Here is a 72,089-nt window from a genome sequence, read left to right as displayed (position 1 = left end):
TGTCCCCTCTCTCTCTATACCCCCTCTGCCCCCTCTCTCTGTCTTCCCTCTCTCTGTACCACTTCTCTCTGTCCTCCCTCTCTCTCTGTCACCCTCTCTCTGTCCGCCCTCTTCCTCTATCCCCCTCTCTCTGTACCCTCTCTCTGTCCCCCTCTTCCTCTGTCCCCCTCTCTCTCTGCCCCCTCTCTCTGCCCCCCTCTCTCTGTACCACCTCTCTCTGTCCTCCCTCTCTCTCTGCCCCCTCTCTCTGTCCCCCCTCTTCCTCTGTCCCCCTCTCTCTCTGTCCCCTCTCTCTGTCCCCCTCTCTCTGTCCCCCCTCTCTCTGTCCCCCCTCTCTCTGTCCCCCCCTCTCTGTCTCCCTCTCTCTCTGTCCCCCTCTCTCTGTCCCCCTCTTCCTCTGTCCCCCTCTCTCTCTGTCCCTCCTTCTCTCTGACCCTCCGCTCTCAGTCTGCCCCCTCCGTACCACTCACTCTGCTCCCCTCTGTCCACCCTCACTCTGTCACCCCATCTCTTTTTCTCTCTCTCTCTGACACCCCACTCTCTGTCCACCTCTCACTGTCCACCCTCTCTCTGTCCTCCTCTTTCTATCCCCCCTCTTCCTCTGTCCCCTCTCTCTCTGTCCCCTCTCTCTGTCCCCCTCTCTCTCTGTCCCCCTCTCTCTCTGTCCCCCTCTCTCTCTGTCCCCCACTCTCTCTTCCCCCTCTCTCTGACCCCACTCTCTCTTCCCCGTCTCTGTTCCCCCCTCTCTGTACCCCCCTCTCTCAGTCCCCCCCTCTCTCTCCGCCCTCTACCCCATCTCTCTGTCTCCCCTCTCTATCCCCCTCTGCCCCCTCTCTCCGTCTCCCTCTCTGTACCCCACTCTCTGTCCCACTTCTCCCTGTCCCCTTTCTCTCTGTCCCCCTTCCTTCTCACCCCCCTCTGTCCCCCCTCTGCCCCCTCTCTCTGTCCCCCTCTATGTACGCCGTCTCTGTACTCCCCTCTCTGTCTCCCTTCTCCCTGTACCCCCTCCCTTTGTCCCCCCTCTCTCTCTATCCAACCTCTTTCCCCCTCTCTCTGTCCCCCCCTTCCTCTGTCCCCCTCTCTCTGTCCCCCTCTACTCCCCACTCTGATCCCCTCTCTCTGTCCCTCTCTCTCTGTCCCTCTCTTCCTCTGTCCCCCGCTCTCCCTGTCCCCTCTTCTTTCTCTCCCCCCCTTCTGTCCCCCCTTCTGTCCCCCTCTCTGTCCCCCACTCTCTCTCTGCCCCTCACTCTCTCTTCCCCATCTCTGTTCCCCACTCTCTGTACCCGTCTCAGTTCCCCCTCTCTCTGTCTGCCCTCTACCCCAACTCTCTGTCCCCCCTCTCTATCCCCCCTCTGCCCCCTCTCTCTATCGCCCTCTCTGTACCCCACTCTCTGTCCCACTTCTCCCTGTCCCCTTTCTATACGTCCCCCTTCCCTCTCTCCCCCCTCTGCCCCCCTCTCTCTGTCCCCCTCTATGTACACCCTCTCTGTACTCCCCTCTCTGTCTCCCTTCTCCATGTACCCCCTCCCTCTTTCCCCCCTCTCTCTCTATCCAACCTCTGTCCCGCTCTCCCTGTCCCCTCCTCTTTCTGTCCCACCCTTCTGTCACCCCTCTCTCTTAACCACCTCTCTCTCTGTCCCCCTCTCTCTGTCCCCCCATTCCCCCCTCTCTACTGCACCCCCGTCTCTGTCCCCCCTTCTCCCAGTCCCCACCCTCTCTGTACCCCTTCTCCCTGTCCCCCTCCTCTCTGTCCCCACTGTCTCTGTCCCCCTCTCTCTCTGAACCACCTCTCTCTCTATCCTCCTCTCTCTGTACCCCTCTCTCTGCCCCCTCTGCCCCACTCTCTCTGTCCCCCTCTCTCTGTACCACTCTCTCTGCCCCCTCTGCCCCTCCTCTCTCTGTCTCCCCGCTCTCAGTCCGCCCCCTCTGCCCCCTTCTCTCTTTCCCCCCTCACGTACCCTCCTCTCTCTTTCCCCCTCTCTCTGTCCCCCTCTATCTGACACCCTTTCTCTGTCCCCCCATTCCCCCCTCTCTACTGCACACCCGTCTCTCTGTCCCCCCTTCTACCAGTCCCCACCCTCTCTGTCCCCCTTCTCCCTGACTCCCTCTCTCTGTCCCCCCCTCTCTCTGTCTCCCTCTCTCTGTACCCCTCTCTCTGCCCCCTCTCTCTGTCCCCGCCTCTCTCTGTCTCCCTCTCTCTGTACCCCTCTCTCTGCCCCCTCTCTCTGTCCCCCTCTCTCTGTCCCCTCTGCCGCTCCTTTCTCTCTGTCCCCCCGCTCTCAGTCCGCCCCCTCTGTCCCCCTCTCTCTTTCCCCCCTCTCTCTTTCCCCCTCTCTCTGTCTCCTCTCTCTCTATCCCCCCTCTGCCCTTTCTCTGTCCCCCCTCTCTCTGTATCACCTCTTTCTCTGTCCTCCCTCTCTATCTGACCCCCTCTCTCTGTCTCCCCATTTCCCCCCTCTCTACTGCACCCCCGTCTCTCTTCTTTATTTCTCTGTCCCCTTCTCTCTGTACCCCTCTCTCTGTCCACTCTCCCAATTCCCCCTCTCTCTGTCCCCATCTCCGTCCCTCCACTCTCAGTCCACCTTCTCTCTCTGTCCCCCTCCACTCTGCCCCCTCTGTCTGTCCCCTCTCTCTCTATCCCCTGTCTGCCCCCTCTCTCTGTCCCCCCTCTCTCTGTACCACCTCTCTCTGTCCTCCCTCTCTCTCTGTCCCCCTCTCTCTCTGTCCCCCCTCTTCCTCTGTCCCCCTCTCTCTCTGTCCCCTCTCTCTTTCCCCCTCTCTTTGTCCCTCTCTCTGTCCTCCTCTCTCTCTGTTTCCCTCTCTCTCTGTCTCCCTCTCTCTCTGTCCCCCTCTCTCTCTGTCCCCTCTTCCTCTGCCCCCCTCTCTCTCTGTCCCTCCTTCTCTCTGCCCCTCCGCTCTCAGTCGGCCCCCTCCGTACCACTCACTCTGCTCCCCTCTGTCCCCCCTCACTCTGTCACCCCATCTCTTTTTCTCTCCCTCTCTGACACCCCCCTCTCTGTCCACCTCTCACTGTCCACCCTCTCTCTGTCCCCCTCTCTCTGTCCCCCCTCTTCCTCTGTCCCCCTCTCTCTCTGGCCCCTCTCTCTGTCCCCCTCTCTCTGTCCCCCTCTCTCTGTCCCCCTCTTCTTCTGTCCCCCTCTCTCTCTGTCCCCTCTCTCTGTCCCCCTCTTCCTCTGTCCCCCTCTCTCTGTCCCCCTCTTTCTCTGTCCCCCTCTCTCTCTGTCCCCTCTCTCTGTCCCCCTCTTCCTATGTCCCCCTCTCTCTGTCCCCCTCTCTCTGTCCCTCTCTCTCTATCCCCCCTCGCCCCTCTGTCCCCCTCTCTCTCTGTCCCCTCTCTCTGTCCCCCTCTTCCTCTGTCCCCCTCTCTCTGTCCCCCTCTTTCTCTGTCCCCCTCTCTCTGTACCCCTCTCTCTCTCTGTCCCTCTCTCTCTATCCCCCCTCGCCCCTCTGTCCCCCTCTCTCTCTGTCCCTTCTTCTCTCTGCCTCTCCACTCTCAGTCGGCCCCCTCTGTACCACTCTCTCTGCTCCCCTCTGTCCCCCTCACTCTGTCACCCCATCTCTCTTTCTCCCCCTCTCTGACACCCCTCTCACTGTCCCCCTCTCACTGTCCCCGTCTCTCTGTCCCTGTCTCTCTGCCCCCACCCTGCCCCCTCTCTCTGTTCCCCACTCTGTGTACCCCCCTCTCTCAGTCCCCGCGCTCTCTGTCCACTCTCTGCCCCCTCTCTCTGTCCTCCTCTCTGTACCCCACTCTCTGTCCCACTTCTCCCTGTCCCCTTTCTATCTGTCCCCCTTCCCTGTCTCCCCACATCTGTCCCCCCCTCTCTATTCCCCTCTGCCCGCCTCTATGTACCCTCCTCTCTGTACTCCCCTCTCTGTCTCCCTTCTCCCTGTCCCCTCTCTGCCAGTAACCCCTCCCTCTGTCCCCCCTCTCTCTATCCAACCTCTGTCCCCCTCTCCCTGTCCCCCCCTCTTTCTGTCCCCCCTCTTTCTGTCCCCCCTTTCTGTCCCCCTCCTCTCTGTCCCCACTCTCTCTGTCCCCCTTCTCTCTGTCCCTTTCTCTCTGTTCCCCTCTCTCTGTACCACACTCTCTGCCCCCTCTGCGCCTCCTCTCTCTCTGTCCCCCCGCTATCAGTCCGCCCCCTCTGTCCCCCTCCCTCTTTCCCCCTCTCTCTTTCCCCTCTCTTTGTCCCTCCTCTATCTGACCCCTCTCTCTGTCCCCCCTTGTCCCTGTCTCCACCCTCTCTGTCCTCCTTCTCCCTGTCCCCACTCTCTCTGTTCCCACTCTCTCTGAACCCCTCTCTCTCTGTCCCCCTCTCTCTGTCCCCCATCTCCGTGCCTCCCCTCTGTGTCCATCCTCTCTCTCTGTCCCCCTCCACTCTACCCCCTCTCTCTGTCCCCCCCTCTGCCCCTCTCTCTCCCTCCCCCCTCTCTCTCTCTCCCTCTCTCTGTCCACTCTCTCTCTCTCCCCCTCTCTCTGTCCCCTCTCACTCTATCCCCCCCTCTGCCCCCTCTCTCTGTCCCCTCTCTCTCTTTCCCCTCTCTCTGTCCCCCTTCTCCATCTGTCGCCTCTCTCTGTCCCCCTCTGTCTGTTACCCTCTCTCTGTCCCTCCCGGTCTCTGTCCCCCTCTCTCTGTCCCCCTCTCTCTTTGTCCCCCTCTCTCTCTGTCCCCGTCTCCATCTGGCCCCGTCTCTCTTTACCCCTCTCTCTGACCCCCCTCTCTGTTCCCCCCCCCCGTCCCGCCTTCTCTGTCCCAGCCCTCTCTCTGTATCCCCTCTCTCTGTCCCCTCACTCTCTCTGTCCCCTCACTCTCTTTGTCCCCCTCTCTCTGACCCCCCTCTCCCTATCCCCCTCTCTGTCCCGCCTTATTGGTCTCAGCCCTCTCTCTGTACCCCCTCTCTCTGCCCCCCCCCTCTCTCTGTCCCCCTCTCTCACTGTCCCCACTCTCTCTGTCCCCCTTTGTCTATCCACCCTCTCTGTCTCCCCCCCCCCATCCCGCTTTCTCCGTCCCAGCCCTCTCTATGTACCCCCTCTCTCTGTCCCCTCACTCATTCTGTCCCCCCTCTCTCTATCCCTCTCTCTCTGTCGCCCTCTCTGTCGCCCCTCTCTCTGTTCCCCCACTCTCTGTCCCCCACTCTCTGACCCTCTCTCATTATGTCCTCACCTATTTCTCTCTCTCTCCCTCACCTTATCTCTCCCTTGCCCGTCTCTCTCTCTCTCTCTCTCCCTGCTCCTTCACTCTGTCTCCACCTTCTCTCACTCTCGATCCACCTACCTCGGTCTCTCTTTCTCCACACCTCACTCTGTTTCTCTCTGACTAAATCTTTCTCCCTCCTGCCCCTCCCTACCTCTTTGACGCAGTCTGTCTCCCTGACGCGTCCCTCTCCCTCTGATCCAGAGACTGGGGAGGGGGGTAGTGGTTGGTGCTGTGGCTGCATGTGGTTGGAGGGGTGGTCGTGAGATGATAGAGAAATGTGGGAGGTGAAAGGAGGGGTAAAAATGGAGTAGAGACGGAATTCCGGGAGGGAGGGAGACGGCAGGAGAGAGAGAGAGAGTGCAGGGAATGGGAGAGAGGAAAGAATGGAGGCAGGTGGAGAGAGTGGGGGAGAGGAAATGGGGAGGTCAGGTTGGAGTGGGGGGGGGGACAGAGGGAGTTAAACCCAGCTGCTGAGCTCAGGGTGCGGTGCCCTCCACTTCCCTGAGGACCAGGACTTGGGGCTGAGTCGGTCTCTCTCCAGCTCAGCTTCTCCAACACAAAGACACACAACAACATCGGTCACTCTGCTGCTCGGCACGCTTTAATTAACATTTTTATTGGTTACAAATGGAAGTGATGGATACAGTCAGTGGGATGGTGCCTTTTCTCCATGGCCCTTGAGTTGTGAGAAACATTGAAATGTTTCCCTGTAACCCCCCTGAGGGGTAAGGATGGACAAACCAGCGCTACCCTCAGTCTGTTACCATAGCGACAGGCTGCTCCATCCCTGAAACACTGAACTGAAATGAGAAAATCCTGGATGGATTGATTAATGAAGGAATTTGATGGATGGATGGATTTGGGTGAAGGGATATTTCAGCACATTCTTCAGCTGCTGCCTGAACTTAGTCTGGGTCACGGCATAAATCGCGGTGTTTGTGCAGCAACTGAGGAGCTGCAGCATGAAGCCCAATTCCCGCACAAAGGAATGGAGAGACACAGACTTATACCCAATCGACCACATCCGTCTCCATATAGAATACAGCATTAACGTTGACCATAACAGGATGAAATTGGCCGAGATCACAAACAGTAAAATGATGGATTTTTTTCGGTTTCTCATTTCAGTGTCAGACTGAGCGTCCCCATTGGTGTGAGCGCGGAGTCTCCTGCGGGCTCTGCTGGTCACTACAATGTGTCTGACGGTGAGAACATTGAGCAGCAGAATCAGGAGAAATGGGACACACGGGGTTAGAATGTGGTGCAGGAACTCGATTGTGATCCAGACAATGGAGAATAGAATAGCACTTGTTAACTCACAAAACCAGGGGGCGTTCCTCAGCCGATACTGAGCCATGAGCATAAAATACCAGGAAATGTTCTTTAAACAGCTCAGCACAGTCACTGCTCCCAGAACCACAGCCGCCGTTTTCTCACTGCAATATTTACTTTTCAGCTTCTGGCAACAAATGGCCACAAACCGATCAAAGGTAAAAGTGACGGTGAACCAGACAGAGCAGTCAGCGGCTGCATAAAGCAGGACGGCGTGGATATTACACACGGGGACGGAGTCCTTCAGGAAATAAAACTGTTCCCGATAAACAATGGGAATGTGTCTCAGGATCAGGTCGAGGATAATGACCAGGAGATCCGCCGCTGCCATGGCCCCCAGGTAACGTCTGACACATGGAGACAATCCACAATCTTTATAAAGCAGGACGTAGATGGTCACTACGTTAACTGTGAGGAAGGAAAACAAACCCATTATCCATCAGCCTGGAGGCAAAGGGACCCGTTTGATCGGGGACCCAGTGAGATTTTCAAATGTGTACCTGTATTCAGGGATTTATTAAAATAATTGGAGCTGGAAAAACAACTGGGAAGGTCTGAATTACAGAGGAAAATGCGACAAAAACCACAAGAAACCCTCCCTCCCCAACCACACAGAGTCACATCCATAAGGACAGATGGTTTCTAGAACATTCCCACACACTCGATCACTCGAGAGCAGACACAGGTCACTCCTTCCAGTTCCTAATACGGAAGGTGGAAACGTTGCTGTCCTGAAGGATTCTCTCCCAGTTTCCTGACGACAAACATAGTTTGGGAATTCCTGTATTTTGGCCTAAATTGTGGTTGATCCTGTGTCGTGGAGAAATGTAAACGCAGGGAAAACGTATTCACCCCTTTAACTGCCTGAGGGGCCTTCAGAACAGTGTCTCCTTCTCCCTGGAACAGGATCTCTTCCCTCGGGATCTTATCATTTGTTCAATTCACTAATGCCCGGCCGTTCACAAACAATGTCAGGGACAGAACGTTCTGGGGAACTCCTCGACCTGTTCAACACCTTTTCCTCCTATTCACTCCACCCTCCTCTCTGACCTGTCACCTCTCCCCCACCCCCATCTACCGATCACATTCCCAGCTCCCTTCCCCCCAGCCTCAGCCCCAGCCCTTGCTCCCTCCCATTTATCTCTCAGCCCACCGGCCCACAATCCTCATTCCTGAAAATGGGATTATGCCCAAAACGTTCATTCCCCTGCTCCTCGGATGCTGCCTGACCTGCTGTGCTTTTCCAGCACCACCCTCCCAGTCAGGAAACAGTCTGACACTGGCATACTCACGGGGTCAGGCCTGATGGGTCATGTTTCATGAAGCCCCATCATCATCCCTGGGTATATCCTGTCCCACCGGCAGGACAGACCCACCAGCGATGGGGACTCCCCAACATTGATTCCAGAACCCGGGAAGGCACATGGTAACAGGTCACCCTGGTCAAGGAAATCGCCTGAGGATGGATATCTCCTGCCCCTCACCTGTCCCCTCGGTGATAAATCAGTTCTCCTCGATGTTGAAACAAATCAGAGGAAGCACTGAGGGTGACAAGGACACAGACCGTCCTCTGGGTGTGGGACTTCAACGTCCATCACCAAGAGTGTCCCCACAGGCCCCCCACTGACTGAGCAGGGAGAGACCTCACATACACAGCAGCCAGACTGGGGCAAGTGATGGGGGAACCAACAAGAGGTAAACATTCTTACCAAATCCCTTCTCCCAGATGGATCTGTCTCTAACAGTATCTGTAGGAACAGCCAGCACACAGTTCTGGTGGAGGGAAAGTCTCAGCCTCATATTGAAGACCCTGCCCATTGTGTTATGTGACACTCCCTCCTGTGAAGTAGGACATGCTTCTAAAGGAGAAAGTGAGGACTGCAGATGCTGGAGATCCGAGCTGAAAATGTGTTGCTGGAAAAGCGCAGCAGGTCAGGCAGCATCCAAGGAGCAGGAGAATCGACGTTTCGGGCATGAGCCCTTCTTCAGCTCATGCTTTTAAAGGACCGAGCACATGGAAACTGGCCATCCATGAGGCACTGTGGCTAGCAACAGCTGCAGCATCAATGGCCTTCCCTCCAAAGTAAAGTCAGAAGTGGGCTGTTACTGATGGTTCCAAAACGTTCTGCACCATTCCCAACTACACCTATACTGAAGCAGGCTATTCAGCCCATCAAGAGTTTTGTACACGACAACATCCAACTGGTCCCGGACCTGATCCATTTCTGTCGACGGGCTGGTCTGCCGAGCGCCTTCCTGTGTCTCGACCAGTTCGTCGCCTGATTCCAACTTTTATACGCCGCCGCAGTGTCTGGTTAAAGTTAACGGGTCCCTGATGGGGCCCCTTCGTTTCGGGAGAGGAGTACGTCAAGGCTGCCCCTTGTCTGGCCAGATGTATTCCCTGTTCGTAGAGCATTTCCTGCGCCTCTTGCGGAGGAGTTTGTCAGGACTGGTTCTGCGCGGCGCGGGTACTGGGTTGGTCCACTCGGCCTACGCCGATGACGTGCTCCTCACTTTCACCGACCCGGCTGACCTGGGGAGGATGCGCGAGTGCCAGGCCGTGTACTCGGTAGCGTCTTCCGCCAGGATCAACTGGGCCAAATGTTCCGGACTACTGGTCGGTCCGTGGCGGGTGGACTCTCAGCTAGAGGAGTTACGGGGGTTCAGCTGGAGTACCACCCATCTCCTCTACCTGGGGGTCTACCTCAGCCCGGCTGAGGAATCCTGGCCGGCCAACTGGCAGGAGCTGAAGGCCAAAGTCTCAGCTCGCCTGGGCCGATGGACAGAACTGCTCTGAGTGCTATCTTATAGGAGTCGAGTGCTGGTCATTAACCAGCTTGTGTCCGCCATGGAACATGGTCGAATCGCGTCACGCCTACCCTCCGGCAGGACTAGCAGCTGTCATCAGGGAGCCGTTGCTCAGGAATCCGCATCTCCGTACTCGCGGGTTCGAGTGGCTGTTGGAGGGGAGGGCCGTGACAGCGAGGGTGACCAGGGTCAGGGATGTGCTGGGTGCCGGGGGCCTGGGCTGGACGCTGCTGCAGGACATAGCGAGCAGGGCAGTGGTAGATGTCCGGTATGTGGCCACCTCCATCCGACGCCTTAAACGGCGGTGCTCGGACCCGACGTAGTGCACCAGTTGGAGGACGCTCAGGTGTGCGGTGGGATCCCGTCCGCCTCAGTCCAGCCTGGACGGAATTTCACATTGGCCCCAAGATACCATACTTCCAGCGGAAGCCTGTGTCGCACAACCTGGACCGCCTCCGGAATTGTAATTTTGTCCCTTTTAAGGACGTAAAAAGGCGGGCTCTGTATCGACTGCTGCTGCTCACCTCCTCTTCTTCATCCACTGTCCGGACATGCCTTGGCGTGCCTATTTACCACCAGGCGTGGGGATCCCCAGTGGAGGGTTCTCTACGCGGGAGTCCCCACCCCTTTCTCTCGGGGATCTGGGGTGGACGGTGCTGCACGCAGCAGTCCCTGCGACCGCAGATTCCGGTGGTTCATGGACTCCTAGCCCAACTGCTTGTTCTGTGGCGCTGTGGAGTCCGTGGACCACGTGTATATTGGGTGTGGGCGTTTGCACTCCCTTTATGATTTTCTCAAAAATCTCCTCCTCTGCTTTTGGTTGCACTTCAGTCCCACGCTCCTGATCTTCGGGCACCCGGTACGGAGGAGGGGGAGCAGTTCTGAAGACCACTTCGTTGGTCTGCTCCTGGGCATGGACAAACTGGCCCTAAACCGGTCCAGACCGTGGAGGGGGTCGTTAGGGCCGACTGCCTGACCCTCTTCTGCGGTTATGTTCGAGCCCGGATGTCTCTGGAGAAGGAGCACGCGGTGTCCACAAACACCCTGGAGTTGTTCAGGGAGATGTGAGCACCGCAAGGAGTGGAATGCCTGATTTTCCCCCTCCAACTCTATTTTGATTTAATCCCTGCCCTCCCCTTCATTGTTTGATCACACAGCATTGCCCTTTGATGTGAAGGGCACTGCTTGTCACTGGCCACTCGGGTGTTTCTTTCCTTCCTGGTGGCGAAAACTGAATAAAGATTCATGCACCTTGTGTCTTTCACTGTGTCTCACACCTGCATACACACAACATGGAAGCTGGGGAAAAGTAAGGACTAAAAAAAATAAACTGAAGTGTGAGGCATCGTGTTCACTAAAAAAAACAAGAGTTTTAAACAGGAACAGAATGAGGCCATTCGGCCATTTGAGGCTGTTACTCAGCAATTGGAGCAGATCTTTTAATCTCTCAGACCGCTTACACAGGAAATGGAGGGAAGATACAGCCTTTCAAAGCTGCTACACAGGAATAAGGGGAGGGCGGGTTACTGAGCGAGAAGCATGAATAAATTAGGGAGAAATCAGTCTCTATCAGTTTAACACAAATTAACGACTGCAATGACACAGTGACCAGTGCTGGGACCTCAACTATTTGCAAACTATATCAATGGTTTCCAGCAATGGAACAAACATGTTCGAATTAAATTTAAAATGTCAGTAAGATCGAGAGGAACTGAAGTTATCAAGGGGTGGCAGAGAATCTGTAAATGGATAAGTAATGGACAACAACTTGGTAAATCGAATATAATGTGGGGAACTGTGAACCTGTGATTTTTTTTCAGGGAGAATAGCAGACTGTGTATTACAGAAATAGAGAGGGATTACAGGACTTAGTGATACCATGTGTACTGGAGGTTCACTCTGACCTGTCCAGACATGGGAAGTGTGGCCCCATCTCTCTGATGATATGCTCCCTGATGTTCCCAGTGGCCCCTATACTCTCAGTACACCGGATATTTTGATGTGGTTGGTTGGTGGTGGGACTGGGTGAGGGGGAGGATGTTTTGACCCCTGTACCAACGGGACAGCCTTTATCTGAAATGCGATCATTCCTTTCTCCTTGGAGACCCGAGAACAATGTGAATGGCTGCCTGTTTCTGAATGAAGAGGCTGTGGCTGCTGCCAGGACAGTGGGTATTCACCAACATGATGTACTGTGTCTGGACACACTGTAACATTAATGGGGTGAGAGACGGAGGGTCCAATCTCAGGAATGGGAACTAAAGGCATTGCCAGATCAGCTGAAAGGGTCAGATATAGCACATCCTCAATCCACCTCACAGAACCAGCCCAGATACCATCAACCCAGGGGAGATATCTGTTCACCGTGGAACACTGTGCAGACCAGGCCAGTGTCCTGCTCAGTACAACCCAGCAATCTGTCCAGATTCATCCATTGAACTGGTCAATACAGCACAGCAATCTGTCCAGAGTGGAACACTGCACAGATCATGTCAGAGCATTTAACTTTAAACCATGTGTCGAGTATGGGAAGCTGGGATAGAGACAAAAAAACTGCAGATGCTGGAATCCAAAGTAGGCAGGCAGGAGGCTGGAAGAACACAGCAAACCAGGCAGCATCAGGAGGTGGAGAAGTCGTCGTTTCGGGTGTAACCCTTCTGCAGGAGTCCTGAAGAAGGGTTACACCAGAAATCTCAAATTGCACACCTCCTGATGCTGCCTTTCTTGCTGTGTTCCTCCAGCCTCCTGCCTGTTCAGTGTGCGATGAAGTGGAGACCACACCCATGCATTGATTGGTAAACCCGGATTAGATATCTGTCCAGCACCAGGAGTTGTGCAGTGATCACAAATTTGTAACCCAGGAGCAGTAACCCTCCCAGCATGTAGGACTGTGTACCCCACCCCAGTGCATTGATCTGTAACCCAGGAGCAGTTACCCTCCCAGCATGTAGGACTGTGTACACCACCCCAGTGCATTGATCTGTAACCCAGGAGCAGTTACCCTCCCAGCATGTAGGACTGTGTCCCCCACCCCAGTGCATTTCTCAGTAACACTGTGTTAGATCACTGCCCAGTGTGGGGAAACTTGCAGCCCATGCTCACAGTGACAGGATGTGCATATGACTCCCATCCATTTCACAGCTCCATATCTCCATTGTGCCATGACTGTGGGTGTGAAACTCATGCTAGAGAGAGAGAGAGATGGCGGGAAAATCAGTTTAAATAATAACAAATGGGAGTGGTATGGGAATTAGACAGAGAGGGGGAGACTGAGAGACAGTGTCATGGAAGGATGTGTTCCCAGGTTTCAGAATGCTGAAATGAAAACATTTTGACAGAATCCTATGACATGAGCCAGTGTTTCCAGGACTGATGGGTGAACAGGATATCAGTAGGAGTTCAGATGATGAAGTGTATTGGTTGGGTATTTGTTCTGCAGCTTTGTATCTGGGAGTAGGGTCAGCAGAGTCTTTGACTCATTGAGTTGAATCTAACAATAAGTTGTCTCAGTGACATTTTCATTGAGTGTGACAGTGGGATTGTCTGCACAAGCCTGAACTACTTTCCTGGTGCTATCTTATCGAACTCACCTCATTAACTACCCACCCCACCCCATGGTGCCCCTCTCATTCAATAGCAGCCCGATTCTCCCACTCATCATGGCTGGAGGTACTCACCATTGCCCGGATGTCCCTGGATATTCCGTGATCCCTGGCATTGGTGCCATCTTTAAAAGGCCAATGGGCACACGGTTGAGCTTTCTCAGTTCGGCGCTGCCCTGCACAGTTTACCCCGAGCATGGCAGATAAGGGACAATTACACCACGGTTTGTTGACAGCAGCAAGGAGATCCCGGTGGATGGGCTAGTACAGAGGGGGCCATTCTCTTCCCAGAGGGAGCCACACCACCAGACCCAGCGAGCATGGTCTGAGCTCACCACCCAGCTCAGTTCAATATCTGGGGTCTGAAGAAATGTCCAGCAATACAGGACAAGCATCAATAACCTTCCCCGCTCTGTCAGGATAAGGGTCACCGTATTTTGTCTCCTCCCTCACACTCACTGTATATCTGTTATAGCACCGACCCACCGAACAAGGCTCACTCTCACTACTGCATGCAGCACCTTCCCCCCACTCCCATCTCTCTCTCTCTCTCTCTGTCATCCCTTCCGATACACTAATAACACTGCCTGGATACAACACTGTGGACTGACTCCCTCCGGACACCTCACCATGAACCTTTCCCCCACCTACACCAGCACGAACAGCAAAGCCACCCACTCTCACCCCCCCCCCCGCCCTCCCCTTCTCCCATTCCAGGAGAAACAGCCTGGAATAGGACAGAAAGGGCCTATCTGGGTGATGGAGTGCCCGATATCCGTTCCCTCCCCCCGCCATGTGGGGAGGACCCTGGTACGAGCCGGAGAGGACTGGGACACCTCGTGTGGAGATTCTGAAACATCCACGTCCCACCGACCGAGTAATGAGCAATTTTCAGTGAAGGAGAATTCTCACTTTAAGCCCACTGGCAGTTCCATTGCCCCCTGGCACAACTTAGAAGCCGTGCCCCTGATGCCATCTTCCTTTTGAGCCGAGATGGTACAAATGGAATCCTCATGGTCTTGGTGTGCAGAAGGCTGGGCTCACATCACATCGTCTCCATCACATCCCAGGAAGGGAGTACAAAGCTCCCTCCTACACCTCCTCCTGTAAACAGCTCAGATACTGAAACTAATCTGTGATAGTAACTGCTCTCCCCACTTGTCCTGACATCTTCAATAATCAGTGCTCATATACATCCAACGCCCTCTGCTCCTGCACCCCCATTATAAAGGTGCACCCTGTTTTAAACTGTCTTTTATTGTCTTTCCTACCAAAATGCATCATCTCACACAGCTCTGCACTGATCCCCATCTGCCATACACCTGAACAATACACCGACATCTCACTTACCTGTTACAGTTCCACACTCTCCTCCATAGACTTCAGAGTTCTTCCAGGTTCGGTGCCATCAACAAACACTGAGATTGTTATATCATCAAAGTCCCCATGAAACAACTGAAATCGTGCCCCACACTCACGAGTGTGAACAAGTGAAATACTGATATATTCCCACGAATGGAGTTGAATAATGACATGCTGTCAATGGAGCAACACAAATCCTGACACATACGAGACGGAGTGGATGAAATATTGAAAAACCACAGGGCAAGAGAAATCCGGATAGGTTCCACTTATCTGTATTCATCAGGGTATAATGTGATGAAGTTGAAATGTGCATACTGTAACTTTAAGAGAGGGTGAATGCTGTTCTGAACTGAGAGCTTACAAGCACCTGTGATATGAGAGGATGGCAGACCCAGAAACAGTATATTGCTATAGAGCTGGAGTCGGGTAATATGCAGTTAAGAGAGAGGGTATCTTTCAGTTCACTTTCAGTGTTAAAAAATACATTGTTCTTTGTATCTAAAAGTAAATTTGGGAGTTCTCTGTCACTCATATTTTCACGAGCCGAATTGAGCATTTATTTATGTTTAGTTTAAGTTACCAGATGAGCTTCATGCCGTGTCCTAAGAATTGCTGTATGTGTATCTGTGTGTCTCTGTGTGGGGCAGGTCTGGAAGTCTCTGTGGTGCTTAAAGTGATGAAATGCCACCCTCTGCTGGCCTCCACACGCCACTGTAAAGGCATTGGCAGAGGGTGAAAATCAACAGGGATACAAGTCAGAGAGGGGGAGGGAGAGGGCAGCTGCTCACAGCACCATCCAAACCGTTGTCTTATCCATTTACTGATCTAAATGTCCTTTAAACGTTTTAACGGTCCCTGCTTTAACCACTTCCTCTGGAAGTTCATTCCACACACAAGCCAGCTTCTGTCTAAAATAATTACCTTTCCTGACTTTTGTAAATCTTTTTCCCTGAAACTTTATTGCTGGAACAGCACAGCAGGTCAGGCAGCATCTAGGGAACAGGAGATTCGACGTTTCGGGCACATGCCCTTCTTCAGGAATGAGCAGAGAGTGTTCAGCAGGAGAAGATAAAAGGTAGGGAGGAGGGACTTGGAGGAGGGGCGTTGGAAATGTGATAGGTGGAAAGAGGTCAAGGTGAGGGTGATAGGTCGGAGTAGGGTGGAGGCGGAGAGGTCAAGAAGAAGACTGCAGGTCAGGAAGGCGGTGCCGGGCTGGAGGGATTCGGCTGAGACAAGGTGGGGGGAGGGGGGATGAAGAAACTGGTGAAGTCCAAGTTCATCCCCTGTGGTTGGAGGGTTCCCAGTCGGAAGATAAGACGCTCCTCCTCCGACCGTCGCGTTGTTGTGGTTTGGCGGTGGATGAGTCCAATGACCTGCATATCCTCGGTGGAGTGGGAGGGGGAGTTGAAATGCTGTGCTACAGGGTGATTGGGTTGGTTCGTCCGGGTGGCCCAGAGGTGCTCTCTGAATCGCTCCGCAAGTCGGCGGCCTGTCTCCCCAATATAGAGGAGGCCACACCGGCTGCAGCGGATGCAGTAGATAATGTGGGTGGAGGTGCAGGTGAATCTGTGGCGGATATGGAAGTTTCCTTTGGGGCCTTGGAGAGAAGTGAGGGGGGAGGTGTGGGCGCAAGTGTTGCACCTCCTGCGGTTGCAAGGGAAGGTGCCGGGAGTGGAGGTTGGGTTGGTGGGGGGTGTGGATCTGACAAGGGAGTCGCGGAGGGAGTGGTCTCTACGGAAAGCTGATAGAGGAGGGGAGGGAAATATATCCTTGGTGGTGGGGTCCGTTTGGAGGTGGCGGAAGTGACGGCGGATGATGCGCTGTACATGGAGATTGGTGGGGTGGTAGGTGAGGACCAGTGGGGTTCTGTCCTGGTGGCGGTTGGAGGGGCGGGGCTCAAGGGCGGAGGAGCGGGAAGTGGAGGAGATGCGGTGGAGGGCATCGTCGATCACGTCGGGGGGGAAATTGCGGTCCTTGAAGAAGGAGGCCGTCTGTGTTGTGCGTATTTTGAACTGGTCCTCCTGGGAGCAGATGCGGCGGAGACGAAGGAATTGGGAGAATGGGATGGCGTTTTTACAGGGGGCGGGGTGGGAGGAGGTGTAGTCCAGGTAGCTGTGGGAGTCGGTCGGTTTGTAGTAGATGTCCGTGTTGATTCGGTCGTCTGAGATAGAAACAGAAAGGTCTAGGAAGGGGAGGGAGGAGTCCGAAACTGTCCAGGTGAATTTGAGGTCGGGGTGGAAGGTGTTAGTGGGAGGATTGGAAAGAAAAGTTGTTCAGGGTGAGGACCAGTTCAGTCAGTCGAAGGAGGGTGTCGGTGGAAGGGTACTGGGTGGTACGGCGGGAAAGGAAGAAGCGGAGTGCTTTGAGTCCTTCGTGATGGGGAATGGAGGTGTACAGGGACTGGATGTCCATGGTGAAGATGAGGCGTTGGGGACCGGGGAAGTGGAAATCCTGGAGGAGGTGGAGGGCGTGGGTGGTGTCACGGACGTAGGTGGGGAGTTCTTGGACTAATGGGGACAGGACCGTGTCGAGGTAGGAGGAGATGAGTTCGGTGGGGCAGGAGCAGGCTGAGACGATGGGTCGTCCGGGGCAGTCAGGTTTGTGGATTTTGGGCAGGAGGTAGAAGCGGGCGGTGCGGGGTTGTGGTACTATGAGGTTGGAGGCGGTGGATGGGAGGTCCCCTGAGGTAATCCTCCCACTTTCTCCAAACAAAAGGAGTAGCCATGGGCACCCGCATGGGCCCCAGCTATGCCTGCCTCTTCGTAGGGTATGTGGAACAATCCATCTTCCGCAACTACACTGGCCCCACCCCCCATCTTTTCCTCCGCTACATTGATGACTGTATCGGCGCTACCTCGTGCTCCCACGAGGAGGTTGAACAGTTCATCCACTACACTAACACCTTCCACCCCGACCTCAAATTCACCTGGACAGTCTCGGACTCCTCCCTCCCCTTCCTAGACCTTTCTGTTTCTATCTCAGACGACCGAATCAACACGGACATCTACTACAAACCGACCGACTCCCACAGCTACCTGGACTACACCTCCTCCCACCCCGCCCCCTGTAAAAACGCCATCCCATTCTCCCAATTCCTTCGTCTCCGCCGCATCTGCTCCCAGGAGGACCAGTTCAAAATACGCACAACACAGACGGCCTCCTTCTTCAAGGACCGCAATTTCCCCCCCGACGTGATCGACGATGCCCTCCACCGCATCTCCTCCACTTCCCGCTCCTCCGCCCTTGAGCCCCGCCCCTCCAACCGCCACCAGGACAGAACCCCACTGGTCCTCACCTACCACCCCACCAATCTCCATGTACAGCGCATCATCCGCCGTCACTTCCGCCACCTCCAAACGGACCCCACCACCAAGGATATATTTCCCTCCCCTCCTCTATCAGCTTTCCGTAGAGACCACTCCCTCCGCGACTCCCTTGTCAGATCCATACCCCCCACCAACCCAACCTCCACTCCCGGCACCTTCCCTTGCAACCGCAGGAGGTGCAACACTTGCGCCCACACCTCCCCCCTCACTTCTCTCCAAGGCCCCAAAGGAAACTTCCATATCCGCCACAGATTCACCTGCACCTCCACCCACATTATCTACTGCATCCGCTGCAGCCGGTGTGGCCTCCTCTATATTGGGGAGACAGGCCGCCGACTTGCGGAGCGATTCAGAGAGCACCTCTGGGCCACCCGGATGAACCAACCCAATCACCCTGTAGCACAGCATTTCAACTCCCCCTCCCACTCCACCGAGGATATGCAGGTCATTGGACTCATCCACCGCCAAACCACAACAACGCGACGGTCGGAGGAGGAGCGTCTTATCTTCCGACTGGGAACCCTCCAACCACAGGGGATGAACTTGGACTTCACCAGTTTCTTCATCCCCCCTCCTCCCACCTTGTCTCAGCCGAATCCCTCCAGCCCGGCACCGCCTTCCTGACCTGCAGTCTTCTTCTTGACCTCTCCGCCTCCACCCTACTCCGACCTATCACCCTCACCTTGACCTCTTTCCACCTATCACATTTCCAACGCCCCTCCTCCAAGTCCCTCCTCCCTACCTTTTATCTTCTCCTGCTGAACACTCTCTGCTCATTCCTGAAGAAGGGCATGTGCCCGAAACGTCGAATCTCCTGTTCCCTAGATGCTGCCTGACCTGCTGTGCTGTTCCAGCAATAAAGTTTCAGCTTTGATCTCCAGCGTCTGCAGACCTCACTTTCTCCCCTAAATCTTTTTCCCTCACACCTTAAAATATCCCTCAGTTTTGAATCCCCAACTCTAGGGAAAAGACATCACCCCTTCTGCTTATCTGTACCCCTCATTATTTTATAAACCTCTGTAAAGTTACCCCTTAATGTCATAATCTCCAGAGAAAAAAGTCCCATCCTATCCAGCCTCTCCTTATAGCTCACTCCCTCCATTCCCAGCAACATCCAGGTTAATCTCTTCTGAACCCTCTCCAGCTTAATAATATCAAGATCAATAATATCAAAGTGAATAGTCAAGGTATTTTCTAAGGGTAGGGGAGACCAAAACTAGAGGGCAAATGTTTAAGGTGAGAGGAGAAACATTTAAAAGTGACCGAAGGGGCAGCTTTTTCACCCAGAGGGTGGTGTGCCTATGGAATGAGCAGGCAGGGTGACCAGACTGGACACAGTATTCCAGAAGAGGCCTCACCAATGTCCTGTACAACCACAACATGACATCCCAATTCCAATACTCAAAGGTCTGTCCAATGAAGACAAGTGTGCGAAACACCTTCTTAACCACACTATTTATATCAGATGCAAATTTTGAAGAATTATGCTGATGGCCTAGATCTCTGTTCTACAACACTGCCAAAGGCGCTACTTTTAATTTTATAGGCCCTGCTCTTGTTTGATTTACCAAATCCAATATCTCGCATTAATCCAAACTAACTCCATCTGCCACTCCTCAGCCCAGTGAGTGTTATTACCACTTCCTCACCTTCCCCGTTTAATTTTAAATTTCCTTCCCCCTCTCTAGGAGGTCTGTACACTCTGGCCTTGATTTTCACAAAGACCCTGAGCTAGGTTTGCCTTGTGTGGTTAGGGGGAGGAGGGACAGATTGAAGACACAGTCAGTGGGGAGGAGAGGCTGGACAGTAATCAGGAGCCAGGTATCATTTCATGGTTTTAGGAAGATGGCAGTCGCACCTGAGAGTTCGGTAATACTGCTCGGTGCTTTGGGGCCAGAAATTATGCTCTTTCTCCGTCTCTGGTGTTCAATAATAAATATCTATTTGAAACCCTTCATTGGGCAGAGAGTGTCTGCAGGATTTTTTCCCTAATATTGCACACTACAGATAATAGCAATTAAAGATGGTCATAGTAAATTTCAATGGCACAGCACGTGCACTCAACATCCTACAGTTGAGGCAAATATTTTGTACCTGTTTCACAATACAAAGTGTTTTGTGTGGTTCAGTAATGGTAACCTGATTATAATCAATCCACACCAAGCTGAAAGCTGTCACTTGAAATATGACCCAAAATCTGGGTATGTTAGTGTAGTGGGTAGTGTCCCATAGCTCTGAATTTGAGTCCAATTCCTGATCTTGTGTGGTAATGTTCCTAGCTCTGGACTTGAAGGTCTGGATTCAAGTCCTGCCTGTTGCAGAGGTATGTCACAGCATGTCAGAACAGGCTGAAGAACAAACACACAAGAGAATAATGTTACAGCTTTATGGGTATTGCAGAGTGGTGCTGGTGTCCCCAACTCCGGGCACAAAAGTCTAGGTGTAAATCCCACCGAAGTGTCTCATAATACATCTGAACAAACTGATTCAAACGGATTTAGAAAACACAGCCATTCGTGTTGATTGGAGTCGCATTTCGTAGCAGGACAAGTTTATAAAGTCAGAATAGTCATGGATAGGGTGAGCAGTCAGGGGTTTTCTCCAGGCTAGGGGCGTTCAAATCTAGTGGGCGTTGGTTGAAAGAAAGAGGGTAAAGGTTTTGATGAGGCCTAAAGAGCACCATTTCATGCAGAAGGTGGTGTGCATATGGAATGAGCTGCCAGAGGAAGTGGTGGAGGCTGTTACAACTACTACATGTAAAAGGCATCTGGATGCTGCCAGACCTGCCGAGCTTTTCCAGCAATTTCTGTACTTGTTAAAAATGCATTCATTTTAACTCATATTTTGAATACATTGAACATTTTATTTTTTAATGACGCAGGGACATATAAATATATCTTCAAATTGACCGAGACACAGTAGAAATGATGCACCTACATGGAACAGTGTATGTGAAGGTGACAGTCTGGACAATGTACAAGGGGACCTCACATAATCCAGTTTGGGAGAAGATGACATTATTGTGTGATTCAACTCAGAGAGGGAGGAAATGTAATCTGCCTGAGAAGGAACGGCCGATTGCCCTCTCCCTCCTTCATTGTTCCTCATCACAGCAATGTGTGTGAGCTGACGCAAAAGCTGTGCAGTCATCGCTAACATTCTTATTTTTACAGAATCCCTGCAGTGTGGAATCGGGCCATTCGGCCCAACAAGTCCATACCAACCACCCAAAGAGGAAACTTCCCAGGCCCGTTCCCTTACATTTAACCCTGACTAATGCACCTAACCTAGAAATCCCTGAATACTATGGACAATGTAGCATGACTAATACACCTAACCTACATAGCTTTGAACCGTGGGAGGAAACTGAAGCAGCCATTAGAAGCTCACGCAGATGTGGGGAGAATGTGCAAACTCCACACAGATAGTCACCCATGTCTGGAATCGAACCCAAGTCCCTGGTGCTGTGAGGTGGCAGTGCTAACCACTGAGCCACCGTGCTACCCCTTGGGTGACCCCTGACCCGAATTCATTGGAATCTCCTCACTGCCTAAAGCAAAGGGAATTCAGCCAAATCCAAGTTTTCCAGGATGAAATCCCATTGCTAGCAGCTTGTGTGAGTAGAATATCTTCAGAAGCAGAATAACATTTTGGACAATCTCTCACTTTTTCTCACTAATATCTGGACAAAGTTCTTTCAAGATGAAATTGAAGAATTTTGTTTTTCAGGTGTGTGTGTGTGTGCGCCCCAGTGTTTTTAGAAAGGGAAATATTGATTCTTTATTTGCAATACCCATACAGTTTGCCATTCATCATTCCATATTCCATCATATTTTAAGTAACATTGCTCTGGATCATAAACATGCAATGTTAGCAGATTAAGGAAACTAGCCTGACTTGTTCCGAAAACTGACCCTGACCCAGTCTGAGACCGATATTGTCGGCCATATCAGAAACCTGGTTACATTTAACATTTGTTGTGAACAGTGGAGGAGTGAGACTAGAAAAAGAAACAGTGACACAAAAAGCCGGAGAACTATAGACCGATGAGCCTGATGTCAGTGGTGGGTAAGTTCTCAGAGGTGATTCTGTGGGATAGGATTTACATACATTTGGGAAGGTAAGGGCTGATTAGGGGTAGTCAGCATGGCTTTCTGCATGGGAAATCCTGGCTTTTTAATTTGTGTGAGTTTTAGGAAGAAGTGACAAAGAAGATTCATGAAGTCAGTTTGGTACACGTTGTTTATATGGACCTCAGCAAGGTGTTCATAACATTTCTATTGGTAGACAGATTAGTAAGGTTTCGTCACATGGGATACAGAGGTAGCTAGTCACAATTGGCTTGAAGGAAGAGGGGTAATTTTCAGACTGGAGGCTTGTGAGCAGCAGTGTGCTGCTGAGCTCACTGCATTCATCATTTATATTAAGGATTTGGATGTGAATATTGGGGTAATAGTTTGTAAATTTACAGATTACATCAGAAAGGTGGTGTAGTAGATTATCTTAGAGTACAACGAGACCACAATTAGATGGGACAAAGTAGTAAAGAGTAACAGATGAAGTTTAATTTAGATAAATACGAGATTTTACAGTTTGGGAAGGCAAATCAGGGCAGAAATTATACACTTAATGGCAAGGTCCTGGGGAGTGTTGTAGAACAAAGGGACCTAGGGCTACAGGTGCATTGTTTCTTGAAAGTGGAGTCGCAGGTAGACAGAGTCGAGCTGAACACATTTGGCACATTTGCCTTAATCAGTCAGCGCATTGAGTATAGGAGTTGTGGTGGCATGTTGCATCTATACAAGATGTTGGTGAGGCCACTTTATGAATACTGCGTACAACTTGGTTGTATGCAGAAAAGATTTACATGGATGTCCCAGGACTCGAGGTTTGAGCTTTCAGGAGAGGCTGGTTATATTGTGGTGTTTCCCCGTGGAGTGTGAGAGGCTGAGGGGTGACATTATAGAGGTTTATAAAATCATCAGGGGCATGGATATTCTGAACAGCCATGTTCTGCTCTCCAGGATAGGGGAGTCCAGAACAAGAGGGCATAGGTTGAAGGCGAGAGGGCGATAGATTTAGAAGGGTCCTGAAAGTAAATGTTTCACACAGAGAAGGGTGTGTGTACAGAAAGTGCTGTCAGAGGACGTGGTGAAGGCGGTTACAATCGCACAGTTAAAAAGTATCTGAAAGAGGAGAGCTATTAGCTAAATGCTTGCAAATGGGACTAGATCAGATTTGATATCTGATCAGAGTGAACAGGTTGGACTAACGGGTCTGTTTTCATTCTGCATGACTCTCTGAGTCTATAAGAGGGATGACGAATAATTCTGAAGGCACCTTTCAAGTCAGAATTCTCTTCACTGGAATTTTATCGTGTCTCTATGTTCACATGGATTGAAAGATGCGTCAGTTAAATATTTGACAGAGAAGTGAGTCACGGATAATGGAAGACAGACAGGAAAGTGGGGCTGAGACCCCAGCTTGATCTTAGTTCCAGGTGCAGAAGGATCAAAGTGTCTAATGACCCACTCCTGATACTCAGAACCATGATCCTGCGTTCCATTCTGGCCCACAAAATTGCTAGACAGGAGCAGTTGGAGGCTTTTTACTCCTATAACATGGTGCATAGAAACAGAGGAGACCATTCAGCCCCTCAAGGCTGTCACACACGCTTTGAGTTGATTTGGTATATGTAATTGGAAAACCCAGGCTGGGTATGAAAGAGGCCCCTCATCTCTCTTTACAGAGCTCCCCATCTCTGCAACTTGTGCTTAATGTATTGGTCATGTTGTAGACCCAGATTTACTGTGAATACAGCCCTCATACCTCACCCAAAGATGACTCACAAAATCCTCTAGTCTCCCTGGCTGCAATATTCAATAACAGAACGTTCATGAAAATAGCACCCATTAACTTTCAAAACAGAATGTGAGAACATCAGAAACAGGGCCATGTTGTTCACTCCCCAAGCCTGCCTTGCCCTTCACAAAAATCATGACTGATCTGCTCTTGGTCTCAAATCCTCTTTCATACCCAATTCTTCAAAACCCTAAACTCTCTGACAGGTCAATATCCATCTACCTCCTCTTCAAATACTTTCAGTCATCTAGCTCTCCGAACACTCTTGAGAAGAGAAATCTTGACATTCAATCCCACCTTTTTGAAAGAAAACATTTGCTGCTCCTATATCATGGCCTATTGATGTGAACAAAAGAGGTTGACACAGGGGTTCAGATAAAAATGACTGGCCCTGATATCAAGGCAGTTGTTGCCTTCTGTTGACATGAAGGAGCTTAACAAAACTGAACTTAATGGGAATCAAAGTAACCTCTCCAGTGTTTGGAGTCAAATATGGCACAAAGGAAGATGTTAATCATCTCAGTCCTGGGTCACCTCTGTGCGAGATCCTCAGGGTAGCTTCCTCTTCACAAACATCTTCAGTTTCTTCATCAATGTCTCCCCACCATAAGATCAGAATGTGGGGATGGTCACTGAAGACTCCACAATGTTCAGAACATTTGTCCCCCGTCAGCTCCTGAACTAGTCTGTGTCCATGTGCAGCAAGACCCAGACACCACTCAGGCTTGTGCTGTTAAAGTGTCAGTAACATTCACCTGCCAACACTGCCGGCACTGCACATTGCCACAGTAAAACAAGCGTTCATTCAGCACCTCACGCTGGTTTCACAGGAATATGAGGAAGCCATTCAGCCCATTGACATTATTGGAGAAGAACAGGGACAGCCCACTCAATGCCTCCAGCATATAAACAGGAAGAGAAGGAGTCTAGTGTGATGGACCACACCAGAGCCCCTTGAAAATATTTGAAGGCTGTAAACTAGACTGTAATGTATTTTTTTATTTTAAAGGAAATGTAAAGTATCTGTTCCAGATGCAATGTGACTGGTCAAACTGCTCGGTGTGAAGCAAAACATCATTTATTTAAACACAAAAAATAAAATGAAACCAAAGAAAGAGGAATTTAGAATAACTTAATTCTATTGGGCAGGTTAACAGAATAATGGATCTAGGAACTATTACTAATGAACTGTTCCAATATAAGAAACTCCCATAAACACAGCCCCTGGCAGAAAGGAATATTCAGACACAGATTGTCACAAACATTTCTCCAATCCAGGAATTATAAACAGCATCAAAATAAAATTCAGACAGAGTAGCAGCCAGGATACATTCAGGGAAGCTTCCAACTCTGTGGATACCCCAATAGCGAGAAACCAAAACCCAGAGATCCTAATCTGTGAGAGCTGGCCACACCCATTCAGGCAGCATTAAAATAAACACAAGGCCTCCCTCGCTGTTTACTCAAGTGGTCTGAAGTAGCCAGCTTGGTAACAATCGTTCAATCTCTCTCTTAAAAGAAACCAGGACAAAATAAGCTCTTAAAGCTGCAGCTTCATCACACTAGTCAGCACATCAAGCTGTCAAACAGGAACCAGGGGTAACCCAATCAGGCCCTTGGCCCTGTCCAATCAGATGAGGAACAAGCCATTCAGTCCCTTGGGTCAGTTACACAGCAACAGGATCAGGCCATTCAGCCCCTTGAATCACTTTCTCAGGAACAAGAGGAGGCCATTCAGTCCCTTGGATCACTTACACAGCAACAGGATCAGGCCATTCAGCCCCTTGAATCACTTTCTCAGGAACAAGAGGAGGCCATTCAGTCCCTTGAGCCGCTTAGGCAGGAACAGTACGAGGCCATTTCCCCTCAATGTACTTACACAGGGGCAGAATGAGATAATTGATGCTGATTCCTCGTGATTGGCTTATGACCGAAACATCGATTCTCCTGCTCCTCAGATGCTACCTGACCTGCTGTGCTTTTCCAGAAATTCACTCTCTACTCTGATCTCCAGCATCGGCAGTCCTCACTGTCTCCTAATTGATGCTCTAACATGATGAACAGGTGGGGCAGAGGCTGCGCAGACAGATTGCTCCATGTCGTTCGTCGTGGTTCCATTGCTCATGATACACACGTGGGGACTTTAACGTGGTTTTCTAGTGGTGAAGAAGGAAGCCATATATCTTGTGTGAAGCCTCAAGAAGGCACCTTTCATCTCCGAGAATATAGCCTGCTGTTCTCTATGTGGGGCAGCAGCTGGTGGGAATGGCTACCTGTTTCAGATCGAAGATATTGTGGCTGCTGTTGGGGATTGTGAACAACATGACACTCAGTACGGGTTCACACGCCGACTACACAATAACGTGGAGAGAGTTAGTAAAGGCATATAAACTATTAGGAAAGCCACGTTAGACTGATGAATGGACTCTCTATGCTCAAATAATGCTGATCTTGTTCATGTTGATCTTGTCGAGTGCACGTCCCGTGCAGTGTAACCTGTATGCCTTACTCTGCCCAGTCTATTTCCACCCTGTGATCTGTCTGGCCATGCTTATTATGATCAGCCTCCACTGCTCATAAATAAAGTTTTTCCCTGCACTGAGGTACACGTGACAATAAATCACACCAATCAATTCTGAGTAAAGTATGGAATTTCTCACCCTATCAATGTCTCTTTTGGAAATAAGTGATCACTGCCTCTCCTCGTGTTTCAGCGTCACCATTTCTTCGTCTCCCACAGCTCTCCAGTTTAAACACTCAGCTTCTTCACTCTCTCCTCAGGTTACCATCACCCGTGTCTGTGGTAAAGAGATCATTCCTTACAATGGAGATCAAATCTGTAGAGAGTGCCCCAAATGCTCTCTCAGCAAGGCTCTTCAACAGCAAGAAGATGTCTTTACTTACGAACTCGAATCATCTTACAATGAAGGACAGCATACCATTGACTGTACCCATTACTTACACAGGGTTTGATTCGGAGCAGTCAGCATAGACTTTTGAGTGGGATATCATACCTCCCAAATTTGTTAGAGTTCTTTGACAAATTGACCAAGAAGGTTGACGAGGGCAGCGTGGTAGACAGTCTCCATGGATTTCAGTAAAGCCTTTCAGCAAAGCATAGCAGGTTGCTCTGGAAGGTCACATTACATGGAATGCTGGTGGAACTGACCAATTGGAAACACAGTTGGCTTGATAGTAGGAATCAGAGAGTTTTGTGGAAGGATGCTTGTCAGACAGGAGGCTGGGTCCATAGCTGTTTGTTATCTATGATTTGGTTGAGAATGTACAAGGCATGATTAGTCAGTTTGCAGATGACACTAAAATAAGTGGTAGCGTGATCAATGAGGAATTTTATCAGAAATTGCAGCAGGACCTTAATCAGGTGGAAAGTGGGCCGAGAAATGGCAAATGGAATGGAATGTAGATGTGTGATTTCTTGCATTTTGGAAAGTCAAATCAAGGTAGGAGTTTAATGATGAATGGGAGGGCCTTAAGGGGTGTAGTGGTCAGAGAGACTTTGGCGTTCAGGTGCACGATTCTCTGAGAGTTGAGTCACAGGTAGTCAGGGCAGTGAAAAAGGCATTTGGCACACTGGTCTTCATCAATCAGGACATTGAGTATAGAAGTTGGGAATTTATGTTGCAGTTACACAGGACTTTGGTAAGGCCGCACTTGGAGAGATCCGTGTTTGATGTTAGACTGAAACCAAGATAAACTAAATGTTCAAATGTTACATTGGGAACAGGAACACAGAAAGCTTCTGGTTCATTTACGTGATTTGCAGGCAGAATAGAAAAACAAGAATGTTTCTGTACATGTTAATATGCAGAATAATAGATAGACCGAAATGTGTTACAGCCTGGAATCTAATCGCGGGATTCAGATTGGTTTATATGCAGAATACCAGATAGCCCGGAGTGAGTTACAGCCTGGAATCTAATCGAAGGGTTCGGTGTGGATTATATACAGAACAACAGATACTGGATTAGTGGTGCTGAAAGAGCACAGCAATTCAGGCAGCATCCGAGGACAGGCAAAATCGACGTTTCGGGCAAAAGCCCTTCATCAGGAATAAAGGCAGAGAGCCTGAAGCATGGAGAGATAAGCTAGAGGAGGGTGGGGGTGGGGAGAGAGTAGCATAGAGTACAATAGGTCAGTGGGGAAGGAGATGAAGGTGATAGGTCAGGGAAGAGAGGGTGGAGTGGATAGGTGGAAAAGGAGCTGGGCAGGTCGGACAAGTCCGGACAAGTCGAGTTGCTGGAGGTTAGAAACTAGGATGAGGTGGGGGAAGGGGAAATGAGGAAACTGTTGAAATCCACATTGATGCCCTGGGGTTGAAGTGTTCCGAGGCGGAAGATGAGGCGTTCTTCCTCCAGGCGTCTGGCGGTGAGGGAGCGGCGGTGGAGGAGGCCCAGCACCTTCATATCCTCGGCAGAGTGGGAGGGGGAGTTGAAATGTTGGGCCACTGGGCGATTTGGTTGATTGGTGCGGGTGTCTCGGAGATGTTCCCTAAAGCGCTCTGCTAGGAGGCGCCCAGTCTCCCCAATGTAGAGGAGATCGCATCGGGAGCAACGGATACAATAAATGATATTAGTGGATGTGCAGGTAAAACTTTGATGGATGTGGAAGGCTCCTTTAGGGCCTTGGATGGAGGTGAGGGAGGAGGTGTGGGCACAGGTTTACAGTTCCTGCGGTGGCAGGGGAAAGTGCCAGGATGGGAGGGTGGGTCGTAGGGGGGTGTGGACCTGACCAGGTAGTCACGGAGGGAACGGTCTTTGCGGAAGGCGGAGAGGGGTGGGGAGGGAAATATATCCCTGGTGGTGGGGTCTGTTTGGAGGTGGCGGAAATGTCGGCGGATGATTTGGTTTATGCGAAGGTTGGTAGGGTGGAAGGTGAGCACCAGGGGCGTTCTGTCCTTGTTGCGGTTGGAGGGGTTGGGTCTGAGCGCGGAGGTGCGGGATGTGGATGAGATGCGTTGGAGGGCATCTTTAACCACGTGGGAAGGGAAATTGCGGTCTCTAAAGAAGGAGGCCATCTGGTGTGTTCTATGGTGGAACTGGTCCTCCTGGGAGCAGATACGGCGGAGCCGGAGGAATTGGGAATACGGGATGGCATTTTTGCAAGAGGTAGGGTGGGAAGAGGTGTAATCCAGGTAGCTGTGGGAGTCGGTGGGTTTGTAGAAAATGTCAGTGTCAAGTCGGTCGTCACTGATGGAGATGGAGAGGTCCAGGAAGGGGAGGGAGGTGTCAGAGATGGTCCAGGTAAATTTAAGGTCAGGGTGGAATGTGTTGGTGAAGTTGATGAATTGCTCAACCTCCTCGCGGGAGCACGAGGTGGCGCCAATGCAGTCATCAATGTAGCGGAGGAAGAGGTGGGGAGTGGTGCCGGTGTAATTACAGAAGATCAACTGCTCTACGTAGCCAACAAAGAGACAGGCATAGCTGGGGCCCATACGTGTGCCCATGGCTACCCCTTTGGTCTGGAGGAAGTGGGAGGATTCAAAGGAGAAATTGTTAAGGGTGAGGACCAGTTCGGCCAAACGAATGAGAGTGTCGGTGGATGGGTACAGATAGCCCAGAGTGAGTTACAGCCTGGAATCTAATCGCTGGTTTCAGGGTTGTTTATATACAGAATAACAGATAGCCCGGAGTGAGTATGTCCTAGAATCTAATGGAAGGGTTCAGGCTGGTTTATACCCCGGTGTGAGTTACAGCCTGGAATCTAATCGAGGGTTTCAGGGTGATTTACATACCGAATAACAGAGGCCGCGGAGTGAGTTACACCCTGGAATCTAATCGAGGGGTTCAGGGTGGTTTATGTACAGGATAACAGATAGCCCGGAGTGAGTTACAGCCTGAAATCTAATCGAGGGGTTCAGGGGGGTTTATGTACAGAGTAACAGATACCCCAGAGAGTGAGTTACAGACTGGAATCTAATCAACGGGCTCTGGGTGGTTTATATACAGAATAACAGATACCACAGACTGAGTGACAGCTTGGAATCTAATCGAGGGGTTCCGGGTGGTTTGTATACAGAATAACAGCTGCCCTACAGTGAGTTACAGCCAGGAAACTAATCAAGGTGTTCAGGATGAGGTATATACAGAATAACAGATAGCCTGGAAAAAGTTACAGCCTGGAATCTAATTGAGGCGTTCAGGAAGGTTAATATGCAGAATAACAGATAGCCCGGAGTGTGTTACAGCCTGGAATCTAATCGCGGGGTTCAGACGTTTTCATATACAGAATACCAAATAGCCTGGAGTGAGTAAAGTCCTGGAATCAAATGGAAGGTTTCAGGCTGGCTTATATACAGAATAACAGATAGCTCGGAGTGAGTTACACACTGGAATCTAATCGAGAGTTTGAGAAAGGTTTATATATAGAATAACAGATAGCCCTGAGTGAGTTACAGCCTGGAATCTAATCGAAGGGTTCGGTGTGGGTTATATACAGAATAACAGATAGCCCTGAGTGAGTTAAGGCCTGGAATCTAATCGAGGCGTTTAGGGTAGTTGAAAAACAGAATAACAGATGCCATACAATGAAATACAGCCTGGAATTTAATCAAGGGGTTCAGGGTGGTTTATATGCAGAATAACAGGTAGCCTGATGTGAGTTACATCCTGGAATCAAATCGAGGTGTTCGGGGTCGTTAATATCCAGAATAACAGATAACCCAGAGTGAGTTACAGCCTGGAGTCTAATCGAGGGGTTCAGTGTGGTTTATATACAGAACAACAGATCGCTGGAGTGAGTTACAGCCTCGAATCGAGTCAATGCGTTCACAATTTGAACCCACAGATGGTCAGCGTGGGATTTGACAAAACTTTCAGTTTGGGATGAGGCCTAGCCAGGCAGGATTCTGATCCAACCCTGCAAATCTACAATTCAGTGGCTGAGCTCTTTCAGGTTTTGTACATTATGTTTCTCTCATCTATTAGGAGCTTGGAATGTAAGGCAGACCTTATTGGAATGTCACATTCTCTCTCCGCGTTAACTGTAAACAGGTTCTGGGATTTGCATTTTAATCACCTTCAAAGAGCTATCTCAATTTCCTATCTGTGCTAGCATCAATGAATGGAAATGGCTTTTGACACATTGACCCCTCTCCCTTGCTGAAAGTATTCCTGAAACAAATCAGTCAGGCAGACATCTTAGATTTGTCCACATCCATCATTTTATATCAGCAAAACGACGACATTGAGTTTATAAATAAGGAAAAGCAAGAGAGACTGACAACATCAATACAGCTTGAAAATATTTAACATTGAACTTGCACACAGAATCACAGACACACAGAATCTCACACACAGAGATACAGACATCTTCCAGGAGTTGTCTACATTTCCTATCTTGCAAGGGAAGTCATGAATTGATGATGCATTCATGCAGGACAGTAAACAGTTTTTGAGACTTTCCACCTTGTGACAAAAACTCAGCCCCAATCTGAAACTTGGAGATATGTAACAGAACAGAAATGTACCAGCAGCTTTCTGTGTTCCTGCTCCCAATGTAACATTTGACCCTTTAGTTTATATTGTGTTCAGTCTAACATCCAACAAGGATCACTTCAAAGATCCATTAATAGATACCCAAGAGTGAGTTACAGAATATCAGATACCCAGGAGTGAGTTACAGCCTGGAATCTGTTCACAGGGTGGTTTATATACAGAATAACACATAGCCCAGAGTGAGTTGCAGCCTGGAATCTTATCGCGGGGCTCAGGGTGTTTTATATAAAGAATAACAGATACGCTGGAGTGAGATGCAGACTGGAATCTAATCGAGGGGTTCAGGGTGGTTTATATACAGAATAACAGATACCCCGGAGTGAATTACAGTCTGGAATCTTTTACGCGAGGATCAGGATGGTTTATATACAGAATAACAGATACCCTGGAGAGAGATACAGACTGGAATGTAATCGAGGGTTTAGTGTGGTTTATATACAGAATAACAGATAGTCCGGAGTGAGTTACAGGCTGGAATCTGTTTGTAGGGTTCAGGGTGGTTTATATACAGAAAAACAGATACCCTGGAGTGAGATGGAGACTGAAATCTAATCGAGAGTTTCAGTGTCGTTTATATACAGAATAACAGATGGCTCGGAGTGAGCTACTGCCTGGAATATAATCGCGGGGGTTCAGGCTGGTTTATATACAGAATAACAGATAGCCCAGAGTGAGTTATGGTCTGGAATCCAATTGAGGGGTTCAGGGTGGTTTATATACAGAATAACAGATGGCCCGGAGTGAGGTACAGCCTGGAATCTAATCAAGGGTTTCAGGGTGTTTTATATACAGAATAACAGATACCCTGGAGTGAGGCGCAGACTGGAATCTAATCGAGGGGTTCAGTGTTGTTTATATGCAGAATATCAGATAGTCCGGAGTGAGTTACAGCCTTGAATCTAATCGAGGGCTTCAGGTTGGTTTATATATAGAATAAGAGATAACGTGCAGTGAGTTACAGCCTGGTATCTAATCGAGGGGTGCAGTGTGGTTTATATACAGAACAACAGATAGTCCGGACTGAGTTATAGCCTGGAATTTGTTCGCAGGGTTCAGGGTGGTTTATATACATAATAACAGATACCCTGGAGTGCGCTACAGCCTGGAATCTAATTGCGGGGGTTCGGGGTGGTTTATATACTGAATAACAGATACCCCGGAGTGAGGTACAGCCTGGAATTTAATCGAAGGGTTCAGTGTGCTTTATGTACAGAATAAAAAGCTAGCCCGGAGTGAGTTACAGACTGGAATCTAACCGAGGGGTTCAGGATGGTTTATATATAGAATAATAGATACCCCGGAGTGAGTTACAGCCTTGAATCTCATCAAAGGGTTCACAATTTGAAGACACAGAAGGTCAGTGTGGGAGTTGAGAAACCCTGAATTTGGGATGAGGCCTAGCCAGGCAGGATTCTGATCCAACGCTGCAAATCGACAATTCAGTGGCTGAGCTCTTTCTGGTTTTGTACATTATGTTTCTCTCATATATTAGGAGCTTGGAAAGTAAGGCAGACCTTATTGGAATGTCACATTGTCTCTCCGCATTCACTGTAAACAGGTTCTGGGATTTGCATTTTAATCACCTTCAAAGAACTGTCTCAATTTCCTGTCTCTAGCATCAATGAATGGAAGTGGTTTTTGACACATTGCCCCCTCTCCCTTGCTGAAAGCATACCTGACACAAATCAGTCAGGCATATATCTTAGCTTTGTCCACAGCCACCAATTTATATCACCACAGAGATGACATTGAGTTTCTTAAGAAGGAAAAGCAAGAGAGACTGGCAAGATCAAACAATTTGAAAATATTTAACATTGAACACGCACACAGAATCACTCACGAACAGACATACACAGACACACAGAATCACACACACACAGAGATACAGACATCTTCCAGAAGCTGTCTCCATTTCCTATCTTGAAAGGGAATTCATGTTTTGATGATGCATTCATGCAGGACAGTAAACAGCTTTTGAGACTTTCCACATTGTGATAGAAATTCAGCCCCAGTCTGAAACTTGGAGATATGTAACAGGACAGAAATGAACCAGCAGCTTTCTGTGTTCCTGCTCCCAATGTAACATTTGACCATTTAGTTTATCTTGTCTTCTGTCTAACATTCAACAAGGATCACTTCATAGATCCATTCACAGATACCCCGTGTGAGTTACAGAATAACAGATGCTCCGGAATGACTTACAGCCTGGAATCTAATCGACGGCTTCAGGGTGGTATATATACAGAATAACAGATACCCAGGAGTGAGTTACAGATTGGAATGAAATTGAACGGTTCAGGGTGGTTTATGTACAGAATAACAGATACCCCAGAGAGAGTTACAGACTGAAATCCAATCAACGGGTTCTGGGTGGTTCATTTACAGAATATCAGATACCCAGGAGTGAGGGACAGACTGGAATCTAATCGAAGGGTTTAGGGTTTATACACAGCATATCAGATACCCAGGAATGAGGACAAGACTGGAATGTAATCGTGGGGTTCGGGGTGTTTTATATACAGCATACCAGATACCCAGGAGTGAGTTACAGACTAGAATCTAATCGAGGGGTTTAGGGTTTATACAAAGCATATCACATACCCAGGAACGAGGGAAAGACCGAAATCTAATTAAGGGGATCGGGGTGGTTTATGTACAGCATACCAGAAACTCAGGAGTGAGTTTCAGATTGGAATCTAACCGAGGGATTTGGGGAGGTTTATATTCAGAATAACTCATAATCGGGAGTAAGTCTACAAAATCGCGGAGTCGTACAGTCATAGAAATGTACAGCATGGAAACAGACCCTTTGGTCCAACTCGAGCATGCCGACCAGATATCCTAAGCTACTCTAGTCTCTTTTGCCAGCACTTGGCCCATCTCCCTCCAAACCTTCCCATTCATATACCCATCGAGCTGCATTTTAAATGTTGCAATTGTACCAGCCTCCACCACTTCCTCTGACAATTCATTCCATTCATGTACCACCCTCTGAGTGAACAAGTTACCCCTTAGGTTCCTTTCATATCTTTCCCCTCTCACACTAAACCTATGCCTTCAGGTTCAGGACTCTCCCATCCTCCAAGGAAATGACTTTGCCTATTTATCCTACCCATGCCCCTCATGATTATATAAACCTCGATAAGGTCGCCCCTCAGTCTCTCATGCTCCAGGGAAAACAGCCCCAGCCTATTCAGCCTCTCCCTGTACCTCAAGTCCTCTAACCCTGGAAACCTCCTTGTAAATCTTTTCTGAACCCTTTCAAGTTTCACAACATCCTTCTGATAGGAAGGAGACCAGAATTGCACGCAATATTCCAACAGTGGCCAAAGCAATGACCAGTCCAGCCGCATCATGACCTCTCAATGCCTATACTCAAAACTCTGACCAATAAAGGAAAGCATACCAAACGCTGCCTTCATTATCTTATGCACCTGCCCCTCTACTTCCAAGGAGCTACGAACCTGCACTTCAAAGTCTCTTTGTTCAGCAACCCTCCCTCGGACCTGACCAGTAAGTGTGTAAGTCCTGCTCAAATTTGCTTTCCCAAAATGCAGCACCTCGTGTTTATCGAAGTGGAATAGAATTGAAGGTTTTGGGGTGTTTTTGAAACATGCCAGTCACACATACATAGAAGTGAGTTACACGTTGGAATCTATTCCAGAGGGTTCCAGGTGATTCATATAATTCCGACAGTGGGGAAACAAGCCCTTCAGCCCAACAAGACCACACTGACCCTCAAAAGAATAACCCAGCCAGACCCATTCCCCCACATTTACCCCTGAATAATGCACCTCACCTACACATCCCTGAACACGGCAATTTTAACAGGGTTTGGATTGGATGGCTAATATATAGAACAACAGATACCCAGGAGTGTGATACAGACTGTAACCTAATCAAAGGATTGGTGTTGCTAATGTACAGAGTTCCTTAAAAATACAAGTCAGTTACAGATTGGAATTTTACCATGGGGTTTCAGGATGATTATGTGTAGAATAACAGACACCCAGGAGTGAGCTGCAGACTGCAGTCAAATTGTTGGGACTGGATGATTTACAGACAAACCAACGCGGTACGAGAGGGGAGAAAGCAGAGGAGAAAGTACCCACCATGGACCAACTCAACAATGAGCTGAGCCAGACAGGAATCAGCTGCTGTATATGGAGGTTTCCATGTGTTCTGAAAGATGGGAGAGAAACAGGCAGATACTCACACTTGCTGTGATGTTGCAGGCAAATATCTGAAGGACAGGGAATCCCGAAGTAGAGTCGCAGAGTTATACTCAGTTTAAACTCTCTCCATCACACACACCCACACATAGAAACTGAATCTAATGTGGAGAAATGTCCATGTGCAGCACAGATTTCCAAACTAACTCAGTGACAGACGAAACTCCCCGTTCTCTTCCCAGTCCCCACTTCCAGACCCAGGGAGGTTTTGTCCCTGACCCAGGGCAGGTTTCTGACTGGATATTGTTACATTACAACATGAAGGTACTAAATGTAACAGTTTGCTACATCCCGTCATGTCATCTACTTTGCTGTCAGTGTTTTGTGAATTACATTGAAATCATTGGCCGGTGCAAGAGAATATTCTGGAACATGATTTGCAGTAAGAATAGATAAAGCTGAATGTTTCTGTGTAAAATGATGAGAAATTCTGAAAGGGTAAGAATCAGAGTCTACGGCTGACCATGTAAAAAACATCAGTAAGTTAACATGATGGTAGTGCCAGCAGATAGGAGGACCAGTGCCAAATGATCATTATTGAGATTAGATTGTGTTGGGGACATGAGCTTAACGTGACAGGAAGTGGAATCAAATCAATGGGTTCTGGGAGGTTTATATACAAAATAACAGATAGCCCAGAATGAGTTAAGGCGTGGAATCTAATTGAGGGGTTCAGGGTGGTTTATATACAGAATAATAGGTAGCCCAGAGTGAGTTATGTTCTGGAATCCAATTGAGGGGTTCATGGTGGTTTATATACAGAAGAGGGAGTCGAAGGGTGGGTCAGTAAATTTGCAGATGATACGAAGATTGGTGGAGTTATGGATAGTGAGGACGGCTGTTGTCGGCTGCAAAGGGACCTAGATATGATGCAGAGCTGGGCTGAGGAGTGGCAGATGGAGTTCAACCCTGTCAAATGTGAGTTTGTCCATTTTGGACAGACAAATAAGAATGCGGAATACAGGGTTAACGGTAGGGTTCTTAGTGAGGTGGAGGAGCAGAGGGATCTTGGGGTCTATGTTCACAGATCTTTGAAAGTTGCCACTCAGGTGGATGGAGCTTGTAAGAAGGCCTATGGTGTATTAGCGTTCATTAGCAGAGGGATTGAATTCAAGAATCGTGAAGTGATGTTGCAACTGTACAGGACTTTGGTTAGGCCACATTTGGAGTACTGTGTGCAGTTCTGGTCGCCTCACTTTAGGAAAGATGTGGAAGCTTTGGAGAGGGTTCAGAGAAGATTTACCAGGATGTTGCCTGGAATGGAGAATAGGTCGTACGAGGATAGGTTGAGAGTGCTAGGCCTTTTCTCATTGGAACGGCGAAGGATGAGCGGTGACTTGATAGAGGTTTATAAGATGATCAGAGGAATAGATAGAGTAGACAGTCAGAAACTTTTTCCCCGGGTACAACAGAGTGTTACAAGGGGATATAAATTTAAGGTTAAGGGTGGCAGATATAGGGGGGATGTCAGGGGTAGGTTCTTTACCCAGAGAGTGGTGGGGGCATGGAATGCGCTGCCTGTGGGAGTGGTAGAGTCAGAATCATTGGTGACCTTTAAGCGGCAATTGGATGGGTGGGTGCTTAAGCTAGGACAAATGTTTGGCACAACATCGTGGGCCGAAGGGCCTGTTCTGTGCTGTACTGTTCTATGTTCTACATTCTATAATAACAGATACCCTGGAGTGAGGTACAGCCTGGAATCTAATCAAGGGGTTCAGGATGTTTTATATACAAAATAACAGATACCCTGGAGTGAGATGCTGACTGGAATCTAATCGAGGGCTTCAGTGTGGTTTATATACAGAATAACAGATAGCCCGGAGTGAGGTACAGCCTGGAATCTAATCGAGGCGTTCAGTGTGCTTTATGTCTAGAATAACATATAGACTGGAGTAAGTTACAACCTGTAATCTAATCGAGGGATTCAGGGTGATTTATATACAGAATAACAGATACCCCAGAGTGAGTTACAGCCTGGAATCTAATGGAGGCGTTCAGTGTGGTTTATATCTAGAATAACATATAGTCCGGAGTGAGTTACAGCCTCGAATTTGTTCGCAGGGTTCAGGGTGGTTTTTGTACAGGATAAAAGGATATCCCGGAGTGAGTTACAGACTGGAATCTAATCGAGGGGTTCAGGGTGGTTTATATACAGAATAACAGATAGCCCAGAATGAGTTAAGTTATGCAATCCAATTGATGGGTTCAGTGTGGTTTATTTCCAGAATAACAGATACCCCGGAGTGAGGTCAGCCTGAAATCTAATCAAGGTGTTCAGGCTGGTTTATATACAGAATACAGAATATACACCACCAAACCATCATCTCCCAGACCATCCATAACCTCATCACCTCAGGGGACCTCCCATCCACCGCCTCCAACCTCATAGTCCCACAACCCCGCACCGCCCGTTTCTACCTCCTGCCCAAAATCCACAATCCTGACTGCCCCGGACGATCCATCGTCTCAGCCTGCTCCTGCCCAACCGAACTCATCTTGGCATACCTCGTCCTGTCCCCATTAGTCCAAGAACTCCCCACCTACGTTCATGACACCACCCACGCCCTCCACCTCCTCCAGGATTTCCGCTTCCCCGGTCCCCAACGCCTCATCTTCACCATGGACATCCAGTCCCTGTACACCTCCATCCCCCATCACGAAGGACTCAAAGCACTCCGCTTCTTCCTTTCCCACCGTACCACCCAGTACCCTTCCACCGACACCCTCCTTCGACTGACCGAACTGGTCCTCACCCTGAACAACTTTTCTTTCCAATCCTCCCACTTTCTCCAAACAAAAGGAGTAGCCATGGGCACCCGCATGGGCCCCAGCTATGCCTGTCTCTTCGTAGGGTATGTGGAATAATCCATCTTCTGCAACTACACTGGCCCCACCCCCCATCTTTTCCTTCGCTACATTGATGACTGTATCGGCGCTACCTCGTGCTCCCACGAGGAGGTTGAACAGTTCATCCACTACACTAACACCTTCCACCCCGACCTCAAATTCACCTGGACAGTCTCGGACTCCTCCCTCCCCTTCCTAGACCTTTCTGTTTCTATCTCAGGCGACCGAATCAACACGGACATCTACTACAAACCAACCGACTCCCACAGCTACCTGGACTACACCTCCTCCCATCCTGCCCCCTGTAAAAACGCCATCCCATTCTCCCAATTCCTTCGTCTCCGCCGCATCTGCTCCCAGGAGGACCAGTTCAAAATACGTACAACACAGATGGCCTCCTTCTTCAAGGACCGCAATTTCCCCCCCGACGTGGTCGACGGTGCCCTCCACCGCATCTCCTCCACTTCCCGCTCCTCCGCCCTTGAGCCCCGCCCCTCCAACCGCCACCAGGACAGAACCCCACTGGTCCTCACCTACCACCCCACCAATCTCCATGTACAGCGCATCATCCGCCGTCACTTCCGCCACCTCCAAACAGACCCCAGCACCAAGGATATATTTCCCTCCCCTCCCCTATCAGCTTTCCGTAGAGACCACTCCCTCCGCGACTCCCTTGTCAGATCCACACCCCTCACCGACCCAACCTCCACTCCCGGCACCTTCCCTTGCAACCGCAGGAGGTGCAACACTTGCGCCCACACCTCCCCCCCTCACTTCTCTCCAAGGCCCCAAAGGAAACTTCCATATCCGCCACAGATTCACCTGCACCTCCACCCACATCATCTACTGCATCTGCTGCAGCCGGTGTGGCCTCCTCTATATTGGGGAGACAGGCCGCCTACTTGCGGAGCGATTCAGAGAGCACCTCTGGGCCACCCGGACGAACCAACCCAACCACCCTGTAGCACAGCATTTCAACTCCCCCTCCCACTCCACCGAGGATATGCAGGTCATTGGACTCATCCACCGCCAAACCACAACAACGCGACGGTCGGAGGAGGAGCGTCTTATCTTCCGACTGGGAACCCTCCAACCACAGGGGATGAACTTGGACTTCACCAGTTTCTTCATCCCCCCTCCCCCCACCTTGTCTCAGCCGAATCCCTCCAGCCCGGCACTGCCTTCCTGACCTGCAGTCTTCTTCTTGACCTCTCCGCCTCCATCCTACTCCGACCTATCACCCTCACCTTGACCTCTTTCCACCTATCACATTTCCAACGCCCCTCCTCCAAGTCCCTCCTCCCTACCTTTTATCTTCTCCTGCTGAACACTCTCTGCTCATTCCTGAAGAAGGGCCTGTGCCCGAAACGTCGAATCTCCTGTTCCCTGGATGCTGCCTGACCTGCTGTGCTGTTCCAGCAATAAAGTTTCAACTTTGATCTCCAGCATCTGCAGACCTCACTTTCTCCTTATATACAGAATAACAAATAGCCTGGATTGAAATACAGACTGGAATCTAATCGAGGGGTTCAGTGTGGTTTTTTATGCAGAATAACAGATGGCCCGGAGTGAGCTACAGCCTTGAAACTAATTGCGGGGGTTCGGGGTGGTTTATATACTGAATTACAGATACCCGGAGTGAGTTAAAGCCTGGAATTTAATCGAGATGTTCAGTGTGGTTTATGTACAGAATAAAAAGATAGCCCGGAGTGAGTTACAGACTGGAATCTAACCAAGGGGCTCAGGATAGTTTATATACAGAATAATAGATACCCCGGAGTGAGTTACAACCTCGAAGCTAGTCAAACGGTTCACGATTTGTGCCCACGGAAGATCAGTGTGGGATTTGAGAAACCTTGAACCTGGGATGAGGCCTAGCCAAGCAGGATTCTGATCCAATGCTGCAAATCTACAATTCAGTAGCTGAGCTCTTTCAGGTTTTGTATATTAGTTTCCCTCATATATTAGGAGCTTGGAAAGTAAGGCAGACTTTACTGGAATGTCACATTGTCTCTCCGCATTCACAGTAAACAGGTTCTTGGATTGCATTTTAATCACCTTCAAAGAGCTGTCTCCATTTCCTATCTCTGCTAGCATCAATGAATGGAAGTGGCTTTTGACACATTGCCCCCTCTCCCTTGCTGAAAGTATTCCTGACACAAATCAGTCAGGAAGACATTTTAGATTTGTCCACAGCCACCATTTTATATCAAGCACAGCGATGACATTGAGTTTCTAAAGAAGGAAAAGCAAGAGAGACTGGCAAGATCAATACAGATTGAAAATAATTTACATTGAACACGCACACAGAGTCACACACAAACAGATATACACAGACACACAGAATCACACACACACAGAGATACAGACACCTACCAGAAGCTGTCTCCATTCCCTATCTTGAAAGGGAATTCATGTTTTGATGATGCATTCATGCAGGACAGTAAACAGCTTTTGAGACTTTCCCCATTGTGACAGAAATTCAGCCCCAGTCTGAAACTTTGAGATATGCAAAATAACAAACATATACCAGCTGCTTTCTGTGTTCCTGCTCCCAATGCAACATTTGACCCTTTAGCTTATCTTGTCTTCAATCTAACATCCAGCAAGGATCACTTCATAGATCCATTAACAGATACCCAGGAGTGAGTTACAGAATAACAGATGCCCCGGAGTGAGTTACAGCCTGGAAAAAAAGCGAGGGGTTCAAGGTGGTATATATACAGAATAACAGATACTCAGGAGTGAGTTACAGATTGGAATGTAATCGAGCAGTTCAGGGTGGTTTATGTACAGAATAACAGATACCCCAGAGAGAGTTACAGACTGGAATCTAATCAACGGATTCTGAGTGGTTCATATACAGAATATCAGATCCCAGGAGTGAGGGACAGACTGGAATCTAATCGAGGGGTTTAGGGTTTATACACAGCATATCAGATACTCAGAAACGAGGGAAAGACCGGAATGTAATCGAGGGGTTCGGGGTGGTTTATATACAGCATACCAAATACCCAGGAGTGAGTTATAGACTGGAATGTAATCAAGTGTTTTAGAGTTTATATACAGAATAACAGATACCCAGTAGTGAGGAACAGACTGGAATCTAATTGAAGGTTTTATGGTTTATATACAGAATAACACATACACAGTTGTGAGGGACAGACTGGAATGTAATCGAGGGGTATAAGGTGGTTTACAGACAGATACGAAAAGCGCAGCAGGACATGCAGCATCCAGGGAACAGGAGAATCGACGTTTCGGGCATAAGCCCTTCTTCAGGATTCCTGAAGAAGGGCTTATGCCCGAAACGTCGATTCTCCTGTTCCCTGGATGCTGCCTGACCTGCTGCGCTTTTCCAGCAACACATCTGATCTCCAGCATCTGCAGTCCTAACTTTCTCCTCAAAGATTACATACCAGATACCCAGGAGTGAGTTTCAGGTTTGAATCTAACCGAGGGATTTGGGGAGGTTTATATTCAGAATAACTGATAACCGGGAGTGAGTCACAAACTCGCGGAGTCGTACAGTCATAGAACATAGAACATAGAAAAATACAGCGCAGTACAGGCCCTTTGGCCCTCGATGTTGCACCAATCCAAGCCCACCTAACCTACACTAGCCCACTATCCTCCATTGGGGAGACTGGACGCCTCCTAGCAGAGCGCTTTAGGGAACATTTCCGGGACACCCGCACCAATCAACCAAATCGCCCCGTGGCTCAACATTTCAACTCCCCCTCCCACTCTGCGGAGGACATGGAGGTGCTGGGCCTCCTCCATCGCCGCTCCCTCACCACCAGACGCATGGAAGAAGAACGCCTCATCTTCCGCCTCGGAACACTTCAACCCCAGGGCATCAATGTGGATTTCAACAGTTTCCTCATTTCCCCTTCCCCCACCTCATCCTAGTTTCTAACCTCCAGCAACACGATCCCCTGACGTGTCCGGACTTGTCCGACCTGCCTAGCTCCTTTTCCACCTATCCACTCCACCCTCTCCTCCCTGACCTATCACCTTTATCTCCTTCCCCACTGACCTATTGTACTCTATGCTACTCTATCCCCACCCCCATCCTCCTCTAGCTTATCTCTCCACGCTTCAGTCTCTCTGCCTTTATTCCTGATGAAGGGCTTTTGCCCGAAACGTCGATTTTGCCTGTCCTCGGATGCTGCCTGAATTGCTGTGCTCTTCCAGCACCACTGATCCACTATCCTCCATATGCCTATCCAATGCCCATTTAAATGCCCATAAAGAGGGAGAGTCCACCACTGCTACTGGCAGGGCATTCCATGAACTCACGATTCGCTGAGTAAAGAATCTACCCCTAACATCCATCCTATACCTACCACCCCTTATTTTAAAGCTATGCCCCCTCGTAATAGCTGACTCCATACGTGGAAAAAGGTTCTCATGGTCAACCCTATCTAAACCCCTAATCATCTTGTACACCTCTATCAAGTCACCCCTAAACCTTCTTTTCTCCAATGAAAACAGCCCCAAGTGCATCAGTCTTTCCTCATACGATCTTCCTACCATACCAGGCAACATCCTGGTAAACCTCCTCTGCACCCGTTCCAGTGCCTCCACATCCTTCCTATAGTATGGCGACCAAAACTGCACACAATACTCCAGATGTGGCCGCACCAGAGTCTTATACAACTGCAACATGACCTCAGGACTCCGGAACTCAATTCCTCTACCAATAAAATCCCGTACGCCATATTTACCTGGGTGGTAACTTTCAGAGATCTGTGTACATGGACACCAAGATTCCTCTGCTCATCCACACTACCAAATAACCGGCCATTAGTCTAGTACCCCATCTTCTTGTTACTCTTACCAAAGTGAATCACTTCACACTTACCTACATTGAACTCCATTTGCCACCTTTCTGCCCAGCTCTGCAGATTATCTATATCCCGCTGTAACCTGCCACATCCTTCCTCACTGTCAACAATTCCACCGACTTTCGTATCATCCGCAAACTTGCTCACCCAACCTCCTAGCCCCTCCTCCAGGTCATTTATAAAAATGACAAACAGCAATGGTCCCAAAACAGATCCTTGCGGAACACTGCTAGTAACTGCACTCCAAGATGAACCTTTACCATCAACTACTACCCTCTGTCTTCTTCCAGATAGCCAATTCCTAATCTAAACCTCCAACTCACCCTCATTGCTATACCTCAGTATTTTTTGCAGTAGTCTACCATGGGGAACCTTATCAAACGCCTTACTAAAATCCATATACACCACATCTACCGCTTTACCCTCGTCCACCTCCTTAGGCACCTTCTCAAAGAATTCAATAAGGTTTGTGAGGCATGACCTGCCCTTCACAAAACCATGATGACTATCCTTGATCACATTATTCCTATCCAGATTTCCATAAATCCTATCCCTCAAAATTCTCTCTAAGACTTTGCCCACAACAGAAGTGAGACTCACCAGCCTATAGTTACTAGGGTTATCCCTACTCCCCTTCTTGAACAAGGGAACCACATTTGCTATCCTCCAGTCTTCTGGCACTATTCCTGTAGACATCGAGGACATAAAAATCAAGGCCCGTGGCTCTGCAATCTCCTCCCTTGCTTCCCAGAGAATCCTACGATAAATGCCATCAGGCTCAGGGGACTTATCTATTTTCACCCTTTCCAGAATTTCCAACACCTCTTCCCTACATACCTCAAAGCCATCCATTCTAATTAATTGTGACTCAGTATTCACATCGGCAAAAGTGTCCTGTTCCTGAGTGAATACTGACGAAAAGTATTCATTCAGTGTCTCCCCAATCTCTTCAGCCTCCACATGCAACTTCCACTATATCCTTGACTGGACCTATTCCTACCCTAGTCATTCTTTTATTCCTGACATACCAATAGAAGGCCTTAGGGTTTTCCCGAATCCTACTTTACTAAGGACTTTTCATGTCCCCTCCTTGCTAATCTTAGCTCTCTCTTCAGGTCCTTCCTGGCTACCTTATAACTCTCAATCGCCCCAATTGAACGTTCACGCCTCATCTTTACATAGGCCGCCATCTTCCCTTTAACAAGAGATTCCAATTCCTTATTAAACCATGGCTCCCTCACAAGACCCTTTCCTCCCTGCCTGATAGGTACATACTTATCAAGGAAATAGTTGCTCCTTGAACAAGCTCCACATATCAATTGCGCCTTTCCCTTGAAGCCTACTTTTCCAAGCCATGCATCCTAAGTCGTGCCTCACCGCATCATAATTTCCCTGTCCCCAGCTATAACTCTTGCCCTGCAGTGCACACTTACCCCTCTCCATCACTAGAGTAAAAGTCACCGAATTGTAGTCACTGTCCCCAAAGTGCTCACCTACCTCCAATTCTGACACCTGGCCTGGTTCGTTACGCAGAACCAAATCCAGTATGGCCTCATCTCGTGTGGGCCTGTCTACATATTGTGTCAGGAAACCCTCCTGCACACATTGGACAAACACCGACCCATCTAACGAACTCGAGCTATAGCTTTCCCAGTCAATATCTGGAAAGTTAATGTCCCCCATAACAACCACTGTATTACTTTCATTCTTCTCCTGAATCATCTTCGCAATCCTTTCTTCTATGTTTCTAGGACTATTAAGAGGCCTGTAGAAAACTCCTAACAGGGTGAGCTCACCTTTCCTATTCCTAACCTCAGCCCAAACTACCTCAGATGGCGAGTCTTCATCCATCGTCCTTTCCACCGCTGTAATACTATCTTTGACAAGCAATGCCACACCTCCCACTCTTTTACCCCCACCTCTGACCCGACTAAAACATTTAAACCCTGGAACCTGCAACAGCCAATCCTGTCCCTGTTCTACCCATGTCTCCGTAATAGCCACAACATCGAAATCCCAGGTACCAACCCACGCTGCAAGTTCACCTACCTTATTTCGTATTCGTCTTGCATTGAAGTATACACACTTCAAGCCACTTTCATGTCTACAGGCACCCTCCTTTGAGATTGATGCCATGTTCCTAACCTCCCTACACTCCAGGCCCTGCACCCTAAAGCTACAGTTTAGGTTCCCATGCCCCTGCAAAGTTAGTTTAAACCCCCCCAAAGAGCACTAGCAAATCTCCCCCCAAGGATACTGGTGCCCCTCAGGTTCAGGTGTAGACCATCCTGTTTATAGAGGTCCCACCTTCCCTAGAAAGAACCCCAGTTATCCAGATACCGGAATCCCTCCTTCCTGCACTATCCCTGTAGCCACGCATTTAACTGTTCTCTCTCCCTATTCCTTGACTCTCTATCACGTGGCACGGCTAACAAACCAAAGACAACAACTTTGTTTGTTCTAACTCTGAGCTTCCAACCTAGCTCCCTGAAAGCCTGCCTAACATCCTCAGCCCTCCTCCTACCTCTGTCGTTGGTGCCAATGTGGACCACGGCTTTGGGCTGCTCCCCCTCCCCCTTAAGGACCCGGAAAACATGATCAGAGACGTCACGTACCCTTGCACCTGGGAGGCAACATACCAAACGTGAGTCTCTCTCGCCCCCACAAAACCGCCTATCTGTGCCCCGAACTATCGAGTCCACAATAACTATTGCTCTGCTCTTCTCCACACTTCCCTTCTGAGCAACGGGGACAGGCTCCGTGCCAGAGGCCTAAACCCAATTGCTTCCCCCTGGTAAGTCGTCCCCCCCCCACAAGTATCCAAAACGGTATACTTGTTCTTGAGGGGAACGACCGCAGGGGGTCCCTGCACTGGCTGCTTCCTCCCAGTCCCCTTCCCTGTCACCCATCTATCTGCCATCTTTGGAGTTACTACTTCCCTAAAGCTCCGATCTATGACCCCCTCTGCCTCCCGAATGATCCTAAGTTCATCCAACTCCAGTTCCCTAACACGGTCTTGGAGGAGCTGGAGATGGGTGCATTTGGACGGATACATGCATGGGGAGTGTTTAGAGGGAGATGGGCCAAGTGGTGGTAAGGGGGACGAGATTTATTTAGGATATTTGGTCGGTATGGACGAACAGACCGAAAGGTATTTTTCCGTGCTGTACATCTCTGAGACTCTATTGCCTCTTCAGTGTATAACACAGGAACAGGAGGAGACTATTCAGCTTCTGAATTCTGTCAGGCAACTTGTTTGTTCAATTGCTGAGAGTAAAATACAAAAATACATCATTCAGATTTTGATGGTGTTTTACAGAAACAGGAGAAAGACTTTTAGTCAAGAGAAGCTGTAAGGAATGTGAAGAGGCCATTCAGTCCCACAAATCCATTCCACAGGAGCAGCAGGTGAGCACAGAGCTATTGGAGCCTGTCAGTCAGTGGCAGGAGGAGGACATCTACTATCGCAAACCTTGGATCAGGAGGCACTCAGCTGCTCAAGATTGGGACACAGGAACAGGACGGAGTCATTCAACTGCTTGAGACTGGGGCACAGGGAAAGGAGGGAGTCACTCAGAACTCGAGACTGTGACACAGGAACAGGAGGCAGTTACTCAACTGCTTGAGACTGTGACACAGGAACAGGAGGATTCACTCAGAGCTCGAAACTGGGGCACAACGAAATCTGGAGGTTAGTGAGGCCCCAGCATCCTGTTTTCCAAAGACAGCAGGAGGTGACTCACACCCCCACCAGTATGAGACACTGGGAGAGAAGGGGAGTTTGCTTGAAACAAACAGAAATATATGAATAGGTTGCATTAGTGGTTCATTCTATCCTGATCCACCATTCACGTCTGATCTGATTGTGATTTCCTCATTCCATTTTACGGAGACTCCCCTTCCTGCAGCCTCTGTTCCATTTATTGGTCATGTTGCAGATTCAGATGCTGCAACAACACTCACCATGACTCATCCAGAAGGATGGCTCTAACAGGATGAGTCAGGATTTGAAGGGTCCAATCACAAGAATGAAAACACAAAATAAAGGAATTGTCAGATGTTGAGTTCTCTCACATTCACAATCCAACTCACATAACCAGCCCATCCATTATACTTTCAGGATGGAGCACTGTGTAGATCCAGCTAGTGTACAGCTGTATGTAACCCAGCAATGTCCAGAATGAAACTCTGTGCAGCCCACACCAATGCTTGATCTATAATCCTGGACTAAATGTGGGGAGCTGTGCAGTCGGCAGGTATATATAAACGCAGGCTGTTGCATTGTTCGGTAACACTGTGTTAGATCATTTCCCAGTGTGGGGAAAAATGCAACCCATGCTGGAAGTGACAGGATGTGCAGTTCCCATCCATTTACAGCTCCATATCTCCACTGTGCCTTGACAAGGGGTGCTGCGAATGTGAAAGTCACTGCAAGGAAGAGATGTAAATGGAAACAATTTAAATACCAATAGCTCTGATTAAGCGCATATCACTCTAGTATTTAAAGATGAAATAACTGAGATAATATCCAATGAAACTTTGTGAACGGTGCAAAGAAGTAAGGGGGGGGGGGTGTGTTGTTATAGTGGTTGCACCATAAGTCTCCAAATAATCAATGGGAATTAGAGGAACAAATATGCAGGGAGACTGTCAAGACTTGCAAGAGCAATAGGGTTGTCATTATAGGTGATTTTAATTTTCCTAACATAGACTGGGACTTCCAGATGGTTAAGAACTTAGATGGAACGTAATTTGTTAAGTGTGTTCAGGAACGTTTCCACAATCAATATATAGAGAATCCTACTGGGGAAGGGAGAAACTCGACCTGCTTTTGGGAAATAAGATAGGATAGGTGACGGAGGTAAAGTGGGGGAGCGTTTTGGGAAAAGTTACTAGAACTGTATTAATTTAAAAATAGTTATGGTAGGGACAAAATTGGTCCACGGATTCAAATTCTAAGTTGGGGCAATGCGTATTTTGTTGGAATTAGACAGGGGATTGCAGGGGATGATTGGAGTAGCTTGTTTCCAAGTAAAAGTATCCCGGGCAAGTGGGAGAGCTTCAAAAGTGAGATAGCTCAAGTTCAAGGTCTATATGTTCGTGTGAGGGTGAAGGGAAAGTGAGGCTGGAAGAGAGAATCCTGGATGACAAGAGATATTGAGGCTCTGACCAGAAAATATAGGAGGCATGGCTCAGGTACAGGCAGCTGAGACCAAGGGAATCCCTGGAGGTACACAGGGGATACAGGAGTTTACTGAAGAAGGAAATCAGCAAGGCGAAAAGTGGGTATGAGATAACCTTGGCTGAGCAGATTAATGTGAATCCAAATTCAATTTAGTAAAGAAAAAGAACAAACAGGGAGAGAATAGGACGTCTTAAAATCCATAATGGGCACGCATGTGTAAAACCTCAAGAGATGGTTGAGTTCCTCAACTCCCCCTTTGTGTTTACCGTGAAGAAAGACATGAAGACCTGTGACCTTTGGGAGGTTAATTGTCTTATCTTGGTACAGTCCATATCACAGTAGAGGTGCTGATGGAGTTATTAGAATGCATAAAGTCAGATTAATCTCTTGGCCCTGACCAGATATATCTAAGAGCACTGCAAGAGGCGAGAGAAAACAGTTCAGGGGCCAAGGACCCGGAAGACTGGGCGGTAACAAATGTGCCTTTATTCAAGAAGGGCTGCAAAGAAAAGCCCAAGAAATATAGACGAGTAAGCTTCACATCTGTTTTCGGTAAACCGCTTGAGAAGGTTCTGAGATATAAGATATGCATGCATTTGGAAAGACAGAATTTGACTTAGAGCAGTCAGCGTAGCTTTGTGCGTGCCAGATCATGCCTTACAAATTTTGTTAGAGCTTCTGAAGAAGTGACCAGGAAGTGAGACAAGGACAGGATGGTGGACATAATCTAAATGGATTTCAGTCAGGCGTTTGAAAATAGATAAGTCCCCTGGGCCTGATGGCATTTATCCTAGGATTCTCTGGGAAGCAAGGGAGGAGATTGCAGAGCCATTGGCCTTGATTTTTATGTCCTCTTTGTCTACAGGAGTAGTGCCAGAAGACTGGAGGATAGCAAATGTGGTTCCCTTGTTCAAAAAGGGGAGTAGGGATAACCCTAGTAACTATAGGCCGGTGAGTCTCACTTCTGTTGTGGGCAAAGTCTTAGACAGAATTGTAAGGGATAGGATTTATGCACATCTGGATAGGAATAATGTGATCAAGGATAGTCAGCATGGTTTTGTGAAGGGCAGGTCGTGCCTCACAAACCTTATTGAATTCTTTGAAAAGGTGACGAAGGAGGTTGATGAGGGGAAAGCGGTAGATGTGGTATATATGGATTTTAGTAAGGCGTTTGATAAGGTTCCCCATGGTAGGCTACTGCAGAAAATACGGAGATATGGCATTGAGGGTGAGTTGGAGGTTTGGATTAGGAATTGGCTGGATGGAAGAAGACAGAGGGTAGTAGTTGATGGCAAAGTTTCTTCATGGAGTGCCGTCACTAGCGGTGTTCCGCAAGGATCTGTTTTGGGACCATTGCTGTTTGTCATTTTTATAAATGACCTGGAAGAGGGGTTAGAAGGTTGGGTGAGCAAGTTTGCGGATGATACGAAAGTCGGAGGAGTTGTTGACAGTGAGGAAGGATGTGGCAGGTTACAGCAGGATATAGAGAAGCTGCAGAGCTGGGCAGAAAGGTGGCAAATGGAATTCAATGTAGCTAAATGTGAGGTGATTCACTTTGGGAAGAATAACAAAAAGATGGGGTACTGGGCTAATGGTCGGATACTTGGTAGTGTGGATGAGCAGAGGGATCTTGGTGTCCATGTACACAGATCTCTGAAAGTTGCCACCCAGGTAAATAGTGCGGTGAGGAAGGCATATGGCGTACTGGCTTTTATTGGTAGAGGAATTGAGTTCCGGAGTCCTGAGGTCATGATGCAGTTGTATAAAACTCTGGTGCGGCCGCATCTGGAATATTGTGTGCAGTTTTGGTCGCCATACTATAGGAAGGATGTGGAGGCACTGGAACGGGTGCAGAGGAGGTTTACCAGGATGTTGCCTGGTATGGAAGGAAGATCGTATGAGGATAGACTGAGACACTTGGGGCTGTTTTCATTAGAGAAAAAAAGGTTTAGGGGTGACTTGATTGAGGTGTACAAGATGATTAGGGGGTTAGATAGGGTTGACAGTGTGAACCTTTTCCCGCGTATGGAGTCGGGTATTACAAGGGGGCATAGCTTTAAATTAAGGGGGGGTAGATATAGGACTGAAGTTAGGGGTAGGTTCTTCACTCAGCGAGTCGTAAGTTCATGGAATGCCCTGCCAGCAGCAGTGGTGGACTCTCCCTCTTTATGGGCATTTAAGCGGGCATTGGATAGGTATATGGAGGATAGTGGGTTAGTATAGGTTAGGTGGGCTTGGATCGGCGCAACATCGAGGGCCAAAGGGCCTGTACTGCGCTGTATTCTTCTATGTTCTATGTTCTATGTTTGATAAGGTTCCGCATGGTAGGCCGCTCTGGGAGGTTAGTTGCATGGACTCCAATGTAAACTGGCAAATTGGCGACACAATTGGCTTGACGTTCTGAAGAAAACGGCTATGGTGGAGGTATGCTTGTCGGACTGGAGGCCTTTAACTAGTGGAGTGTCTCAGTGGTCGATCCTGGGCCCATTGCTGTTTGTTATCTATATCAATGATTTGGACCAGAGTGCACAACGCAAGGTTAGTAAGTTTGCAGATGACACTAAATTAGGAGACATCATTTACAGTGAGGAACATTATCAGAAATTGCAGCAGTACCTTGGTCAGCTGAGTAAGTGGGCTGAGAAAGAGCAAATGATGTTTAAGAAAGATAAGTGTGACGTCTTGCATTTCGAAGGAAACTGAAGTGTTCTTTTTGAAGTGTAACTCTTATAAAATCATGAGAGGCGTGCATGTGGTGAATACTTCAATTTTTTTCCCAGGGTTGGGCAATCGAGGACTAGAGGACATCCATTAATGTTTCGAAAGAAAAAAAAAATATTAAAAAGGAACCTGAGGGGCAACTCTTTTTACACAGAGTGTGGTATGCATATGGACTGAGCTGCCAGTGGAAGTGATTGAGGTGGGTACAGTAAAAACATTGAAAAGGCATTTGGACAAATACACAGATAGGAAAGGATTAGAGGAACACAGAGCACGGGCAGGAAATGGGGTGAGTGTGGATGGACACTTTGGTTGGCATGGACCAGCTGGGCCAAATAGCCAGTCATACTGACAGTCTCATGCAGTATGACTGTACATGAGTGTGTTTTGGAGTGGAGGCAGAGTGGGGGAGACTGAGAAAAAATGTCATGGAAGGATATGTTCACAGGTTTCAGAATGCTGAAATAAAGACTGTTCGATAGTATCATGCAACACGGGTCAATATTATGAAGAATTATAAGTGAAAGGGATATTGCTGTGAGTTCAGGTGATGGAGAGTTTTGGATAAGCATTTGTTCTGCAGCTTTGTAACAGTGAGTGAGGACAGCAGTGTCTTCGTCTCACTGGGCTGAATCGAACAAAAAACTGTCTCAGTGACATTTTCATTGAGTGTGACAGAGGGGTTGTCTGCACGAGGCTGAACTAGTTTCCTGGTGCTATCTTACCAAACTCATCTCATTAAATACCCACCCCACTCCATGGTGTCCCTCTCATACTATGCCAGCCCGATTCTCCCACTCATCATGACTGGAGGTACTCACCATCGCCCGGATGCCCCTGAATATTCCGTGATCCCTGATACTGGGGCCATCTTTAAAAGGCCAATGGGTACATGGTTGAGCTTTCTCAGTTTGGAGCTGCCCTGCACAGTTTACCACGAGCATGTGGGCGGCACGGTGGCCCAGTGGTTAGCATTGCTGCCTCACAGCGCCAGAGACCCGGGTTCAATTCCCGACTCAGGTGACTGACTGTGTGGAGTTTGCACGTTCTCCCCGTGTCTGCGTGGGTTTCCTCCGGGTGCTCCGGTTTCCTCCCACAGTCCAAAGATGTGCAGGGCCAGGTGAATTGGCTATACTAAATTGCCCGTAGTGTTAGGTAAGGGGTAAATGTAGGGGTATGGGTGGGTTTCGCTTCGGCGGGTCGGTGTGGACTTTTTGGGCCGAAGGGCCTGTTTCCACACTGTAATCTAATCTAATCTAATAAGGGGCAATTACACCACGGTTTCTTCACAGCGGCATAGAGGTCCTGGTGGATGGGCTAGTAGAGAGGAAGACCATTCTCTTCGCAGAGGGATTACACCACCAGACCCACCGAGCATGTTCTGAGCTCACCACCCACCTCAGAACTCTGTGGCCTGAAGAAATGTCCAGCAAAACAGGACAAGCATCAATAACCTTCCCCCTCTATCAAGATAAGGGTCACTGTATTCTCTCTGCTTCCTCACACTCACTGTATATCTGTTATACCACCGGCACCCGAACAAGGCTCATGCTGTACCACTCTCACTACTGCACGGGCACGGTGGGAGGCATGGTGGCACAGTGGTTAGCACTGCTGCCTCACAGCGCCAGAGACCCCGGTTCAATCCCCGCCTCAGGCGACTGATTATGTGGAGTTTGTACGTCCTCCCCATGACTGCGTGTGTTTCCTCCGGGTGCTCCGGTTTCACCCCACAGTCCAATATTGTGCAGGTTACATGAATGGGCCATGCTAAATTGCCCATAGTGTTAGGTGCAGGGGGGAATGGGTCTGGGTGGGTGCGCTTCGGCGGGTCGATGTGGACTTGTTGGGCTGAAGGGCCTGTTTCCACACTGTAAGTAATTTAATAACTGCATACAGCACCTTCACTCTGTTTCTCTCTTGCATTTATAATGCCCCCCACACAGTTATAGAATATTCTGGAGAATGCTAATTATGCAATGTTCCAGATAATGTTCCAACTTATTCCCAGTTTCAGTGAAGTGGCAGTGCCCTAGTGTGTAACACGTAAGAGGAAGGAATAGAGATGTACGTTTTTCAAATCACATGCAATTAAAATCCATCATGAGGCCATTCAGTACTTCAAACATTCTCCAACATTCAATACGTTTGGGGGTGATCTGATGGTTTTCTCAGCCCCATTGTTACAGTAACTTTCAGTCATTCAACCCCCAGCTTCCTGTTAACAGACGATTCTCAGACACGTTTTACCCCGTGTTTCTTCTAGCTTGTGTTCCGAAGGCATTTCCCATGGGGACGGACTCTCCTAACAATATATTTCATCTGCTTTATAAATTCATACAATAGTAGGCATGCTTTCCACAGACCCATAAAAACATGCACTTATTTAATGGTTATCGATATCCAATCACAATTCTGGTTATTTCACTTTTGTCACCTTATTGTATTCAGCCAAAGGCATCTTCCAAACACTTGTCTCATTATAAAATACAATTTCTAACTGAGACCGTTTTTATCCTCAGCCGTTATCATGACCGTTATCTCAAATATACCTTTTTCTTTGTCATGAATGTTTTTCTTGCCCTTTGTCTGTGACTGATTATGTATGTGACAGTTACACAGTCTCCCACTCAGTTGGCTGGATGGTTGGTTTGTGATGCAGAGGGAGGTCACCAGCGCAGGTTCAATTCCCCACACTGACAGAGATTACCATGAAGGGGGTGCTCTCTCAACCTCACCCCATCACCCGAGGTGTGGTGACCTTCAGCGTAAACTACCATGAGTGGTCTAACTAATGAGAGTTCTTTGGGACTCTATTCTATCAATGTTAACATTTTATTTTTTTTCACAAAATTTTGACTGAAATATAGATTTTTATTATTATATTAAACCAATAACAAAACTACTCAAATAACTGAACAAAATTACACATATATGCATGTGCATACAAAACAAGTTAAAGTCTCTTAACGGACAGAAGAAAAACAAAAATAGTCAAGAAATAATAAATAAATAATATGGCTCAGAATAACAAAACGATTGCTCTTGTTCTTCGAGAGCATTAACTGATACACATTCATATGCTCACAATTCTTCATATTAGATTCATTAGACAATATCGTCATGGCTATATAAAAGCCCCTTTTTGAGTGGCAGACAAGCCTGCATCGCGTTAATCTGAAAAGGGCTGCCATATCTTATATAAATCTCTGCTTTTTGGTGCACCATACTGGTGGGAAAGTCCAAAGGGATATTCTCCATGACAAGCTTATGACGACCCAACAGACCCGGGGGTTTTTCAGACATCCAACACAAGAGAATATTTTTCCTGGCACAGGAAGTATGGGGGAGTTACGAGACGAGTATCTTGCATCAGTATTTAACGTGGGAAAGGATATGGAAGATATAGCATGTAGAGAAACAGCTGGTGACACCTTGCAAACTGTCCATATTACAGAGGAGGAAATGCTGGATGTTTAAAACGGGGAAAGGTGGATAACTCCCCAGGACCTGATCAGGTGTACCCTAGAACTCTGTGGGAAGCTAGAGAAGTGATTGCTGGGCCTCTTGCTGAGATATTTGTAATATGGATAGTCACTGGTGAGGTGCCGGAAGACTGGATGTTGGCTAACGTGGTGCCACTGTTTACGAAGGGTGGTAAGGACAAGCCAGGGAACTATAAACCAATGAGCCTGAGGTTGGTGGTGGGCAAGTTGTTGGAGGGAATCCTGAGGGACAAGATGTGCATGTATTTGGAAAGGCAAGGACTGATTAGAGATAGTCAACATGGCGTTGTGCGTGGGAAATCATGTCTGACAAACTTGATGGAGTTTTTTTGAGGAAGTATCAAAAAGGATTGACGAGGGCAGAAGTGTAGATGTGATCTATATGGACTTCAGTAAGGGTTTCGACAAGGTTCCCCCTGGGAGGCTGATTAGCAAGGTTAGGTCTCGTGGAATACAGGGCGAAGTAGCCATTTGGATACAGAACTGGCTCAAAGGTAGAAGACAGAGGGTGGTGGTGGAGGGTTGTTTTTCAGACTGGAGGCCTGTGACCAGTGCAGTGCCACAAGGATCGGTGCTGGATTCACTCCTTTTTGTCATTGACATGAATGATTTGGATGCGAGCATAAGAGGTACAGTTAGTAAGTTTGCAGATGACACAAAAATTGGAGGTGTAGTGGACAGCGAAGGGGTCACCTCAGATTGCAACAGGATCTTGATCAGATGGGCCAATGGGCTGAGAAGTGGCAGATGGAGTTTAATACTGATAAATGTGAGGTGCTGTATTTTGGGAAAGCAAAACTAAGCAGGACATATACACATAATCATAACGTCCGAGGGAATGTTGCTGAACAAAGAGACCATGGAGTGCAGGTTCATAGCTCCTTGAAAGTGGAGTCGCAGCTAGATAGGAGAGTGAAGAAGGCGTTTGGTATGCTTTCCTTTATTGGTCAGAGTATTGATTGCAGGAGTTGAAAGATCATGTTGCAGATGTACAGGACATTGGTTAGACCACTGTTGGAATATTGTGTGCAATTCTGGTCTCCTTCCTATCCGAAAGATGTTGTCAAACTTGAAAGGGATCAGAAAAGATTTACAAGGATGTTGCCAGTATTGGAGAATTTGAGCTATAGAGAGAGGCTGAATAGGCTGGGGCTGTTTTCGCTGGAGCATTGGATGCTGAGGGGTGACATTATAGAGGTTTTCAAAATTATAAGGGGCATGGATAGGGTAAAAGGGTAAAGTCTTTTCCCTGGTGTCAGGAAGTCCAGAAGTGGAGGGCATAGTTTTAGGGTGAGAGGGGAAAGCTATATAAGAGACCAACGGGGCAACTACTTCACACAAAGGGAGGCACGTGTGTGGAATGAGCTGCCAGGTGAAATGGGAAAACTGGTAAAAGTGCAACATTTAAGAGGCATTTGGATTGGTATATGAATAGGAAGGGTTTGGTGTGTTATGGGGTAAGAACAATGACTGCAGATGCTGGAAACCAGATTCTGGATCAGTGGTGCTGGAAGAGCACAGCAATTCAGGCAGCATCCGAGGAGTTTCGAAATCGACGTTTCGGGAAGGGCTTTTGCCCGAAACGTCGATTTCGAAGCTCCTCGGATGCTGCCTGAATTGCTGTGCTCTTGGTGTGTTATGGGTCGGGTGCTGGCAGGTGGGACTAGATTGGTTTGGGATATGTGGTCAGCATGGGTGAGTTGGATCGAAGGGTCTGTTTCCATACTGTACATCTCTATGACATATGTTAATCTTTATTTTTTGGTTCACCATACTGGTGAGAAAGTCCAAAGGGATATTCTCCATGATGAGCTTACAAAGACCCCGCAGGGCCTGGGACTTTCAGACATACAACACAACAGGATATTTTTTTCCCAGCTCAGAAAGTAAGGATATAATTTTTTCCCATGTACACCTGCGTAAGATACTCTGGGCAGGCACAGGAAAAGAGAAACCGGGTCCATCTCCAATTCGGTCCCCAAGACCCACTCTACCACACCTAACACCGTGATCCAATATATACAAAGCCTGCAGCAGGACCACATGCAATGAGTAATAGTGCCGGTTGTCATTCTGCATTTAGGACATGCTGAAGATAATCCCACATTGAATTTTGAGAGAAAATCTGATGTCAGATAGACCCTATGAAGAATTTTCAACTGCATGGAATGGATCCTATTACAGATCAAAATCCTTCAAGCATTTTCACAAATATTCTCCCATGTCTCCAAAGAGATCAAAACCCCGCCCCCACAACTCTCTCGAACAGACATCACGAAGCTGCACAGTCTTGTCTGAGGGAACACTCTCCAACAAGTGCTAAAGGGTACTGACAAAGAGTGTATCCTTAGCAACAAGCACCGCTTCTCTGTATCGGATCTGTAAGAGTCTGTTAAAAGTGTGCGTCTTTTTAAAATCAAATCTCTAATCTGGAAAACAAAACAGAAGAAGTCTCTACTAGATAGTCCATACTTACGAGTTATTTGATCAAATGATATTATTGTTTTTCCCTCAAATAACATGTGATTGCTCAGTGGTTTGCATACTGGTTTACCGGACCAAGGTCACGGGTTTGGTTCCAGTCTTGGGTAATTGGCTGTGTGGAGTTAGTATGTTCTCATCTGTGTCTGCGTAGGTTTCCTCCCACAGTTACAAAGATGTGCAGGTTAGATGAATTGGCCATTGCTTAATCGCTCATAGTGTTCCAGGATCTGTAAGTTCAGGCATTAGTCAGGATAAATATAAGATGGTAGGGGAATTGGTCTGGGTGGGTTACTCTTCAGAGGGTTGAAGTGTACTTGCTGGGCCCAAAGGCTTGTATCCACACTGTAGGGATTATATTAATTCTAGATCACCCAAGCAAGGTACCCCCCTCGCTCCCAAAGTTTAAACCTGGAATCCATTATCCCCGGTTGACAACCTGGTATACCAATAAAAGGGGTAAGAAACATGTTTTTTGCTGTATTGCCCTTGATCTGACACATTGTCCTTCAAGTTTTAACAGTATTGATAATCATTAGTTTTTGACAATACTCCATAAATGTTGTCATTTTATCTAAGAACAACAGACTAATAAGGGTTCACTTTATCTGAGAGGGCTCAATGTCCAGCCGTATTGACGCCGAGTCCTCAGCGGCCCAGGCACTAACATAGGACAATAAAAGAACTTAATTGATTGCTTTTAATCTGGGAGATCTACTCCCCACAATCTGTGGGGCAGTTGCAATTTTGTTAGCTTGATAAGGAATCGCTTATGGTGCCAAATAAAAGAGCTAAACCAGCCATTAAGTTTCCTAAATATCTGTCTGGGAAACATCAAAGAAAGCATTCACACGGGGGGTAGGAAATGAGGAAGGACATTCATTTTAATAACAGCTAGCCGACCTAGCCAGGATATTGGATTTGCCTCCCATCTTGAAGGTCTTATTTAATTTTGTCAAACAAATGGACAGGTTCACGTTAAATAAATGGTCAAAGGCAGATGTAATGAATATACTGAAATAGGGCAAGCACCCCAGTGACCATTTAAAAGGAAACCAGGATTTGCCTCAGTATCGGTATTTCCCTAAGTCATCACATAGGCATGGCCTCCAACTTTGTAAAAATTAATCTTATCACCCGGAAAGGCAACAAGCAAATTAATGCATTGCATTACATGAACTACCGAAATTGCGGGATTGACAAAAAACATAAGACCCTAATCTGCAAACAATGTCATCTTTCGAGACTTCAATCCCACCTCTGGGGCAGATGTGTTGGCATCCCTACGGATGGCCTCCGCCAGTGGCTCAATCACCAATGTAAACAACAATGGTGAAAGGTGTCATCCTTATCGGCTGCCTGGAGAAATATTAATATTACTGGTTGGCACACCATTAGTGAGAACCGCAGCCAGAGGATCGCTGTAAAGGACCCTCACCAACTTAACAAAAACTTTGAGTAGACCAAACTGTTCTAATGTACAGAAGAGATGGCGGCACGGTGGCACAGTGGTTAGCACTGCTGCTTCACAGCTCCTGAGACCCGGGTTCAATTCCCGCCTCAGGCAACTCTCTGTGTGGAGTTTGCATGTTCTCCCCATGTCTGCGTGCGTTTCCTCCAGGTGCTCCGGTTTCCTCCCACAATCTAAAGATGTGCAGGTTAGGTGAATTGGCCATGCTAAATTGCCCGTAGTGTTAGGTGAAGGGGTAAATGTAGGCAAATGGGTCTGGTTGGGATACGCTTCGGCGAGTCGGTGTGGACTTGTTGGGCCGAAGGGCCTTTTTCCACACTGTAATTACTCTAATCTAAGATCCGGCCATTCAACCCAATCAAATGCCTTCTCTCATCTAAAGAGATCAATAATCCCTGGACAGATTGTTGTTGACACTCTTGGATCATAATGAGTAAATTCTTGACATTGTAGGAAGATCTGTGGCCCTTTATAAAGCATGTTTGGTCCTCTTTGGCAATGGAAGGCAGCAAAGTTTCCACCTTAATGCACGGATCTCGGAATGGATTTTGAAACCAACATTTAAAAGTGAGATTGGAGTGTAAGAAGCATAGTCCTCCTGGGTCTTCCTTTCTTAAGTATCAGAGAGATATGAACCTCTCTTAAGGATGGAGGGAGGGGTTTGTGATTGTATGAACGATGGAACGCATTAAACATCAGCCCTGACAATAAGTTTATAAATTATTTATAAAATTCACTAGGAAATCCATCAGGAACATGCTCCTTTACATTCTGAAACTGCTTCACACCCTCCTGCGCTGACAATGGTGCATTGAGACACAACACTTATTCAGGGGTTACTCCTGGAAGACCCAGGTTCTTGAAAAATGACTCCATCTTAATCCATCTATCCTCAAAATGTTCAGTCTAAAATAATTCAGAGAAAAATCTCATACAGGCTGCATTAATCTTTTTTGAATCGAAGGTAAGGATCCCAGTACCTTCCTTAATTGAGATAATGGCTTGAGAGGGGCGCTCGTTTTCCTGGCAAGATAGGCTAAATACTTTCCTGGCTTATCACCATGTTCAACCAGCCTTTGTTTTGCAAACGTAAGTTCCTTCTTGGCTGTCTGTTTGAGCGTGGAATTCACTGTAGACCGAAGCATTGTGATCCTCTGCAGCATAGCCACTGAGGGTCTATCACAGTATGCACTCTCGGTTGCCCTCAGCTGTGCCTCAAACCAGCGTTCCTGCTCCCCCTTCTGCTGCATCCTCATGAATAATTATTCCCTTGGCATAAGCCTTAGCAATTTCCCATAGAGTGGATGAGTTACTGGTTGAATCTGAATTAATGGCTAAGAAAGATCTGAATTCATTGCAGAAATATTCAATGAACTAACTAAACTTAAGAATAAAGGGATACATTCGCCAGTGTCTCGAATCTGTTATATTGCCCTTAATCGTTATCAATAAGTATACTGCTTCATGTTCAGAATGGTATTATTTCCAATTGTGCAGGATGCCACCGAATCTAAGATTGTTGCAGGGATGGGGAAGATATCAACCCTCATGTGCCATTTCTGCGGGTTAAAGAAGAAAATAAAATCCCTACTTGTGAGGTAGATCTGCCTCCAGACATCCACCAGCTCTAGTTTTGCACACAAATACACGAATTGCTTACATTATAACGAGGTTATTGGGGAACCTTTGACATTCTGTCCATTGTGGGGTACGTAAGACAGTTGAGGTCGTCTAGAATAATGTGCCACGAGGCAAGATAACTTAATTTGGAAAATACATCTACCATGGTTTTAAGAAGTTGTGCCAGGAGGCAATAAACATTCAAAATACTGTCTTCTTTCCCATAGTTCAAGGATTTCGGATTATGATCCTCCTGTGAATGTCGAATATAATCTAGTAATTTAACTGGAAGATTCTTCTTATTCAGTAAGACTTCTCCCCTACTCCTACTATTAAAAAACGAGAAATAATTGCGATCAAACCCGCCCTGTTGTAATGTCAAATGTTCCTTGTCATCAAAGTGCATCTCCTGCAATAGGACTACACCCACCCTCTCCTTTCTAAGACTAGAAAGTACATTTTTGCTCTTGAGAGGACAATGGCTCCGCTTTTTGTTCCAGGTACACCATTTAAGCACATCATTATCCATCACACGTTGTAGCAACATCTGAGCTCTAGAGAGGAAGAACTCGAATTACACATCACTGATCATGAATGAGAAAAGACTCATAGAGCTTAAAACAAAACAAACTAAGACTACTACAACTAACAAGCTCTCAAAACTTTCCAAAACTAAACTCATAAAAAAAAACAAAAAACGAAACAAAATCCAAAGTGCCAATGACATTCGATAGGGAATTTACCCCACGCCCGCCCAATGGGGACGGTTCCATATCACAAAACTTTGTCTTCTGCCTGCTACCAATATGACATCCAAGGCAATTAACAACAAAAATCGGGCTTCAACTGCCCTTTGGTCGGTATTTAATCATCACAAGTACCTTTGTAACCTGCTCCAGCTTGAGCCGTACCCCAGACACAAGCAAAGAAAGAAAAAAAGAGTAGTCATAGTAATGAAGTTAAAAGTGAATACTCTACCCATCCCCGACTACAATTTAACACAGAAAATTCCAAGAAAATTTCTTTGAGAGAAACATGATTATCTAAACATCCATCTTGCTTTAAAATGTCCACAAAGTTTTCACTTTCTCTGGAGAGTCAGAAGAGTGTATTGATCCATTGAAACCAATACGGAGCACCGCTGGGTACTGTAAGGAATAATGAATCCAGAGTTCCCTTACTCTTCTCTTGTTGCAATCAAAAGATTTTCTTTCCTGAATCAACATCGTTGAATAGTCCTGAAAGAACATAATCCTGGAGCCCTCGTGAATAAAAGCAATTGGATCTGTCCCCTGTGTTCCGGAAATTCCATCAGTCTTTGTTTATCCCGATAACTATGTAACCGTACAAGGACAGAGCGAAGGCGCTGGTCTGAGTCTGACCTGCGCACCATAACCCAACGAACTGTCTCAGTCTTCACCCGTCCCTTTTCTGTTTTCTAGTGAAGGAATCACAGCAAACAGTTCTCAATAAACTAATTGGTTGACCACCTTCCATCCGGTCCAGCAAACCGACGATGTGAACATTCTTTATCCTCCTCTGTTCTCGAGGTCGTCGTCATGTTCAGTTAAGATATGGACATGGTTTTCAAAGGCAAGGATCCTCTCCTGGGAGGAATTGATCGCGGTCTCTGTCGCTGCAGTTCGGTCTTTGACCTCGTTTGTTCTGTTTCCAAGGCTGTCAAGCTTTTTTTTAGATTACTTACAGTGTGGAAACAGGTCCTTCGGCCCAACAAGTCCACACCGACCCGCCAAAGCGCAACCCACCCCAGACCCATTCCCGTACATTTATCCCTAACACTACGGGCAATTTAGCATGGCCAATTCACCTTACCTGCTGCTCATGTTTTTGGAGCATGGTTGAGAGCGTCTCGAGCCACTGCTGAATCCTTCTTCAATCATGGCTTCAATCATTTCACGTAACTTGGTGAACTCAGTGACCAGGGGCCTGGTGAGGAACTGGGTCTATTGAATGAGCAGAGTGGGTTGCAGCTACAGCCTCAGACATGCTCGATGCTTCTGACGGGTCCCCCGCGTGTTGGGACTTACTCGATCCTTTCCCATGTTTTGTCATTTCCATTTGACAAAACGGGATTAGTAAAGATTCTGTTGCTCTTTTAGTGTTGAATTTTAAGTAAATGACTGAGCTGAGGTGGGTTAGAGAACCACTTTGCCCTTGCTGTGATGCAGAGCCCAGCAAAGCAGACCTTCTGGATCGGTGCCATCTTGTATTCCCCTTAACATTTTATCGATATTATCATTTCATTTTGCATTATATTCCTGGATGTTCTGGACCTGTGTACTTTGATACCACTGTCCACATTTTCCCTACGCTGCAAATTGCTGCCCATTCCACGATAATCCTTGACTCTGTTGTTATTCATGAACCTTCTGTCAGTGTCTCAACAATATTCAATATCTCTGCCTCCAATGCTCCATGGGGAAGAGAGTTCCAAAGACTCTCAGCACTTTGAGAAAACAATTATAAACCTTATGATCTGAGTGTGAGATTCGTTTTTTTGTGTCTCCTTATCTGAGAAGGGATATAATCACATTGAAAGCAGTTCAGAGATGTTTCATTTCACGTATTCCTGGGGTGAAGGGCTTATATTATGAAGGTTTTAACAGTTTACTCTTGGAATGAGAATGTAACATACAAGACATTGAGGAAAGTGGATTAGGTATGTACCCGCTGGGTGTATAGTCCAAATTTGTTGTCATTGTCATAGAACCTCTACACTATGGAGGCAGGACATTCCGTCCATTAAGTCCACACTGACCCAACAAACCGCATCCCACCTGGACGTGCCCCCTACCTTATCCATGTAAACCTGCATTTCCCATAACTAACCCACCTAACCTGCGCATCCCTGGGCACTACGGGCAATCCACTTTAGACTGCACATCTTTGGACTGTGGTAGGAAACTGGAGCACTGAGAGGAAACCCACACAGGCACGGGGAGAATGTTCAAACTCCACATAGAGGGTCGCCCGAGGTTGGAATTGAACCCAGCTCCTTGATGATGTGAGGAAGCAGTGCCACCCACAGATCCACCATACTCCTCAGTTAGTTCTGTTAGTAACTTGTGGCTGACTAAAGAAATCTGCCTGACTTGTTCTTATCACTGAACCTAACCCTTTATCATCGGCCATATCACCAACCTGGTTATATTTAAAATTTGTGGTGAGCAGTGGAGGAATGGGACTATAAATGGAAATGGTGACACCCTTCATCCTCGGTCACAACTGGAATGAGAAAAAAATCACAAAGTGGGAAGTCATTCAGTGGGATTCCTCTTTCCCAGAAGTTTGGGATGGCTAAATCTTTGTATTATATCGAGGCTGGCTTCGGCTGATAGGCAGCTGAATCAGAGATAATGCTGTATGGAGAGAAAAGTGCAGCTGGGACCACAAAGAGATGAGTCATGACATACTTTACTGGTGGAGTAATGTCAAAGGGCCGAATGGCCCCTCGTGTCCCTCTGTCGTATGTTCTGATGTTCCAATCAGCCCTTCGGACTTGCTATACAGGAACAGATCGAGGCCACTCCGATGGTTAGGTGTAGTTTTGGAAATGTACTTGGAAAATCCAGGCTGGGCCAGGAATTGACCCTCACCCCCAATCCCTGTTTCTAGGCTTTCCCTCTCTGTAACTTCTGCTCCAGATGTAAGTCATGTCCCATTAAATATTAGCCTGTCTTTTGGTTCTCAGTGTCATCCACAAACTTGGATGTATGTTGCACTCAGCTCCCTCCTTCAGGTTATCATTATAGATTGTAAATAACTGATGCCATCGGACTCATAGCTGTGGTACTCCAGCAGATACACCTTTATCATGAAGATTCATTAATCCTGACTCTCCGATTTCTATGTGCTAACCAGTCATCATCCCATGATAATACATTATCTATCATCCTAAGACCTTCTGTCATGTGTAAGAACTTTTATTTTGTAATACCGTGTGGAAAATCTCTGGAAAGCCTGGTGTCTACCAGATCCCCTTTATCAAATCCGCTTGTAACATTCTCAGGCATCTCCAGAAATACTTTGCATAATTTTACACGGCAAAGTATAATTTCCCTTTCATAAAACCACTCTGACCCTGCTGGCCAAGTTTTCCAAATTAAGCTCCCACCTGCTTTCATTTGGCCCATATGCTTCTAACTGTTTCCCATTCATATGTTTGTCCAAATGAGTTTTAAATGTTGTAGCTGTACTGGCATCTACCACTCTTCCTCTGACAGTTCACTCCATACGCAACCACCCTCTCGTTGCCCCTTCGTTCCTTTTAAATCTTCCCTCTTTCACCTTAAACCTATGCCTTCTACGGCTGAACTCCCCCATGCCGTTGGAAAGATCTTGGCTATTCACCCTATCCATATCTCTCATGATTTTAGAAATTTTTACAATGTCACCAGCCAACCTCCTACACTCCATCTGATATTAATTACAAGAACAAGCATTTAAAGATAAGCACTGCAAATTTGAAACAATATTAAACATGACAGGTAAACAATATTCAGCCCAAACTTCGTATGGTGATTTGTGTTTCTCCATATTACAATACTAAGGCAGCATGAAACGTTTACTAGTGCCAATAAGAAGTCAAACACCTGGATTCCTTTGTCTAAAGGGGGCGATGATCTCGACAGTGAAAACGTATCTATGGCCAGATCTATATAATGCCACATAGTCAACATTTTCCCTCCTGGCCTCCTTATGACCTTGTGTGGCTGTGTCTTCTTTATCTTGCACACAATAGAGAGAACCCCTTTCCCCCATTCACACCTTAATTTATACACATTTTATATCATCCACTCGTTCACCAGTGCTAAAAGCCCGTTTATCTTTGCCACACCCTCTTTTCCCTGTCACCCATCCCCCACCTCTGACAAGGGATTAAAAATCCCAGTTTCCAATCCTTTTCTGTTCTGAAGAAGTGTCACACTGGGCTTGAAATGCTAACGCGTTTTCTCTCTCTCAGCAGATGCTGACAGACCTGCTGAGTTTCTCCAGAAATGAATAGGCACAGAACAAATTTTCACTAAAACAAATAACTCTGGATACTGGAAATAAAAATATAAATATTTCTGTAGAAACTGGAAACTTTGCAGAGGGTCACTGGATCTGAAAGTTTAACTCTGCATTCACTCCAGAACATACTGCAACATTTTCAGTAATTTCTTCAGCAATTTCTGTTTTTGGATAATTTCCAAAGAAGGATGTCAAAGATGCTCAAACATCTTGTCCAACATGGAGCGCCGTACACTGGGAACTGAACAATAAAGAATGGTGCACAAGTTCCTTGACTCTGAAACTGCCTAAGACTGACATCACTGACACTACAGAGCTTTTAATCATGGTCAGGGAGAAAAACAGAGTGAAACATGTTCACTTCAAATACAGAAGTTGACATTGTGGAAGAGAAACGATTTAGAATATTACCTTAAATGGATTGAGTTAAAGTAACAAATTAGAGGCGTGACACCAGGGAGATGTCCTCAGCAGAATGAGAGTATGAAAATGGAAATGGAAATGTTACCGAATCAGAAACCAGGTTAGGTCACTGAATACAGGGCTGATGCCAAGATCGGAATCATGTGCACCTAAACCTGTTGACAACCCGTTAAAGCGACCACACTTGACTGTTTCATTCCAAACAGCAGAATTAACTTCTGATGGAGAGGGGGAAATGATCCCCAGACTAACAGATCGGATCTAAGCTTTATCGTCCTGCTAAGTCCAAGCATAAATGTCGGTGGACTATTAAACAATTTACTGGAGGAAAGGACTCCACAAATATCCTCATCTTAATTATCAGAACAACTCTGTAAATCAGTGAAAAAAAAGTCAAGGATGTGGTGTCTGCACTATCCTCAGCCAGAGGTGTTGCGTGGATGATCCAACTCACACTCATCATGATGCCCACAGATTCACAGGTGCCAGTCTTCAAGCAATTCGATTTGCTTACGTGACATGAAGAAACAGCTGGACACAGTAGATACGACAAAGGCAATGGGCCCTGACCCCATTCCTGCAATAGGACTGAAGACTTGTGCTGCACAATAAGCCGTGTCCCTGGGGAAGCTGTTTAATTCCAGCTCCAACTCTGACATCTCCCTGCCAATGTGGAAAATTACTCAGCTATGTCCAGTCCCCGAAGAAGAGAATAATTACAATATGACCAATTAACTCCTCGAAGTCCCATCACGACAGTCAAATTGGTGGGAATTCTTTTTGACAGAGCTGTCAAGTAGCACCGAAATAATCAGATCAGTGTGGTTTCTGATAGTTCCCCATGTGGAGATGATGTTGTTGTGGAAATATCATTGGATTACTAACCCTGACCAAGATAATGATCTGGCAGCTGGTGGAATTTAAAAATAATTAATAAAATATCGAGACCTAAAATCTGGTGTCAGTAATAGTGATCTTATGTCCAAAGTTAATTGTAAACATCGATCTCCTTCCCCAATGTACTTTCTGGAAGTGAATCTCCCGTGCTTTCTTGGTCTGGCCTAAAAGTGACTCCAGACACACAGACATGTGATAAACCTTTTCAATGGTCTCTGAATCGGCCAAGTAAGACACTCAATTGTATCAAACTGCTCTGAGATCTTAAAGGATAAAACCGGACAGAACACCTGGCACCAGCCTCGTTATCAAAAAATGGAACGGGAAACATAGTCCTGTCGACCCTGCAGAGGCCTCCTTCCTAACATCTGAGAGCATGTGACAACATTTACAGAGCTTCCCCAACGATTGCACAGAAACATCGGGAAAGGAGGAGGTCATTCAATACATTGAGCTTTTCCATGCTAGTTCATGGCCGAACATCTCCTCAATGCAGTTTTCCCCATACAATGTTCATATCCCATAATACCTTTAAACATTGCGAAATATAAACCGAGAACAGATGTAATGCTTTAGGCCCATCAAGTTTGCTCCTCTATTCAATATACACGTGGTTCTTTGATAACGCTTGTTTATTAAATACGATTTGACTGTTTTCTATAAAGTGAACTATCATCACTGCTTCCAATCTGTCTCACACTGTCAGAGGTTGATATATTTCAATGATGTCTCCACTCATTTTTCTAATCCCTATGAAATACAGGCCCAGTTACCCCAAACCTCTGGTCCCACAACAAGCCTGTCATCCCAAAGATCAGTCTGATCATCCTCCACTGCTCTCCCTCAATGTCAGGTTTGTCCTTTACTAGGCAAGGAGACCAAAACTGCAAACAATACTGCACAATGTTTGAGATGGGGTCCCACTAAGGCCCTGTACAGCTGCAGTAAATGACCCTTATTCCTGTATTCAAATCCCCCTGAAATGAGGGTGAATACACCATTTATCTGCCTACCTGCTTTCTGCTCCTGCAATATTACTTTCACTGACTGGTGCAAAGGGAGATACAGATCGTTTTCAATGTTACAGCTCCCCACTTGCTATGTCTACATACACTGGTCAGCGTGCCAGTGCCATTCCCAGTATTGACTTCTGGCTTCAGAACTCACTGCCTTACATGGATTGGAGGGCTGCGCTGAAATAGAACAAAAATGCAGCTTAAGTTCCTTTATAGAGCAGCAGTTTTCAACCACTCCCTTTGCAAATGATAGGCTGCTATTCTATTGTTTCCACCAAAGTGCATAACGTCTCATCTCTCCCATTGCTCTCCATCTACCACGTATTTGCCCGGTCTCTCCACTTGTCTCAATCACCTTGGAGTCTTTTTTACATCCTCCTCATCCACTCACAAACTGACATCGTTTCATACTGTCAGCAGACTTGGGAATATTGCATTTGAGCCGCAGAACCAAAGATATGATGTGTATTGGGAATAGCTGGATGTCAAATCTCGATCCTTGTTATATTCTCTAAGCCTTCCATTCAAAAATCATGATTTTATTCTTACTTACTGTTTCCTGCCAGCTCTCCCATTCTAAAACCATGATTATATATTAGCCCCAGTCCCACATGATTCGAATTTGTACAATGGGGCTTGGGGCTTGGGGCTTTATCAAAATTAGATTAGATTACTTTAGATTAGATTACTTTACAGTGTGGAAACAGGCCCTTCGGCCCAACAAGTCCACACCGACCCGCCGAAGCGCAACCCACCCATACCCCTACATTTAACCCTTACCTAACACTACGGACAATTTAAACATGGCCAATTCACCTGACCTGCACATCTTTGGACTGTGGGAGGAAACCGGAGCACCCGGAGGAAACCCACGCAGACACGGGGAGAATGTGCAAACTCCACACAGTCAGTCGCCTGAGACGGGAATTGAACCCGGGTCTCTGGCGCTGCGAGGCAGCAGTGCTAACCACTGTGCCACCGTGCCGCCCACAATTCTTTCTAAGATTCCACGAGTATTGCATTGATACCTTCTCCATAATTTTCCTAAAAGCCACTTTCTCAAATATGATTCCCATTTCATAAATCGCTGTTGACTTTGTTTATGCTCATTAATTTCAGTCCAATATTTTTCTCTAAAACTGTTTATTTGGTACTTTAGTTGCTATTCCCTTTTTCTCACCAGACTAAAGTTCTCTAGTATTTCTAGGAAGTTTTCTTTGTTTTTTTTTACTTCTGTGAACGCATAACTGAAGTATTTATTCCGTCGTTCTGCTATTTCACTGTCCTCAATTATCTGGTATCAGACTGTAAGAATTCTGCAACATTTTCTCTTAATTTTGCCATTGACATATTTTCAGAAGATATTACAAGTTCACTCTTATATACTTTGATAAGATATTCTTCAGAAACCCATGAATTCCTATCTTAAGCCACTCAATGATTGATCTCCCACATCCATACAATAACAGAAACACAATCCCTGTTCCATCAAAAATACAGCACAGTCTACATTCGGCCCACTTTCCGACACAAGACCCGTAGCTGTGAATCTTATGGCATTTCAACTGCACAACCATGTATTTTCTAAAGGTGTTGAGGTTACCATGACAACTCCCCTCTCAAGAAATGCATTCCAGACCCCAATACACTCTGGATGAAAAACAGTCCTCAAATCCTCACTCACCCTCAAACCCTTCACTTTAAAAGTGTGGCCCTTTGACTAAAACGAACAACTGCTGTCTATCCACCCTGTACATGTCCCTTGTAATCTTATCCTTCTGATTCACGGACCCCTCAGTCTTCTCTGCTCCAAAGTAAACAACCCGAGCTTATCCAGTCTCTCTCCATACTGATATACTCCATACTAGGGAACATCCTGGTGAATCGCCTCTGCACCCCCTCCAGTACAATCGCATCCTTCCTGTAATGTGGCTCCCATAACTACACACAGTATTCCATCTTGGCCTAAACAAAGTTCCGCATAGCTCTTACAATCTATGCTTCGATGTATAACGGCTGTGTTTATGCTCCCCTATGCTTTCCCAAATTGTGCAATAACCTGTCCAGTCACATTCAGAGATGTGTGGAGAAGCACCCTCTGAGCTTCCTAGAGTGCTGTCATTCATTGAGTCCTCCTCTGTCTGGTTCCGTCTTACAAAGTGCATCACCTCATATTTATTAGGATTACATTCCATCTGCCATTGATCCACCCATCTGACCATTGCATCCGTATCTTCCTGAAACATAAGGCCTTCCTCTTCACTGTCAACCACCCGGCCAATCTTCGTATCAATCACAAACTTACTTATGACATCCCCCACCCCTCGTCCATATTCACAGCTGCATCATTTATGATAAGGTTTAAAATCACAAAACATCAGCTTGTAGTCCAACAGGTTTATTCGGAGGCACGAGGTTTCGAAGCTCAGTTTCTTCACCAGGTGGTTGTGCGCTTTGATAAGCGCTTCAAAAGCTAATGCCGCCGAATAAACCTTTTGGACTATATTATGCAACTTTTAGCTTTGGCCACCCTAGTCCAACACTAACACCTCCGAATCAGAAATAATAAGAGACACAGCACTGATCCCTGTGGTGCACCATTGGACACTAGCCTCCAATCACAAAAACAGCCTTCTACCACCACCTTTAATCTCTTCCCACTAAAGTTGATTTGGTTCCAACTTGGCAAGTCACTAATGAGTCCTATCTGTTCCCTGGTTATTCAATTCCGCTGGAGACACTTGGAGAATATCAGGACATTCTCCCTAATCTTGCCTGCCAGTAGGTTTCCATGCCCCTGTGTTAATCATTCCCCTCCAAGTGATGAATTCCCTCCTTATTGTAGCCTTAACTGGCCTGTCCCAGATCCTGCCATTATTTGCCTTGACTGTGGAATAGACAGCGAGGGAAGCGTTCTGTTAATTTCCAACTTGTCAGATGTTTTGTGAATTTTCTAAATTTCACTGTGACCCACCTCTCATTCTTTGAAACTCTAGAGAACACAGGCCGAGTTTCCTCATCAGGCAATCTCACCATCTGAGGGATTAATCTGGAGAATGTCCATTGCACTTCCTCTGTGGTCAGTATATTCTTTCTGAGATTCGGTCACCAAAACTGTACACAATACTCCAGATACAGTCCCATCAACACGCTGTGAAACTGCTTCAACATGTCTTTACATCAGTGTTCTGACTCTCTTAAATGAAGGCAAATCAAACTTTAACTTTCCACTTACATATATTCCTCCAAATACCCTTCACATTCATTGCATTTACGAACTCACTGAGTTCGCATAGAAACACTTCCAAAAATCCAATATACACCACTTCTACTGGTTCCCCATTATCTATTCTGTAAGAAACAACTTCAAACACGAAAGAGTGAGAAAGAGACTCAATGGTTAACATAACAAATTAGAAAATATATTAATCATAGGAATTGACTTCAGAAGAATTCCAGATATTGTTAAAAGCTGAGATATCTCAGAAATTAACGATCCAGGAAAGGAAGGCCACGAAACTGATATGGAAATCAAAAAGAAAACATGCATGCTAACATACAGGAACACAAAGACTCCATCAATCTGCGATCTATATTTCAAAGGAAACAAAATAAAAGCAAGGTCAAATGTGAGATATCTCAGCTTTTAACAATATCTGGAATTCTTCTGAAGTCAATTCCTATGATTAATATATTTTCTAATTTGTTATGTTAACCATTGAGTCTCTTTCTCACTCTTTCGTGTTTGTACCTGAAATAAATAGACGTATTTTTCAGACATTGCAGCAATTCTAAGAACTCCTGGTCCTGACCAGTTATAATCAGGAACACCGCAGGAGGATAGGAGGATAGTGAAGAAATTGCGTGAGCCCTGCTTGGTTCTTTTCTATCATCACTGGCCAACGAGTGAGGTCCTGGAGGACTGGAGGGTAGCGTATACTGAGCCCACAGTCAAGAAATGCTACAAAGATAAACCTGGGAACTAAAGACCAGTAGACCTAAAATATAGTGGCTACGTTACTTGAGAAGGTTCAGAGAGATTGGATATACCTGTGTTTGGAAAGAATGGGTTTGATTCGGAGTAAGATTAGAATAGTTCTGGAAAAGCAGAGCAGGTTATGCAGCATCCGAGGAGCAGGAAAATCGATGTTTCCGGCAAAAGCCTTTCATCAAATTCAGCACGGCTTTGTGCATGGGAGATCATGACTCGTAAATGTGTTGGAGTTCTTTGATGAAGTGACTCGCAACGTTGAGAAGGGAAGGGTGGTATACGAAGTATATATGGATTCCAGTAAGGCCTTCAGTGAGGTTCCACATGGTGCACTGCTCTGTAAGGTTAGATCACATGGAAGTGAAGGGGGGCTGGCAAATTAGGTACAAAATTGGCTTGATGGTAGGAAGCAGAGGGTAATACTGGAAGAATGCTGGTCAGTCTGGAGGCCTGTGACTAGTGGAATCTGTCTGGTGTTGATGCTGGGACCACTGCATATTACATATATCTATGATTTAGATGAGAATGTACAGGCATGATTTTTAATTTTGAAGACGACACTAAAATAGGCAACATCATGGAGAGTAAGGAAGGTTATCATAAATTTCAGAAATTACAGCAGTACTTTGATCAACTGGAGAAGTGGCAGAGAAATGGGAAATGGATTTTAATATTGATCAGTGTAAGTTCTTGCATTTTAGAAAGTCAAATCAAGGTTGGAGTTTCCTGGTGAATGGTTGGGTCCTAAGGAGTGTCGTGGATCAGAGGGATCGTGGAATTGAGGTGCATG

The sequence above is a fragment of the Chiloscyllium plagiosum genome, unplaced genomic scaffold (assembly GCF_037043375.1).
Source record: "Chiloscyllium plagiosum isolate Xiang-an unplaced genomic scaffold, Cpla_swu_hap1 HiC_scaffold_36, whole genome shotgun sequence".
Lineage (NCBI taxonomy): Eukaryota > Metazoa > Chordata > Chondrichthyes > Orectolobiformes > Hemiscylliidae > Chiloscyllium > Chiloscyllium plagiosum.
The sequence above is the reverse complement of the archived record's forward strand: the minus strand, read 5'-3'. Positions refer to the sequence as shown.